The sequence below is a fragment of the Aythya fuligula genome, chromosome 23, assembly GCF_009819795.1.
Source record: "Aythya fuligula isolate bAytFul2 chromosome 23, bAytFul2.pri, whole genome shotgun sequence".
Classification (NCBI taxonomy): domain Eukaryota; kingdom Metazoa; phylum Chordata; class Aves; order Anseriformes; family Anatidae; genus Aythya; species Aythya fuligula.
In genome coordinates, this window is record NC_045581.1 from 3,317,077 (window position 1) to 3,381,425 (window position 64,349).

At 68.0% G+C, this 64,349-nt stretch overlaps 3 protein-coding genes across 3 annotated transcripts; 1 reads left to right on the forward strand and 2 right to left on the reverse strand.

The window, feature by feature from the left end:
* Positions 1-1,328: 1,328 nt before the first annotated feature.
* LOC116498202 (digestive cysteine proteinase 1-like) lies at positions 1,329-4,082 on the reverse strand. The gene is made up of 9 exons (XM_032202461.1): positions 3,962-4,082; positions 3,687-3,859; positions 3,173-3,413; positions 2,698-2,893; positions 2,418-2,611; positions 2,195-2,286; positions 1,957-2,118; positions 1,680-1,869; positions 1,329-1,516 (listed from the first exon to the last, which is right to left on the reverse strand). Exons 1-9 carry the CDS (start codon positions 4,080-4,082, stop codon positions 1,329-1,331), a joined length of 1,557 nt encoding a protein of 518 aa, XP_032058352.1.
* Positions 4,083-6,015: 1,933 nt separating this feature from the next.
* LOC116498203 (digestive cysteine proteinase 1-like) lies at positions 6,016-10,409 on the reverse strand. The gene is made up of 11 exons (XM_032202462.1): positions 10,358-10,409; positions 9,630-9,689; positions 9,276-9,368; positions 8,991-9,163; positions 8,311-8,554; positions 8,034-8,229; positions 7,745-7,938; positions 7,281-7,372; positions 7,043-7,204; positions 6,343-6,532; positions 6,016-6,206 (listed from the first exon to the last, which is right to left on the reverse strand). The coding sequence occupies exons 1-11, from the start codon at positions 10,407-10,409 to the stop codon at positions 6,019-6,021; spliced, it is 1,644 nt and encodes a 547-aa protein (XP_032058353.1). The 3' UTR covers positions 6,016-6,018.
* Positions 10,410-12,039: 1,630 nt separating this feature from the next.
* FGR (FGR proto-oncogene, Src family tyrosine kinase) lies at positions 12,040-21,392 on the forward strand. Its single transcript, XM_032202223.1, has 13 exons — positions 12,040-12,159; positions 15,764-15,825; positions 15,956-16,192; positions 16,297-16,399; positions 16,670-16,768; positions 16,968-17,071; positions 17,602-17,751; positions 18,143-18,307; positions 19,288-19,467; positions 19,698-19,774; positions 19,855-20,008; positions 20,748-20,879; positions 21,030-21,392. Exons 3-13 carry the CDS (start codon positions 15,967-15,969, stop codon positions 21,236-21,238), a joined length of 1,599 nt encoding a protein of 532 aa, XP_032058114.1. The 5' UTR covers positions 12,040-12,159; positions 15,764-15,825; positions 15,956-15,966; the 3' UTR covers positions 21,239-21,392.
* Positions 21,393-64,349: the final 42,957 nt, after the last annotated feature.

Genomic DNA, 64,349 nt, shown 5'->3' on the forward strand with positions numbered 1-64,349 from the left:
TGGGGACACTGCTGTCCCCGTGCTGTCCCCGCCACCCCCTCACACACCCCCCACTGGCAGAAGGTCCCCCTTTCCCAGGGGACACACAGGGCCCCCCCCCCATCACCAGCTGCTCCCCCAGGACCCCCAGGGTGCGCCCAGCATCCCCAGCTCCCCGCTGCTCACCTCTCCACCCTTAGGACCATTTCCAGCTGCCCCCCCAAATCGTGTGGGGTTTGGGGCCAGCCTCCCCACGCCACCTCTCCAAGGTCCCCAGAGCTGGAGCTGGAGCCCCCCAGGAGCTGCAGCTCCATTTCCTCGGTCTGCTTCTGGCGTCTGCTTCCCCTGAAATCCCCGAGGACGGCAGCTGCTGGCGGGGGGCACAGCCAGGGCAGGATGAAAGGGGCACCCTGGGGGCTCAGCCCCCTGCCTCCCTCCCCAAAACCACCAGGAGCTGCCTCTGCCCCTCCTGGGGGCTCCCCCCAGCTGCGAAATGGGCTCAGGTGGGGAGGGCAGAGCCTGGTGGTGCCAACAGCTCCCACCTGGGACACCAGCACCCCACCAGCACCCCACCAGCACCCTGAGCACTGCAGACCCCACACCACACTGGGGGACAGCCAGGACCCTTTCAGGGCCAGCCCCACAGCAGCAGCGGCCTCCCTAAACCCTTGGGGCTCTGGCTTGGGTTTTCCCCCAGCCATGAAGATTTGGGGTAAAGCACTGGAGAAGGGTGAAAAAAGGAACGTGGCAGAGCTGGGGCGGCAGCTCCACGCCTGGCTGCTCCCCGGGGGGGTTGCACAGAGCCTCCGTGCCCCAGGGATGTGCCCGGGAACCCGCCCTGTCCCCCTCCCCGTGGCTCTGTCACCGTCACCCACCTTCTTGCCCTGCACCCTGCGTCCTCCCAGCGCCCAGGAGCACCCACAGCACAGGGGATCCTTTGGGTTCCTTCCGTTCTTGGAACATGAAAACCCCCAGAAATCCTGTTTTCTCCCCAAGTATTTAAGGAAACTGAGGCACCAGGCACTGACACACGTGGGGGCCCAGAGAAGAGGACCCAGCATCCAGAGCTGCTGGGAAGGGGGGGCTGGCACTGAAATCCTTGGGGTTAGGGGACACAGAACCCAGACGGGGAGCAGGCTGGGTGGGGGGGAGACACCCCAGCACCGCGGACAGGATGGCTTCTCGCAGCATTTATTGCCAAAATGACAAAACACCTCCCCAAAACCCCTCTGCCCTCCTGGCTGCGCTGCCCCCCTCCGCCCCACGGTCACCTCGTGGTGCCCCACATCCAGCCAGAGCTGCACAGGGGGACGCGGTGGGGACAGGGCACGCGTCGGGGCCGCGTCCCATCAGGCCAGGACGGGGAAGGAGGCGGCGGTGGCCACCCCGCAGTTGTTGTCCTTCATGGCCATGAGGATGTAGCCGTCGTTGCCCCAGTAGGTGGACCAGGAGTTCTTGATGAGCCAGTAGCTCTTGCCGTGCAGCACCCCGTAGCCCACGGCCAGCACCGCGTGGTCCAGCTCCGATGTCTCGTTCCCTGGGAGAGGGAAAAGATTTCAAACATTGACGTCTCCGGCTCCATCCCTGCTCTGGGTGCAGCCCCTCAGCCAGCCTGGCACCGACGTTACGCCCCCGGGGTGCCAGCCCCAGACCCCGTGAGGGGGACAGGGACCCTGCTGGGTGCCCCCCACCCAGCTCACCGCAGCGGGGCTCCTCGTAGACGCCGTTGGCGTAGAAGGCGAAGGACTTGTGCGAGGCGTCGATGTTGACGGCCACGGGGCCGTGCTTGACCAGCGCGGCTTTCAGCGCCGTGGCACTGCCCGGCTCCACGTTGACGTAGCCGGCGAGCGGGGCCACCAGCTCCGACTGGTTGCAGTGGCAGTAGCCATTCTGGGGGGGACACGGAGGTGGCACTGGGGTCCTGGAGAGGTTTCCAGGGTGCAGGGTGGGAGCACACAGCCCCCCGGGCACCCTCACCTGCCCCAGGTACGGCCCGTAGGACTCGGTGCTGGCGATGCCGCCGTGCTTCTTGATCCACTCGTAGGCTCGCCACTCCTCGCCCCCATCACACGCCTGGTTCCCGAAGCCCCAGGAGCAGTCGATGAGGACTTGCTGGGACAGCGGGGTCAGCACGCCGGTCTGCGGGGAGGGGACACGCTGCAGGGACGGGGACCAGCACCCTGCGGCCACCCCGGCCGTCCCCGCTCGCTCTCACCTTGAGGAAGAGGGCACCCTCCATGGCACCCGTGGTGGCGAAGCTCCAGCAGGAGCCGCAGACAGCCTGGTCCTTCACGGGGGTCACCGCGCCTGGGGACAATTGGGGTGGGTGAAAGGGGAACTGGGGCAGGACTCGAGGACCTGCACAAAGCCTGGAGCGGAAAGCAGAGCCCAAACCTTGGGCACACTCCAGGCTCGCACCCCGCCGGGTCCCTGCTCACCGTACAGCCTCCAGTCGAGGCTCTCGGGGAGGTGGAGGTCGGCGTAGAGCTGGCTGGGGAAGGGCAGCCCGTGGTTGGGAGCCCCGCTCCGGCGACGGCCCCGCAGCGCCGCCAGCTCCTGGGGCGTGCGGTCGGCCAGGTGGTTCAGCGCCAGCGTGTAGGAGAGCGCGGCGCGGTTCTTGGAGTGCACGAACCTGGGGACGGGGACGGGATGAAGGTGCTGCGGGACGAGGGGAACATCCCCGAGCCCCCCCGGGTCTCCCCACCACCTCCCCGTTACCGCATGTTGTGGATGAAGGCGCGCTGGCGGTGCTCATGCTCCTCCTCGCTGCCGTAGCGCTTCCCAAACCTCTCCCGGTAGTGGTGGAAGAGGCGGTGGTGGACGTGCGCCGCGTCCGTCCCCACAAACTCCCGCATGGGGTTGGCCATGATGCGGTGGTCGGGGCCGGCCGCGGGCCACTGCTCACACTGCACGCCTGCAGGGAGCATGGGGAGGGATGGGGTCCAACGGGGTCCATCCCCGCAGCGGGGTGCAGCGCCCGCACCCCAAACCGCAGGGGCGCAGATTGGGGTTGGCACTGGGGGGACACCGCACCCAGCACGGGATCACCCAGCTCTCAGCATTTTTAGGTTTCTCCCCACCTCCTTTTTTCCCCCCCAGCCGATCGACCCGAATTACGGGGAGCTTGGCAATAAATTAAAACAAATCAGAGGACGCAGAGCCGCGGGGTGGCCCCGGCTGCGCAGCCGCTCACCGTCGGGGAGCTGGAAGACCTCGGGGGAGAAGCGGTGGCTGAAGGTGGCGTAGTCGATCTCGTACTTGTCGTAGTGGGAGCCCAGGAGGCTGTTGAAGCCGCGCACCTCGTAGTGCAGGGGCACGGGGCCGCGGGCCGAGCCGCCCACCCGCAGGGTGTAGACATTCTTCTTGTGGCCCCAGTAGGAGACGTTCTGCCAGACGGCGCAGCGCTGCCCGCGGAAGCGCTCCTCCCGCACCCACTGGGCACAGCGGGTGTCAGGGACACTGTGCCACCACCGTGTCCCCAACGAGCCAGAAGCACGCCCCAGCCACACCGTGCCACGGGGTGAGAGCCCTCCTCCTCCTCCTCCAGCACCCGGGGCTGGATCCGGCCTCGCGTTTACCCGTTCCCAACCACCTCTGCCCTCGCACGGAGGCATTTACCCATTCCCAACCACCCCATGCCCATCAGTGTCCCTTATCCCCTCCCCTGCCTCATTTCCAGCTCCTCGGGGACCATGCCCGGGGCTGACCTTGAAGTTTTCCAGGCTGGGGAAGACGCTCTGCGGGGTGACAAGGTCCCCGTCGGTGCCGTTGATGCGGAAGCACTTGCGGACGTTCACCTCCGTCTCCGTGGTCTCCGGCGTCACCTTGAAGCTGGCGCCGAAAGGCTCAACGGAGCCGAACTGGTAGGTGACCACTTGGCCTGGGGACGGGGACGGCACCGGGTTCCAGCCCAGCCCGGCTCCCAGGGGGCTCCCGGAGGGAGCAGAGGGATGGGGGCGGCCGCCAGCCCCCGCGCACCCACCGCCGTAGTACTGGATGCGGCTCTTGCCCCCGGTGAGGTTGTACCAGGCTTCGAAGGGCTCCCTGATCTCCGCGTAGGGCAGGCTGAGCACTCCTGCGGGCACCCCGGGACCCCACAGCATCACCACCCTGCTCCCACCCGCAGCACCCCACAGCAGGGACGTGCCCAGCCCTGGGTTTGGGGCACCCGGGGGTGCTGGGTCCCTTGGCTGGCACCGTCCCAGCAGGGTACCAGGTCCCCGAGCGGTACCTGTGACGTGGTAGATGTCCCCAAACGTGGGTGTCTCCAGCAGAGCTTTGCTCTCTGCTCCTGGAAAGGAAAAAAATAAAGAAAAGAAAAGCAAAAAAAAAGCCTTTTAAGCTGCTGGTGGCCCAGCTCTCCGTGCGCAGGGCTGCCTCAAAGCCTGCAAAAAAAACCTAGGAGAGGGGGGACAGCCTGGGGGAGCGCACCCTGCCCAGGCAGGGCAGAGAATGGGGGTCCCCAAGGCGGGGGTCCCCGCTCCCCCAGGCCTCCCCCTCTCGCCCAGGGGTGCAGCCAGGGCAGGGGGGCTCTCACCCAGCAGCAGGGCAGCCCCCAGCACCAGCAGCCACCCCAACCCCTCCATCCTGCACGCCCCAGCCCACGGTGCTGCCCTGCGCCCAGGGGTGCCTTAAATACCCCCGGTGGGTGGGCAGGGAGCTGCCGGCAGCCGTCGGGCACGGCCCCATCCCTCCCGTTGGCCAGGATCAGCCCGAGGGGGAGGTGGGGCTTTGTGCTGCCCTCCCCAGCCCCCCCACGAGCACCCAAGGGTGCCCTTCCCACCTGTGGCAGGGTGGGTGCTGATGCCGTGCACTCGCAGGGTTTGGGGTCAGGGGAAGCAGGGTGGGATCCAAATGCCTGTGGGCACTGTGGTGGGGGCACCCCTGGGCTCAGGGGGGGTGTCCCATGGATTGGGACCCCAGGGGTGGGTGCTGGGGGTGCCCCCAGCACTGCAGCTTGCAGCACCCAGGAGAGCACCCAGGAGAGCACCCACACCCTGCACCCACACCGCAGCCCCTCGGGGTGCTCCCTGCCCTCCTGGATGCCCCCCCTGTCCCCCCTGTCCCCACGGTGGGGTGCAGAAACCTCTACACCCCCACGTCCTAGCAGGGCGAGCCCAGGACTGCAATTAGAGGGGGGTTAATTGGAAAAAAGGAGAGAGCCCAGATGCCAGGAGCGCCGTGGGGAAGGAGGGCCCGGGCAGGAGCGCGGCGGTGGCCTTCACCCCCCCCTACTTGCAGCGGGGCCAGCTGGACCCCAGCCCAAGGTGACAGCGAGCGCCCATGGGGCCGCCGAGCCCCAAACAGTGCTGATAGGGCTGGGTGTGGGATGGCTGCACGCACCACAAGGCACACGGGGGCTGCTGCCCCCCCAAAATGCTTCTGCCCCAGAGAGGTGACAGCCAAGGGGGGAGGACAGCCAGAGCTCGCCCTCCCTGTGCTGGTTGAAGGATGTTCCCGTGCCAAACCTGCTCTCCTGGGGGGGGGTTGTAGGGTGTCCCCCCCCAAACAGGGAGCAGCCCCACAGGGTGCTGAGGAGCCCGGCTGGGGGCTGGGGACACCACAAGTGCCACCCAGTCCCGGAGCCACAACAGAGCCAGGGCAGTGGGGCAGAGGGTGGCTGCACCCCCCCCCTCTCCCCGTGCTCCAGGAATGTCTGGTCTCAGCAGAAAGCCCCGGGGGGGTTTGTGCTCCACTCCAGATAGGGCTGGGAGAGCCTCGTCCCTCGTCCCCGGGGGGCTGCTGAGGGCAGCTGGCTGTCCCCAGGGCCGGGACAGGGACCTGAGCCAGGCGGGCAGCACTCGAAACCCTCCCATAGAAGCCAAAATTATTTTTCTGGGGTCTTTATTGGCAAGCCCACGGCTGATTTCCCAGCAGCCCTGTCCCACCACGTTCCCATCTTGTTCCATGTCCGATTTTCCTCCTGCACCATGGGGGTCCCCCCAGGTCCCCACCTCCCTCCCGCACCCCGGGTCACAACGAAGGCTCTGCTCCGGGGCTGGGTGCCCTCAGGTTCCCCCCACAGAGCTGGCAAGTGCCTTAGGCCAGGATGGGGTAGGTGGCCTCGGTGGCCACCCCGCAGTTGTTGTCCTTCATGGCCATGAGGATGTAGCCGTCGTTGCCCCAGTAGGTGGACCAGGAGTTCTTGATGAGCCAGTAGGTCTCCCCCTGCAGCACCCCGTAGCCCACGGCCAGCACGGCGTGGTCCAGCTCCCCCGGCTTGTTCGCTGCGAGGGACGGCACAGGGGAGGGCACATTGGGACAGCAGCCCCCCAGGAGGGGAGCTGGAGGGCTTCTCACCCCCTCCAGCCCTGCCCGATATCACGGGGAGGGGTTCCCAGGGGTCCCAGGTGCCCGACTCACCGCACTTGGGCTCGTAGTAGACGCCGTTGGAGTAGAAGGAGAAGGTCCTGTGCGAGGCGTCGATGCTGACGGCCACGGGGCCGTGCTTGTAGATGGCAGCTTTCACCGCCGTGATGTTGCCCGAGGTGACGTTGACGTAGCCCGTGATCTTGGCCAGCATCTCAGACTGGTTGTAGTGGCACAGCCCGTTCTGCGGCACCCCGGGGGGGGCAGCGTCAGCGGGGGCGCCCAAGTCGCCTCCCCGCCATGCCCCCGGCTGCCCCCTGCTCCCGTGCAGGGACTGGTGTGGGATTTGGGATGTGCCAGGGTCCCTGCCCCAGCCCCTGCTGCCCACCACGAAGGGGACGTTTCCCTGGCATGCCGCATGGGCGCCTTGCTCTGTCCCCAAGCCCCTTGCTCTGCCCTGTCCTCGGGCAGCCCTGCACCACCCCTGCACCCCGGGGAGCCGTGGCTGTGTCACCACCCCACGGCAGAGGAGCCTCGTCCCTGTTATGCAAGAGGAGAAACTGAGGCAGCGGTGACGAAACCGCCTGGCTGAGCCCCAGGGCTTGGCTCCGCGCTGCAAGGAACCGCAGGGACTCTCGTGCCCTGGGGAAAGGGCGGCTGGCCCGTCCCCAGAGCCCGTTAGCATCCCTGCAGGGTGCTGAGGGACACATCCTGAGAGCTGGGGACCCCGGCAGGGGCACGGGGCCACCCTCACCTGCCCCTTGTAGCTGCCGTAGGACTCAGTGCTGGCGATGCCGCCGTGCTTCTTGATCCACTCGTAGGCTCGCCACTCCTCGCCCCCGTCGCACGCATAGTTCCCGAAGCCCCAGGAGCAGTCGATGAGGACTTGCTGGGACAGCGGGGTCAGCACGCCGGTCTGCGGGGAGGGGACACGCTGCAGGGACGGGGACCAGCACCCCGTGGCCACCCTGGCCGTCCCCGCTCGCTCTCACCTTGAGGAAGAGGGCACCCTCCATGGCACCCGTGGTGGCGAAGCTCCAGCAGGAGCCGCAGACAGCCTGGTCCTTCACAGGGGTCACCGCGCCTGGGGACAAATGGGGTGGGTGAAAGGGAAACTGGGGCAGGACTCGAGGTCTCACAGCACTCCCCAGGTGCTTTGCAGACAGGGCTTGGTGCCCTCTTGTAGCAGGGGATGCACCAAACCTCCGGCTGCACACCCTGAGGTTGGAGCATCCCCAGGGATCATCGCTCCCGGCACATGGGCGCATGGGGGAACCAGCACCAACGGAGCTGCCTCGGGCTGGATGAGCCCCTCTGGAGCTCCCTGGCATGGAAAAGGAGCACGAGGCAACTCGGCCGGACTCTGCACCCACCCCAATGGGCAGCACCCACCCCCTCTACCAGCACCCAACCCCGGGCAGAGCGGCACCGCGCACCGACCCCACCCGGCACGCACCGTACATGCGCCAGTCGAGGCTCTCGGGCAGGATGAGGCCGGCGTAGCGCTCGGCAGGGAAGGGCAGCCCGTGGTTGGGAGCCCCGCTCCGGCGACGGCCCCGCAGCGCCGCCAGCTCCTGGGGCGTGCGGTCGGCCAGGTGGTTCAGCGCCAGCGTGTAGGAGAGCGCGGCGCGGTTCTTGGAGTGCACGAACCTGGGGACGGGGACGGCACCGCTGAGGACACCGCAGCACCCGGCTCCCCAGCACACGGGGGGGGGTCAGTGCGTGCCCCCCAACCCGCCCCGCACCTCATGTTGTGCACAAAGACGTGCTGCCGGTGCTCCAGCTCCCGCGCCGAGCTGTAACGCCGCCCGAAGCGCCGCCGGTAGTGGTGGAAAACCTCGTGCGCCCGCGGCTGCTGCCGCCCCACCAGGTCCTCCATGGGGTTCGCCAGCACCCGGTGCTCCGCCGTGGTCCCCGGCAGGAGCCCGCATTTCTTCGTCTCTAGGGTGCAATTAGGGGACCCCGTCAGCTCGAGAGCCAGCCGAGGAGGAGGGGCAGGGTGGGGGCCCCGGCCCCGCTCACCGTTCACGGGGATGTCGAAGACGGAGGAGGGGAAGCTGTTGTCGAAGTCGGTGTAGGAGATCTCGTACTTGTCGTAGTGGGAGCCCAGCAGGCTGTTGTAGCCCCGCATCTCGTAGTGGACGGGGGCCACCCCGCAGCTGGAGTTGGTGACCCACAGGGTGTAGACGTTCTTCTTCTGCGCCCAGAGGGTGACGTTCTGCCACACGGCGCAGTACCGGCCCTGGTAGTACTCCTCCCGCAGGAACTGGGGGCACAGGGACAGGTTTTTGGGGTGTGACCCGTGTCCCTACCTCCCCTCCCGGCCCCTCCGTGGGCACCCATGGCCAGCAGGGATCCGGGTGCCGCAGCCAGCCCCGCCGGAGGCTGGGGACGGGGGGAGCCAGGCTGCCATGCAGCGACTTGCCCGAGCTGTCCCGAAACACCGGCGCTTGTGTGGGCTGCGACACGTCCCAACACGGCTCCTGGGGTTGGGAAAGGAGCCGGGCGTCTGGCCCCGAGCCGCGTGGGGAAGTGACCCTCCTCCCTGCACCCATGGGTGCGGGGACCTGCCGCAGCCTGCCCCGGCACCCTGCACCACACAGAGGCGAGCAGGAACGGGGGGGAGCACGGCCCAAAGCCCCCAGCCCCGGGGATGCTGCGGGCAGCGGGTGGGATCCGGGCTGTCCTTTGCCTCCCCTCACCTTGAAGCCCTCCAGGCTGGGGAAGACACTCTGGATCCTGACCACGTCCTCCTTGGAGCCGGGCAGCTGGAAGCATTTCCTGGCGTTCACCTCCTTCTCGGTGGTCTCGGGAGTGATCTTGTACTGCATCCCGTAGGGCTTCACCCCGGCCAGCTGGTACGTTATCACCTGCCCTGCGCCACCCAGGGGGGGAAACTGAGGCACGGGGGTCCCGCTCTCAGCCTCCCTTCCCACAGGGACGGGCGCAGACGGGTCCGGCTGTATGGGTTGTGCCCCCCTGCCTACCCCCATAGTACTGGATCCGGCTCTTGTTCCCCGTCAGGTTGTACCAGGCTTCGAAGGGCTCCTCGATCTCCGCGTAGGGCAGGTTGATGACCCCTGCGGAGCACCCAGCACCCAGCACAGCTCAGCCCCAGCACCCCACATCCCTCCCCGAGCCCCCAAACACACTATGTTCATCACAGACACCCCCAGCACCCATGGGGGATGCTGTCCCCAGGGGTCCCCCCCCCACCACCACCACGTGCACCAGTTGCCGTGCCAGCTGGGCACTGGGATGCCCCGGTGCTGCGCATCCTCCGCTCCCCCCATGGTGCTGAGGGGTCCTGGCCGCCCTCAGCCCCGACTCGGGGCCGTTACCTCTGACATGGTAGATGGATCCGAAGTGGGGCAGCGGCCGGGAGAGCCCCTGGTGCTGTCCTGCAAGGCACGAGCAGGGATGGGGCCGGGTTGCGGGGCCGCAGGGCAGCCCGCAGTGGGACACTCCCGTTCCCTGCAGCCCCTCCCGGGCTCGCAGCTTGTGCAACCCCACGCCAACACGCCCTGGGAGCCAGCCTTCCCCTCCGTCAGCACCTTTCTGATGGGTCCCAGCACCCCAAAATCAGGGGGTCCCCAAAAATCGGGGCACCCCCAGGTGGTGCCCAGCACGTGGGGAGCGGCGATGGAGCCAGTGCCCCCGGGACGTGCGCAGTGCCCCAGGCACCCGGGGAGGGGAACTGGGGGGCACGGCTCCCCCTGTCCCCCCCAACGCTTCCGGCAACAACCTGCCCGCCTCCCCCCGCTGCTCTCTGCAAAAACAGGGAAATGGTCGGGGTTGGTGCGTGCGTTCAAGCCGCCTGGCTCGGTGCAGCCCTATTTTCATCCTCCCCCCTCGCCAAGCCCTCAAGGCACTGCACCACCCCGCAGCCCTCCTCTCCCAGGGGCTCCGAGCACAGGGCCTGGCACACCCCACAAAAAACCCTTCTCCACCCTGCCCTGCGTTCCCATAAACCCAGCGATGGGGAGACAAGACCCATGGGAGTTCCCGCAGCTTTGGGGTGACCCCAAACCCCCCAGTGCCTCGGCACCGTCCCGGGGCACAGACTCACCCTGCACGGCGGCGCAGAGCGCGGAGGCCACGAGCCAGCCCAGCACGCCCATCCTCGCCCCCGTCGCCCCCGCTCGCCGGGACCTGCTCCCGGTTTTAAGGCCGAGCCTGGGCCCTCCCCGGGGGAGGGAAGGAGCCGGCATCATGTGGTGCCCGATGGGGCGCATGGGATCGGCTGGATCCATTCGGGGGAGCCCCACAGGCTCGGCTCCGGGGTGCTCGGGGAGAGCTGGGGGCTCCTCACCACGCAGGAAAGGGGGACGTGCGCCTCCTCCAGCAGCACGGGGGAGCCACCACCCACCCTATTCCCCCCAAGGGCTTTGGGGGCTCCCCAAATGCAGGGCTCCATCCTTCCCCGCATGTAGGGCTCCTGCAGGGGTTGTGCCCCACCAGCCCCATCTCCACCCCACAGAGAGCCCCCTTGGCAAGGCTGTTCCCATAAGGAACAGCCCTCCAGCCGGCTCCTGTCCCCATAGTTTAGCCAGGCTGACCCCATAACCTGCCTGGGGACGGGTGCTGAGCCTCCCCCAGCACCCTGGGAGCTGCCCTGGTCCCTCGGTGGTGGCAGCACCCATGGGACGGTGGCAGTGAGCGGCCGCCCCCCTGCTGTACCCTGTCCCCCCCCAGGGGCACCGGTGGCCTCGTGCCCGTCCCGATGGGGATCTGTGGCCTCGGCCAGCCCCGTCCCCATCCCCGCATGAGAACAGGAAGCCCCGGGGCTGGACTTGCTGTCACACAGGAAAGAAGAGGTCGGCGCCTGCGGGGAGCACCTCGCACCTCCCCAAAACTCTGCCTGGCGGACCCCCGCTGCGAGGGACCCCTCCCCGGGACCCCCTGGAGCCAGGATGCCAAAAGCTCGAGGGGCTCTCGGTGTCCCAGCACCCAAACTGGGAGCCCAGGGGGGGTGTAGGGGGGCTCAGTGCTTCTCCCGGGGCTGGCTGGGCTTTGGGGTTTGGTGCCAAATCTTGGGAGCCTCCCACCTGCAGCCTCACCTGGGCGAGGCGTAAATAAGGAGTCCGGTGGCTGGGGCGCTGCCGACGGCCGCAGTGAGCACATGAGCAGGCTGAGAGCTGCGGGCCCCTTTTGGGGACCCACGGAAGCCCCCAGGGGACACGGTCCCACCCCCCGGGGAGCTGGGACACTCGTCACCATCCCACAGCTTCGCCCTGTCCCAGCTCACCCCGTCCCGGCGCAGACCCCGCTCCTTGGGCTCGTTTTATCCCTGCCCCATATTTGCAGCGTGCCCGTCCCCGTGCCATCCCCTGCTCTACAGGGGGGGGGGGCTCAGGGATGCATTTGGGGTCAGGCAGCACCCCGACCCCACACACACAGCTTTGGGAACACGACAACCCCACGTATACCCCATAACCCACCAGCAGCCCCTGCGTGGGGCTGCGCCGCAGATGGGGGTCCCCAAAGCCCCCGTCCCGTGTGCGCCCCCGATGCCACCGTGTCCTGGGGGGGGGCACGGGAAGGTGCTGGGCCCCGCCGCGTGCATTGGGGCTGGCTGGTACAATGAAGCATCACCGGGAGAGCGGGGAGGAAGGGGGGGCGAGGGGAGGGGAAGCTCGGCTCGGCGGCGAGAGCTGCTCCGAGGCGGGGAGCCGCACGCACACGCGCTCCCGCTTCTCCCCTCGGCACCCACCCGGCTGTGCCCTGCTGAGCCCCCCCCCCCAAGAGCCATCCCCCGGTCCCCAGCGCCGGGAGGGTCTGGGTGCTGCCGTGGGACCCCGCTGGAGAGAGGAGTTGGGGGGGGGCTGGGGGTCGCCGGGCTCCATGCGAGCCAGAGCAGGAGGGCTGACGGTAGGAGGGATGCACGGGGGTGGTGGGAGGGCAGCTGGGGGGGGGTCGGGTTGGTTTGCGGGCAGGTGGGGGGGTCCCCTCTATCCCCTTGATAAGTGTTTTGTTGGTTTTTTTTTTTGGGGGGGGGGTCTCCGTGCACTGACACCCACCTCGAGCGTGGCATGGGTTTGGGACGGGGCGCTGAGCTGTGGGGTTGGGGGAACCCATGGGGGGGGGCCCTACCTCGCTGCCCCCCTCTCCAGGTTCTGCGGTGATGCTGGAGATGGGGAGGGGGGGGCAGAAGACCCCCGGCCTCTCTCATCCTGGGGGGGGAGGCAGCCTCCAGCTGCCCTCCCAGCACTAGGGCAGCCACGGGGAGGCTGCTGAGACAAAACAGAGCTGGGGAGGGGGCTGGGGGGGGGACCCATATGGGGTGGGGGGCACCTGTGACCCCCCAAACCCTACGGGTACCCTTAGCCTGCCAGCACCACCGTGCCGACCTCCACCACCCCCAGCCAGGGCTGGGTGCCGGGGGACACCTCCGGGCGCACGTAGGGCTGGGGTTGGGGGGGGGGGGACCCATTGCAACCGGGTGCCCCCCCCCTTGCAGCCGGCGGCTCGGCCTCGTCCCCGGCCCTTTGGTGTGTCCCAGGCAGGAGCAGGAACTCGGCGCTTCCTGCCCCGCACAATTCCCTCCCCGCCCTGCTCCTCCCGGGACATTGTATTCGGGGCCGCGCTGCGCTCTTGGCCGCCGTCCTCCTCCCCTGCAGCCCCTGGGATCCGGGAATTGCTGCTCCTTCCAGCGGAAATCCTGCCTTCCCCCCCCCGCCAGCCATGGGGCTGGGAGGCTGGGGGGCAGGCGGGGGGGGGAGAGCAGAGCGGGGGCCACGGCTCGGCCCGTGGCGGGGCTGGGGGGCGAGGGGCACCCCCATGCTGGGGGGCTTGGCGCAGGTGGGCTTCTTGGGGTGGACTGCTTGTAGGGCTGCCGTACCTCCTGGGGCAGCCACGGGTTGGTGGGGGGGGGCAAAAGCCACCGTGGAGCCCCCCCAGCCTGCCCCATACATGGCAAGGGAGGGGAAGGGGCTTCTGTGTGTCCCATGGGCAGCTGTGGGGTTCCCTGCCCTGCCACGTCCCCATTAGGGTGGGACACCCGCTGGGACCACCACGGGTGATGCTGTCATCTCTTGGGGGCGGTGGGGAGGCAGGAGGTGTCCCCTCATCCCCCCCCCCATGGAGGTGTCTGCGGGGCTCCTGGTGGGAAGGGAGGTGGCTGGAGGCCCCCACGTCCTAACGAGGACCCGAGAGGTGGCACTGTCCCCCGCCGGGCTGCAGCTGGGACCCCAGTGCCGCGGGGTGACCGAGGGGACCCCGCAGGCTGCGCCGTGCAGCGATCTCGGTTCCTCTTCCCCCAGGGAGGCTGCGGCAGGGCAGAGAGCTGCCAGGGGTGCGGGGCCACGTGGGAAGGACGGGAGTGCGCAGGGCAGGGGGTGGGATACGGCCCTGGGGGGCCACAAGGTGCCCGAGGGGCTGCAGCACGCGGTGTCGCTGCTCAGCCCCGCCAGCGTCCCATTTTTGACCCCGTTTTGCCGTCCCCAATGCCTGGGACCCCGCCAGCCACAAGGTTCCCCTCGGAGGCCACGGCACCGTCCTCTTCCTCCTCCTCCTCCTCCCCCACGCCGCTCTCCCTGGCCGCTTCCTCCTCCTGCTGTGAAGGTGACATCAGGGCCTGCGGGGTGCCCCCTGCTCCCCGTCCCTGTGGGGTCCCCCCCTTTGTCCAGGCGTTGGTCCCGATGCCACCTCGGTTTGTCCCCAGGGCACCGGGTCTGGGGTATTCGGAGAGCCTCCAGAGCTCTCCGTGCGTCTGCACCCCCCCGAACCCGACCCCTCCGTCCCCTTAGGAAGGGGCTGGGGTGATCCCATGGGGTGACAGCAGGGTGACATCTGGGGACACCAGACCCCGGCTCAGGGCTGGGGCAGCGCTCCGGGTCCCTCCCTTCCTGAGCTCATTCCTTGGCCACCACCCGCTTTGGAAACCTCCCCGTGCCACCAGCACCGGGAAACCAGGCTCTGGGGTTGGGGGGGGACAGGGGGAGCAGATGGCCAGGAGGACGGTGACAATTCCCAGACCCGTGGCAGCAGGGGGGGGACGAGTTGGCCGGGTGTCCGTGCGGCACGGAGGGGGCACGGCAGGGCGCGAGCTGGCACCGTGGTGGCACCGGCGCAGGTGGAGCCGGCCTGGGGGGGGGCTCGCTGCCCATCTGCTCCCGGGACCGGCCGCCAGCACGCGTCCCCTCCCCAAAAATGACCCCAGGGAGCCGTTTTTGGGGGCCAGCCTTCGAGGGCGGGTGGGATGCTGTGCGGTGGTTGGGGCTAAGCCCCAAGGTGTGGGGGTATTTGGGGTCTGTGCCTGTCTGGGAGCTGCCCCGTGCCCTCCCTGACCCCCGGCTGCTGAGTTCAGCGGAGAAATTCGGCAAAATGGGAAGTGTTGGAGCGCGGTGCCAGCGAAGGGTTTCTCATGAAGAGGGTTATGAAGAGGGTTTGCGAGAGCTGGAAACGGCTGTCAGCCGAAACACCAACTTCTTCTCAGAAAAGTAAAAAAAAAAAAAGCCCCAAAAAACCAGCCAGGCCCTCTCGGGTTTGGCAATTCTGTCCCGGCTGCAACAGCCCCGGCCTTGCCAAACGGCCGGTGTTGAAAGCCCAGGTGGCCACGGAGAGCCCGGGGCCGCTCGAGCTTGTTTGGTGCTTCGAAACCTGCTGCCGAGAGAAGGAAAGGAGAGCCAGGGACTGGGATGGGGGAAAGCTACGTGAAACGTTTCCTCGGCCCCAAAACCCCCACATTTGCCTCTCAGATCTCGGGGAGAGGACCTGAGCTGTGCCCAGGGGCCGGGACGTGGCTGCGGCACCGAGCACAGCCCCGGGCCGTCACCCCCGTGGGGGTGGGACCCCCGCAGGGCTGGGACCCCCAAATCTCCATCCCCTTTGGGGCAGCTCCCCCGGGGGGCCAGGGCTTAGGGCCCAGCTCCGTCCCTTTCCTCCTCGGTCCTATTTCCTCCTCCTCCTCCACACCTTCTCACAGAGCTGGCCGGAAAAGCGCGGCCGCAACCGCAGCGAGGCGAGCGGGGCCCTTCCTGCCCCGAGCCACCAGTTCCCCCAGCAGCTCAGGGTTACGGGGACGGGGACGTTTTTGGGGGGCTCCCTCCGGCCCCGGCGCGGCGGCTGGGGGGACGCTGCGCTGCCTGGAAGGAGGCGCTGGGCTGGCTGGGGGGGGGGACCTGGCGGGATGTGGTTTCAGCCCGTGCAGAAATATTGCAGCTCGTGCAGCCGGGCTGCAGCTCCTGCAGGGCTGTTTGAGCTCCTGCACAGCCCTTCGAGCCCGTGCAGCAAGGCTGAAGACCTCGCGGGGGGTATTATATCCTGTGCAGGGGCGTTTCGGCTCGGGGAGGGGTATTTCAGCCCGTGCAGGGGGTATTGCAAGCATGCAGGCTTCTCGCAGCCCATGCGGCGATGTTTGAAGCCTGGCGGGGGTCTGGCAGCCCGTGCGGGGTTTTTGGAAGCCTGGCGGGGATGTTTTAGCCCACGCAGGGGCTCTGCCCCCCCCTCCTGACGCCCTCCCCGCCGTCCCCAGGTGCCTCTCGTCCTCCCCGCGGTGCCATGGAGCAGCTGAAGTGACCCCGCGGAGCCGTCACCGTGAGTGGGGTCGCGGCGGAGGGGAGCACCCCTGGGTGCTGGGGAGGGGTGGGGGGGGGGGGTGCAGGGGAAGTCGGGCTGCCTGCAAGCATCCGTCAGTCCCACGTCCGTCCGTCCGTCCGCCCCGCAGGCCGTGCCAGGATGGGCTGCGTGCACTGCAAGGAGAAGGTGGCCGGCAAGGGGCAGGCGGGGAGCGGCGGGGGGCCCTCGTCAGTGCCCCCCCTGCAGTACGACCCCGACCCCGCGCAGCTCGGCGGCGCCTTCACCCACATCCCCGACTTCAACAACTTCCACGGCCCCGCCGTGCCCACCCCCGCGCCCTTTTACCCCTCCAACACGCTGCAGGTGCACGGCAGCAGCATCACAGGTCAGTGGCGAGCTGGGGAGGGGGGTGTGTGGGGGGGGTCCTGGCTGCACCCATGGGTGCTGGCCGGGACGGGGCTCGCCCACGGTGCCCTCCGTGTGCCGCAGGGGGGGGCGTGACGCTTTTCATCGCCCTGTACGACTACGAGGCCAGGACGGAGGATGACCTGAGCTTTCAGAAAGGGGAGAAGTTCCACATCATCAACAACACGTGAGCCCCCCCCCTGCACCCCTCCCGGCCCCCTATCCCACTTGGGAAGGTGCTCCCAGTACTCCCAGTATGAGCCAGGCTGGGGACCCTCCTCCTTACTGGGCACCAGTAAGGCAACCCACGTGTGTCACGAGTTGGGTGGCCCCAGCAGAGCCCTGGGGTGGGTGCCCTCGGGGGTGGGGGACAGCGGGGGCTGGGGGTGCTGTGCGCGGGGTGGGTCTGGGTGTCCGTCTGTCCGCCCCTCCTCACCGTCCGTCCGTCTCTCCCCAGCGAGGGTGACTGGTGGGAGGCCAGGTCGCTGAGCTCGGGCGACACGGGCTACATCCCCAGCAACTACGTGGCCCCCGTGGACTCCATCCAGGCAGAGGAGTGAGTATGGGGTGGGGGGGACACGGGGGGGGGACACCCAGGCGTGCTGGCACCCCGTAACCGTGCCATGATACTCACATGATGCTCACACCTTGCTTGGCCCCACTGCAAAGTGAAGTCCATGGTGCCAACAAGGGGACTCGGAGCACCCATGGGTGCCCCCCCCCGGTGCTGATGCCACCCCTGCCCCCCCCCACAGGTGGTACTTTGGGAAAATTGGGCGCAAGGATGCAGAGCGGCAGCTCCTGTGCCACGGGAACTGCAGGGGCACCTTCCTCATCCGGGAGAGCGAGACGACAAAAGGTGGGGGGCGTGGGGACGGTGGGGGGGGCTGTGGGGTCAGGGGGGACGTGGGGATGGTGTAGGGGGACATGGGGATGGTGTGGGGGGACATGGGGGTGGTGTAGGGGGCTGTGGGGTTAGGGGGGGCGTGGGGATGGTGTAGGGGTCCATGGGGACAGTGTAGGGGGCCATGGGGATGGTGTAGGCGGCTGTGGGGTCAGGTGGGACATGGGGATGGTGTAGGGGGACATGGGGATGATGTGGGGAGCTGTGGGGTCAGGGGGGACATGGGGATGGTGTAGGGGGACATGGGGATGATGTGGGGAGCTGTGGGGTCAGGAGGGACATGGGGATGGTGTAGGGGGACATGGGGATGATGTGGGGAGCTGTGGGGTCAGGAGGGACATGGGGATGGTGTAGGGGGCTGTGGCGATGGTGTGGGGAGCTGTGGGGTCAGGGGGGCCATGGGGATGGTGTAGGGGGCTGTGGGGTCAGGGGGGCCGTGCCCTGTGCCCCTCCCCATGCCACCCCTCACCCCCTCTCCCACCCAGGTGCCTACTCCCTCTCCATCCGGGACTGGGACGAGGCCAAGGGCGACCACGTGAAGCACTATAAGATCCGAAAGCTGGACAGCGGGGGGTACTACATCACCACGCGGGCACAGTTCGACACCGTGCAGCAGCTGGTCCAGCACTACATAGGTAGGGTGGGAGGGCTGTGGGGGGTGGTGGGGGGCGGTGGGGAAAGCCCAGGGGACCGGTTGGCAGCACCCAGCCTGCTGGGCCAACTGGGTTTAACTGGAGGAGGCGGGGGCTGTGCTGGTGGCAGCAGGAGGGGGACCCCCGGGGGTCCCCAATTTTCCGTGTCCTTGGTGCAGGGAGCACCCGGCCTCCGGAGAAGGTAAATAGCCCCCGGGTCTTGGGGGGGGGCATCACCCCGAAACGGGGCTGGGGGGCTGCAGGGCTGTCCCCGGTGGGAGGGAGCGCACCCCACGTGTGTGTTTTGGGGAGGGGGGCACTGCAGCGGGATCAGGGCGGGGGGCGAGGGTTGGGGGCACCCCAGGGTGACGCCTGCCTCTCCCCGGTGCCGCAGAGCGGGCGGCCGGGCTGTGCTGCCGCCTGGCCGTGCCGTGCCCCAAGGGGACCCCCAAGCTGGCCGACCTCTCGGTCAAAACCAAAGACGTGTGGGAGATCCCCCGCGAGTCCCTGCAGCTGCTCAAGAAGCTGGGCAACGGGCAGTTCGGGGAAGTGTGGATGGGTAGGGCCCGGCGGGCGAGCCGGGGCGAGCGGAGAAGGGAGGGGAAAGCGGCGGGGGCACCCCCAGGCCTGGCACCCCCCCCCCAGGAGATGGGCACAGGCTCCCGGTGCCCTGGGGCAATGTCCCACCCCCTGCTTTTTCAGGGCACCCCGAGTGCTCCCCGCAAATATAGATCCCATATAACCCCATATCCCAGATGGGGCCATGAGCAGGAGACAAAACCAGGCCTGGGGGGGGGGTCCCTCGTCGTCTTCCTCTTCCTCCCGCGCCCCGCGCTCCCCCCGCTCGGCGTGCATGCTGCCTTCATCCCATCGCTCCCCCTCCCTGCCTCCCCCCTTCCCTGCGCCCCTGCAGAGTACAACGACGGGTTGTGCCATCTGCTCACCCTCCCGTGCCCCGCTATGAAGCCCCAGACCTTGGGATTAGCTAAGGACGCCTGGGAGATAGCGCGGGAATCCATCAGCCTGGACGAGAAACTCGGCATGGGATGTTTCGGAGACGTGTGGATGGGTAAGGCTGGCCCAGCCGGCCGGGGCGGGGGGCTCGGGGGCACGAGCAGCCCCCCAGGCAGCATCGTGGGGACCGGGCGGTGCTCGGCACCGCTCCGCGTGGATGGATGGGGAACGGGGTTAGGCGAGCCCGCGGGTGCCTCGAACCCGTGCCACGAGGTGAGGTCTTTGAGTTGGGTTGGGCACGGTGGTAGCACGGCCCTTGATTGCCCTGGCCCGAATTCCTTGCTCCTCTGCTCGTCCCTCCACCCACGCAGCTCTCCAACCACGCATCCATGCAACCACCCACCCTTCACCTGCCCGAGCACCTCTCCATCCATGCATGGATCCACGCGCCCCCCATCCATGCGCCCCCCATCCATGCGCCCCCCATCCACGCACCCCTCCATCCACGCACCCCTCCATCCTGGCCCTGCGGGGGCCGGGTGTCCCCTTTGGGGTCCTCCTGGTGACGCGGTGTCCCCGGGCCAGGCACGTGGAACGGCACCACCAAGGTGGCGGTGAAGACGCTGAAGCCGGGCACCATGTCCCCCGAGGCCTTCCTGGAGGAGGCTCAGATCATGAAGCGGCTGCGGCACGACAAGCTGGTGCAGCTCTACGCCGTGGTGTCGGAGGAGCCCATCTACATCGTCACCGAGTTCATGAGCCAAGGTGAGCGGCTGGCAGCACCCATGGGTGCCCTGCCTGGTCCCCCGGAGCTGTCCCCACCCTGCCTGGGCACGGCCAGGGTGCGCAGGGACCTGGTCCGAGGCTTCCTAGGATGGGCACAGCTGGTTTCCTATGGGGAGGGCACCCCTGGGTGGGCACGGCAGGGTCCCTGAAGGGGAGAGCACCCTTGGGTGGGCACGGCTGGCTCTGTGACTGGCACCCTCTGCCCCCAGGCAGCCTGCTGGACTTCCTAAAGGATGGTGACGGCCGCTACCTGAAGCTGCCCCAGCTGGTGGACATGGCTGCACAGGTACCGGGGAGGCTGGCACAGGGTGGGCGCCCCCATGGGGGGACACCCAAGGGTGCCAACGCTTCTCCCCCCCGCCCCAGATCGCCGCGGGCATGGCCTACATCGAGCGGATGAACTACATCCACCGGGACCTGCGCGCTGCCAACATCCTGGTGGGCGACAACCTGGTGTGCAAGATCGCTGACTTCGGCCTCGCCCGCCTCATCGAGGACGATGAGTACACGGCGCGCCAGGGTGAGCCCCCCCCGGTCCCAAAGCTTTGGGGACCGCTGCCCTGTCCCTGCTGGGTCCCAGCACGGGCCTGGAGCTGTCACCCCTGGTGCTGGGTGTCCTGGGGAGTGGGTGCCCTGGGGGATGGGTGCCCCGAGTGATGGGTTCCCTAGGTGTGGGTACCCCAGGTGCTGAGTACCCCTATTAATAGGTACCCCAGGTGCTGGATACCCCAATTAATAGGTACCCCAGGTGCTGGGTACCCCAGATGATGGATTCCCTGGGTGCTGAGCACCCCAGGTGCAGGGTACCCCCATTAATAGGTACCCCAAGTGATGAGCACCCTGGATGATGGGAACCCCAAGTGGTGGGTTCCCTGGGTGCTGGGTACCCCAGGTGCTGAGTACCCCAAGTGATGGGTTCCTTTGGTGCTGGGTATCCCAGGAGCTGGGTACCCCCATTAATGGGTACCCCAAGTGATGGGTTCCTTTGGTGCTGGGTACCCCAAGTTCTGGGCACCCCCAATAATAAGCACCTGGGGTGCTAGATACCCCCATTAATAGGTACCCCAGGTGCTGGGTACCCCAGATGATGGGTTCCCTGGGTGCTGGGCACCCCAAGTACTGGGCACCCCCATCAATAGGTACCCCAAGCGATGGGTTCCCTGGGTGCTGGGCACCCCAGGTGTGGGTCACCCTGGGTGTGGGTGCCCTGGGGTGCCCCAGCCGTGGCTCACCCCTTTCCCCCTTGCCCCCCCCCCCAGGTGCCAAATTCCCCATCAAGTGGACGGCCCCGGAGGCGGCGCTTTTTGGCAAGTTCACCATCAAGTCGGACGTCTGGTCCTTCGGCATCCTCCTGACCGAGCTGGTGACCAAAGGCCGGGTGCCCTACCCAGGTACAACCCCCTCCTGGGCAGGGTGGGCACCTTTGGGTGGGCACCCTTGGGTGGGCACCCTCGGGTGGGCACCCTCGGGTGGGCGCAGGACCCTCGGTTTCCCCGGAGGGGGGTGCGGGATGCTGACGGGGCCGGATCCTTACCTCCTAGGGATGAACAACCGGGAGGTGCTGGAGCAGGTGGAGCGGGGGTACCGCATGCAGTGCCCCGGGAACTGCCCCCCCTCGCTGCACGAGGTGATGGTGCAGTGCTGGAAGCGGGAGCCCGAGGAGCGCCCCACCTTCGAGTACCTCCAGTCCTTCCTCGAGGACTACTTCACGGCCACCGAGCCCCAGTACCAGCCGGGGGACAACCAGTGACCCCCTGCTGGGGGGGGGGGGCATTAATCGCCCCCCTTTTTGCAGCGGGGTTTCTCGCTCCCGTTGCCTGCGCCCCCCCTGTAAATGGCCATGGGGTGGTGCGGGGGGTGCCCCCTTTTTTTTTGGGGGGGGGGCTTTGCACAAGGATTTTGGACTCAGGGGGGCAGCGCCTTGCCCAGATGTGCCCCCCCCCCCTCCCCGTGCCCACCCCCCCAGCCCCTCTCTTGTTGCCTTCACAGCCAGCTTTGAACCTGAGAAGTGCTTTGGTGGGGGGGAGGACAGTGGGTGCCCCCCCCGTGCCCCCCCCGTGCCCCCCATACCCCTACCCCACAGCAGCAGAGGCCTCGGGGGGGGGGGTTCCGGGGGTGCCCCCTCCCCACGCCAGCCCCATCCCCTCGCCCCCAGCTCTGCATAGCCCGGGGGGGGGGGGCAGAGGGGGGGCTCACCCCCCCAGATCCTAGCACTGAGCTTCAGCCCCCCCCTTATATCGCCTTTAATTTATACAGCCCCCTCCCCATGCCCCAGGAGACACACAGGGACCCCTATATGCGGGGGGGGGAAAGGACTCCTTGCTCCCCCCCCCCCTTTATCTCCTATCCTTAAATTAGAGCCAAATCCTCAAAGCCATAAACCCCTGCTTGCAGTGGGGGGGGGCACAGGGGGTCCTGGGTGCAGGGGGGGGTCTGTCCCAGGGGCTGTTCCCACGGCCCTGTTGCCTTATGGGGGGGGCACGGGGTGGATTCACCCCCTGCAGCAAGCATTAACTGGGGGGGGGGGCATCGTGGAGGCACGGGGCACAATGTGAATGTGATGGCACTGGGGGGGGGCACCCACCTGGGCACCCCCTACCCCATGTTCCAGGCTCGGTCCCAGTCCTCCCCCCCCATGGCCAGGACCCCCCCATGGCCAGGACCCCCCCCCCCAGCCATGCGGCAGGGCCGGGGGGGGGGCACCCAGCCGCGTGCCCCCCAGGCTGTGCCACCGGGGGGGGGGGGTGGGGGGGGAAGGGACGGGTTTGTTGTTAATTATTTTTTTTTTTTAATTCCAGTCTGTAAATAGAGAGAAATAAAAACCTTTCTAACAAGCCTGGGTCCTTCTGGCCCCACACTGGGGGGGCTGCATGCCTCCCCCCCCCCCCAGCCATTTGAGGCTCCCCTTGCAAATAAAACCCCCAAAACCAGCAGGGGAGGGGGCAGCATTGGGGTTTTAAAGCTTTTTTTGGGGGGGGGGACCGTCCCCTCCTGCTGCCCCCCCCCCCCCTCGGGGCTTTGTGCTAAGGAGGCAGGCGGCCCCGGCTTCATTTGGGGGGGGCTTGGGCAGTGTTTGGGGGGCAGAGAAAAGGAAAGGGAGGGGGGATCCCATGCATGAGGCTGGGGAGGAAGGGGTTAATGGCCCCTGCTGTGGCCCCTAATGAATTCCCCAGCACTGGGGGGGGGGGCAGCAGGTGGGGAAAGGGGGCAGGGGCTCGGGGACACCGCTGGGGACACCGCTGGGGACACCGCGCACCCCTCGCCTGGCTCCGTCCCCTCACCCTGGGGCCAGGGATTGCCCTGGGCAGGCAGCGGGGCAGGGCTGGGTGCGGCCACCCCGTGCCCCATCCCATCCCATAACCCATCCCATACCCCATCCCATGCCCCATCCCGTGCCATATCCCATGCCTTGCCTCATCCCATACCCCATCCCATCCCATACCCCATCCCTTGCCATGTCCCACCCTGTGCCCTGTGCCATGCCCCATCATCCCATGCCCCATCCCATGCCCCATCCCATCCCACCCCCTGCCCCATCCCCTGCCCCATCCCATGGGGTCCCTCTGCTGCCCAGCAGGGAGCAGAACGGTGCTGCCAGGCCCCATGTCACCAAACTGCAGCCGCTGCCACCCAGGGGCGCACGGGATCTCGGGGCCACCTGTGCCCCGTGGGCATCGCGGCGGCTCCGTCCCCCCCCCCAGCTGCTGCCCGCGTGTGGCACACACGTGTTCACACAAATCCCAAAAGCCACATGCAAGGAGCACCCTTACACAAAAGGGTGTCCCTTGTCCCCATGGGGACATCCGTGTTGTCCCCCTCTAACCCCCACAAAGCCCTCCAGCTGGGGGAGCACCCTGGCGCACCCCCTGCTCACCAAGCCCTGCACAGCCCCAAAACCTCAGGGAAATGTCCCCAACCCCGGCACATTTTGGGCACCCGGGGGGAAGAGAAAGGGGCTGGAAGTGGCGGTGCTGGGAGCAGAGGGGACGGCCACCGCGATGGGGACTGATGTCACCTTGGTGTCACCAAGGGCTGGAGGGGCACGGTGCTGACCCCCAGCCCCATGGCAGGGTGACCCCGGGGGCAGCAGCGGGCAGGATCAGCCCCCGCTCTGCAATTTCCTCCTCCAGCACGAAATTCACTTAAAAAGAAATAAAAATGCAAATCCGGGGCCTGGCACAGAGGGGCAGGCTGGCGGCGGGCGCGGGCATCCTGGCTGCTGCATGGGCCGGATCCTGACACCCCCCGGGGTGCGAGGTCACCCCCATGACCCTCGTGTCCCCAGCCCAGCGCCCCCCGTCCCCATTTGCGCCGGTGGCAGGATGGCTGCGGGTGCCCCAGGGCTGGCTGCGGGTGTTTGCTCCGTGCCGTGCCCCCGGGGGGGGGACCTGCAGGGACCTCTCCCCACGGTCCCGAATTGGCAGCGGGGTTTGGGCAGCAAAAAGCTCGGGGACGAGGCCAAGCTGGGGCTCTGCCACCTCCCTGCTGCAGCCTCCTGCGCGCCCCTGGGCCTGTCCCCTTCATCTGTCCCCTGCTGTCACGAGGCTGTAAGGGACAGGCAGTGGGGCTCGAGGCTGTGGGGGGGGCCCTGTTGTGTCCGTCTGTCCTTCCAACCCCCCCCCCGGGTGTCTCGAGGTGGGGGCGAAGGGGTTAAAGGGCGCCGCTTCGGGGGGCATTGATTTTATGTTAATGCCGGGCTCCATCGACCTGGGGAGCGGGGATGGAGGGACAGCCACCGCGGGGCACGGCCACCAGCCCCGGGGGGGCCGGGGAGGGCAGAGAGCAGCATCCAGACCTGGGGGGGGGGAGGCTCTGGGCTGGCCCCTTCCCCTCCCCGCTGCCCGGGTCCCTGCAGCACCCCAGGTAGCGCCGCAGAGCCGAGCCGTGGCTGCAGCAGCTTCTGGGGAGGAAAGAAAACCAGCTCAGCACCACCTCCCCTCCCCGCGCACGCACCCCGTGGCATCAGATCCCCCTCCCCACGCACCCCAGGACCTCCCCTACACCCCCAGGACCCCCCCTACACCTCCGGGACCCCCCCCTCTGCCTCCAGGCCCCCCCACCCCCACGGTGCCCAGGCCCATCTCTCTTGCTGCCGCAGTTCCTGGCCCCGTTTGGCCGCGCTCCCTGCTCGGGGGGTGCCGGAGCGCGGTGCCCGCGCGGTGCCAAGCGCGGTGGGCGCAGGTGTGAGACCGCTGCAGATGGCCGGCGCCGCAGACCCTGGCACGAGGGAGCTGCGGCGCTGCCACCACCACCACCACCACCCCCCGGGGGGGCCCACACTGCCACCAAACGCCGCGGCGAGGTCCCGTCCCCACCCGGCACAGCCCCGGGGACCCCGCGTCCGTCCCCGTCCCCTCCGACCCGAGCACCCCGGGGGCTGGCAGAGCCCGCCTCGCTCCCGGCCCTTGCATCGTCCCCGCGGTGGCGATGGCCAGACAACAGTGGAAGGTGGCCAAGAATGCAATTTTAGGCTTGGCCAGCCTCGTGACTGCTGGCCCAGGCCCGCGGGGACCGTGCCCAGAGGGGAAACTGAGGCACGGGGGGGGGATTGCTTCGCGGTCACGCAGCGGCTCGGCACCTCCAGCTGGGAGGGGGCACATTTTTCCATGGAAAAAAAGCAGCTGAGGGTCGGGAACGGCCACGCAGCGGCCACGGCAACATCTGTGACTGCAGCTGGGGAGCGAGGCAGGCTGTGCACGGCCGCTGCAGGCGCTACCCGATGGCACGGCCCCTCTGCCCCCAGCTCTCCCCATATTTTGGCCCCACAGAGCCAGGACCCGGTGCTGGCAGGGGTTTGGGGCCGTGGGGTTTGAGGAGCGAGGCGAAGCGCGGCAGGCACGGAGGTGTCGCAGCAGCAGCGCTGCTCTGCCGGGACATGGTGCTGCCGGGTGGCACGGGGATGTTTGCATTTTGGCAAAATCCTAAATGCAGGAGGGGTTGGCTGCCTGGGGAACGCCCTGCTCCAGGGCTTCCGAGGTGTGTGTGTGTGGGGGGGGGGGGGGCCGAAGTCTTCTCTGCTGCAGTTTTTGGGGTAAAATCAGGATGGCCCCGACATCGGCAGAGGGGCAGGAAGCCCCCAGCCCCAATTGGGGTTGGGCGATGCTGCTCTCCACCCCAAAGGGAGCTCCCACATCCAGCACCCCCCCCTTGCCATCCCTTCCTCTCTCCCCCCACCACGCACCCCGCTCCCCCCACTGCACCCCGCTGTCTCCAAAGTCCCACCAGCCCCCAGATCCCACCCGGGGGTGGCTTTGGGGGGGTTCCAGCTGCTGTCCCCAGTGAGCGAGGCCACCACAAGCCCTCGGGGGACAAATGCAGCGCGGGGACAAGGCGGTGGGGTCACCCGGTGACCCTATAACCTCAAGGAGGGTGGCGAGCAGAGCCTTCACCCCCCCCTCCCTGACTTTGGGCAGCGGTGGGTGGGCACGGGGGGGGCGGATCTCAATCCGGTGCGGCCACCCCCTTGGCACGGCGACACGGGGCTGGGACCCGGGGACAGCGGTGGCCCCGGCTCGGCAAAGCAGCCGCTAGATGGTAGCGGAGGTCCACGCCAACGCTGCTGACACAGCACTTGGCTGCGAGAGGGACCGGGGGGCCCGGGTGACCCGGGGGACCCTGGGGACCCGTTTTGGCCACCCCCCTTCCCCGCCCCGTGGCACCGAAGGGCTGGCCACGCGTGGAACCGGGACACGGGTGGCGTGGGCGCTGCGCCCCCGCCCCGACGCCCCCTGGCACCGCTGCCCACCCACAGCTTTGGGGGCTCGGGGTGAGGGGGACCCCTCCCCAAAAGCCGTCCCCACGAGCGTCCTGCCCCAAAGCAGCCCTGCGGCCAGCTGGGGACCTCCAGGGACCACCAGCGGGACTCAAGGGGGGGACAAACCCACGCCTGGGGACAAGCAGGGTCACCCAGCTCGATGGGGGCGTGCTGGGCACCCATGGGAGCCCAGCAGAGCCCCGGTGGGTGCCCCTCTGCAGGGACCCCGCTGCGAAGAGCCTCACTTTGCTCCTTCTCGCCCGCTCCCAGCCCTGGCGAGGGCTCGGTGCCAGACGGGTATATATATTTTATGATAACTATAGAGATGCACTTCAAACCTGACAAAGGACTTTGACAGTTTTAAGCATCTCTTTGATTAATACATGACCTTTTAATGCTTCGGATTAAATTAATAAATCTTTTACATTCCAACCCATTCTGCTTGCAGTGTAATGTTTTCTGCACGACCTCCTTCTCTCCCCGCGCACGCAAGGCATCCCCCCTGTCCTGCTGGCCCAGGGCACACGCGCACGCGGGGCAGGTAACATCAAGGCACAGCCCCTGCAATATTCATACGGTGCAGAGCCCCGCGAGGCGAGCGGGGAGGGATCCTCCTCGGGTTTGAACCGTCCCTAAAAATAGCAAGAAAATTCAAAGCTGACATTCAGGGCGAGGGGACGAGGAAGCCTGCAAAGTTGCTCACTCAGCCACCAGCAATTGCAGCGATCCTGTCTGCGTGTGCAGATTCCTCTGCTGACCGGGCTGGAGCGCTGGGCCTCCTCTCCGCAGGGTTTGCAGGAGCTGGGAGCGATGCAGAAGGGTCCCCGTCCTCACCCCAGTCCCAAATCCGAGCCTGCTGGGGTGAGCAGAGCCCAGGGACGGAGCCGCTGGCATTTCGGATACGAAGCGCGGCGATGAGTCCATGCCGGAAGGCAGCTCTCGATCCGACCCCAGTTCAACCAGTTTGTCCCAGTCTGGCGGCGGAGCTGGGGAGCCCGGCACGTCTCCTGAGCGCCGATTCCCTCCCTGCCGCCTGTTGATCCCCGACCACAGATGAAAACCCAAGGTGCAGCACGCCGGTGAGGCAGAGGGCTGCTGTAAAGCCAGGTGCTGCGTGTCTCCCTGCACCCATGTGTTATTTCATCGATGACTCACGTGTTATTAGCAGCCGAGCAATATTCCCAATTCCCTGGAGTTAACCCTTCACTCGTCACTCACAAAACCACGGTGTCACAACAAACATCAGCGGCATTATCTGCGTTAATTATATTGTATCTGGGAACATTAACATCGGCGCAGCCTTGGAGGGAAGGCGCTGAGGGTGCTCGAGGAGCCACGAGGAGGGAGGTCACGGGGCACGATGGCAGCTGGGGGACATCTCCCCGCCCTGCCACCACCGTCCTGGGTGGTTTTGGTCACCACCTGCCCCCCCGGGGTCCCCTCCGTGCCAAGGGGGACGTGGCCAAGAGGGGACCTCTGCACAGCACCGTGCCCTAGGGGTGGGGGAGCGGGGTGTTAGCAAACAGCGGGGAAGTTTCCAGTGCTGCCAGGCCCTAGCCACAGATAACTTAAAAAAAAATAATAATTAAGTGGGGAAAAAAGAAAAAAAAAAAAAAAGGCTAATTAGGTGGCTTCAAGGGGGTGTGCCACGGGGGAAATTCGGACCGAGGATTGGGGCGGGGAGGGGGGGGGGTCTGCGGGCTGCCTGCGTGCCCCCCAAACCCCGCATCCTAAAGGGGAGCGCAGTGCGGGTGCAACCCGGGAGAGGGCAGCAATGCCCCGTGCATCCCACTTGTGTGGGGGGGGTGGGCATCCCGGGGGGCGGGGGGGGTGGGCAAAACACCCTCCGGGTGGATGCCCCCCCCACCCCCAAAAAAAAAAAAAAAAAAAAAAAACAAATTGAATCCCCCCTCCCCAAGCAGAGCGCGGAGATGCGCGCCCCTGCGCGCCCCTCCCCGCTTCGCGGCGACGGGGAGGAGAAAAGCGGGGAGAGGAGAAGGGGCGGGGGGGGGGGGAAAAAAGGAAGGAGGGAAGAGAAACGAGAAGGGCGGGGGGGGGAGAGAAGGAAGGACTACAAGGCCCGGCATGCCCCGGCGGTGCTGCACGGCTCCCCGGGGTGCCGGATGCTGGCCGTGCCGCTGACAGCGGAGCGAAGCGGAGCCGCGGTCCCCGCCGCGCACGGAGAGGGCAGGGCGCGCCGCGCCGCCGGCTCCGCTCCCCCCTTTCCCAGCCCCCACAAAGCCGGGAGCGGCAGAAGGCAAGAGCGAGGGAGGAGGAGGAGGAGGAGGAGGAGGTGGAGGAGGAGGAGGAGGAGGAGGAGGAAGGGGGGAGGCAGCAGCAAGCCAGGGCTCTGCTGCGCTGTGTCTTTCTTTGCTTTCCGCAGGCGGCTGAGCGGCGGAGGCGCAGAGGGGAGGTCGGTTCCCCTCCGCCTCCCGCTCCGCTGCCTTTTGTGTGTGTGCGAGGCGAAGGGGGGGGGGGGGGAGAGAGAGAAAAATTTGAAAAAAAAAAAGAGAGAGAGAGAGAGAGGAGGGGAAAAAAAAAAGCGGAGGAAAAAAAAAAAAAAGAGGAGGAAAAAAAATAAGAGGAGGATAAAAAAAAAAACAAGCCGAGCGGCAGAGGGGGAGAGAGGAAAAAAACAGGGCAAAAAAAAAAATCAAATAGGGGTGGGGGGGCTGGGGGGGAAGAGGGGAAAGGAGGAAAGGCGAGAGGAAAAGAGCAGGCAGGGGACGGAGGAGGGGGCGGGCTGGCAGGAGCGGAGTTGCCTGGGGAGAATGTGAGCAGGAGGCGCTGGAAATGCTCTCGTTGAAGGTGGCGAGCGGTGCCGAGGGCTCCGGGACTCCCGCGGGCGGCCAGGACGCAGCCCCGGCGGACGGCAGGAGCCTCCCCAAGCGGGCGGGCTCCGGGGGGCTCGGAGCGCAGCAGCCGGCGGGTGAGTAGCGGGGCGTCCCCGTCCCCCTTCCTCTTCCCCCCCACCCCCCCGTTGCCTTTGTGTGGGGCTGGGACCCGGGGGGGGGTCGTGGCTGGAGGTGGGGGGGTCGTGGGTGGGGAGGCGGAGGGGTAAAGGGGGGAGAAGGGGAGGGAGAAAGGGATCGGGGGTGTTGTTGGGGGGCACCCAGCTTGTTGGTAGAGAGAGGGTGGAGGGGGAGGGAGGCGCGCCCCCCCCCCCCGCCGTGTGTGTGTGTGTGTGTGTGTGCGCCCCCCCCCCCCCGCTGTCCCCTCCGCCGAAGTTGCGCGCGGCGAGTTGGTGCCAAATTGCAGGAGTTTAATGGCACTTGGGGAGGGGAGAGGGGGGGCGAGGGGAGCAGGGAGGGGGAGGGGGGGGGGAGACGGGGCTGGGGGGGGCGTCCTGGCGATCGCCCCCTCCTCCCCTCCTTCCCCCCCCCCCCCCCAAGAAAAAAAATCCCCCGCCGTGCCCCATTTGCACGAGTTCAGCCGCCTCCCCCGGCCGGCCCCCCCCCCGGCTCCCCCCGGGCTGCGAGCGCTGAGTGACAGCTGTCAGAGCCGGCTCCGTCCGCTAGAAGGCGGAACGGAACATGTCAACAAAATTTGGGGTTATCCTCGCAGCCCTGGGGGGCGTCAGGAGCTTCCCCCCCCCTTTACCAACCCCCTGACCCCCGGGGCAGAGCCTGCCCCCCCCCGCAGCCCGGTTGGGCGCGCGGGGAGCCGGCGGCGGGGGGCACCGGGGAGGGGGTGCTGGCCCCAACTCGTGCTCTCCGCGGCGCCTTCCCCTTGCGCAGGGCTCGGCGGGTGCCTGTGGCTTCTGTCCCCCCCCCAGTACCCTAAAACGTGGTTGCCTGTCGGATCCTTCCACCCACCCCCCCTGGCACCCCGTTTCCGAGCCCCCCTTGCGCTTCTTTGGCACGCGCGCGGGGCACCGGGGACCGTGGGGACCGCGGGGACCCCAAAAGGGGGGCGGCTGCGGCCACCCCGCGGGGGTCTCGCCGCCGGCGGCCTCGAAAAGCCCCGGGGAGGGAGGCCCAGGGGCAGGTGGAGGCAGCCGGGTCCCCGCTTGTTTACTTGCCGTGGGAGGAACTGGCCCCGGCCGCGACCAGGTGGCCTTGTGCACGAAGCCACTTGGCCGGCTGCTGCGAGAGCAGCGACCAAAAAGCCGCGGTCTGAGCTCATTGTGTGCTTGCTGCGAGCCCCGGCGCGCCGGGGAGTCACTCCAGATTTATCCTGGCGTGACAGAGAGCAGAAGCGAGCCCCGAGGGCGCGGGCACGCATCCTGCCCCGACGCTTTGCAGCCGGGAAGCCGAGCGGGGGGCTTTTCGGGGGGCCAGGCGGACGAAGCTGGGGGCCCCCGCGGCCCCCCAGGCTTTCCAAACCAACCCCCCCCCCCTCCTCACCACCACCACCACCACCACCCCCAGGTGTCCCCTTACACTGGCTCTCCTGCCGGTCTGAGGAATTTGCAGAGGAGGGTGGTGGTGGTGGTGGTGGCGGTGGTGGTGGTGGGGAGGGGAGGAAGGAGGGAGGCAGGGAGGGAAAGAGGGGGGGGGGTTGGGGGGGGGGGCTGGAGAAGGGATGGCGCGGCGCCAAATTCCGCTCTGCCATGTCTCTGTAACCTGAATAGGCCAACTCCATCCCTGGTGCGAGTCCCCCGTGGCTCCGCCGCGCTCCAATGCAGTTCGGCGCGAGGAGGTGGCGTTCGCCCGGCCGCTCTCGCTTCCCTGTCCCCCCCCCCCAGCCCCACAATTTGCCCCCCAGCGCCGCCACCAGCAGCTCCCCGGACCGAACTGGAGCCCGGCTCCTTCCCTCCGCCACCGAAACCGCCGGCACCGGGCCGGGAGGAGCCGGAGGTGGCCGGGGAGGGGAGGCGAGGGGCTGGCACCGCGGCGGGGCCGGGGGAGCCAAGGACGCGCGGGGAGCGGGCGGCCGGCGGGGGAGAAGCGATGGAAACCCGTGGAAGGTTATAGGGAGCCTGGGGGGGGGCCGGCGCTGCCCTGGCCTCCTTAGAGGAGGCAGCAGAGACCCGGGGCAGGCTATTTCTGCTGAGATCCCGAGGAAAGCTCTGGGAGAATTGTGGGCTTCTATAAATAGTGTGTGTCAGCCGAGTGGAAACAGGGCCTTGAAATGCTCCTGCTATTCTCCCGAGTGCTTGGAACCAGCTCTTGGTAAACAGGGCAGCGCTGGGGAGGGCTGCTTCCTACTTCCGGGCTCGCCACGGGAGCGTTTTGGGGGGAGCAGGAGGGCCGGGGCCGGGGGGGGTCACTTGGCGACAGAGCGGGGCCCCCCCCGCGGGGCCGGCTGCCCGATGCTGGGCTGTGGCGGGGCCGCCCGGATGCGGGGTGACCCCTGGTTTGCGTTGAGACCCCCCCGTCCCCTCCCCAGCGTGGCGAATTTCGGGGTTGGGATGCGCCGGGCGGTCCGCTCGTGGTCCTCGGGGGCTGCCGGTGCCGGGGTGGGCGCGGGTCTCCGGGGGATGCTCTGCAAAGCCCCCCCAAATGGCCGGGGTGGTTCTGCGGGGTCTGTCTCAGGAGGGGCGAGGTGCAGCCCCGGTGTACATTGCGGGGTCATGGCGTGCTCTGTGTCCCTCTGCTCCCCTCTGCTCGTCCGTCGAGGCTGGCGTTGGTGCTGCTGCTCCGGGGTTGTTGGGGCGATGCGCCGAGCGGTGTCCTGGTCCCGTGCGGGGGTCTGGGGGGGCGAGCATTCGGTGGCTGTTGCACCCCTCTGCTGGGGAACCCCTCCTTTGGTGGCCTTTGCGTGCAGAAGGGACCTGGGGACATTTCCCCAGGGCGTTTGGCTGCTTCTGGGAGCCCCCCAGAGGTCCCAGCACGTTGTGGGGCGCCGCGGTGCGTGCGGGGCTCCCCCACGGGCAGGGCTTTGCTCCCAGCGCGCTCATCCCGGGGCACTGCACCAGGATCCGGCCGTGTGGTGCGTGGCACCGGCTGCACGCTGCCCGGCCGTGCGTGCCGGCGTTCCCTCGTGCTGCAAAAGGTAGCCCGAAAACCGTGCTTTGATTATTTCCCTTCCAAAACACCGCAGCAGGGACACAACCGGGGCGCCTCTCGGGTGCCCGCCGCCAGTTCGCACCTTGGTGCACGGCGAGCTCCGCGCTGCAAGGCGCCCTGCGCGCTCCGGGGGTGGCGGGGCGCCACGCAGCCCAGTTTCACCCAGTTTAACCCAGTTCCACCGCCCGGTTTCGGGGTCCGTCCCCACGGGCTGGGTGACCCGGGCGAGGGCTGGCGCGCGCCCGCGCGGTGCCGGCACAGCGAAGCACGCAGAGCGCCGCGTGGGTGGGAAGGGGCGAGCGCGAGTCCGTTTTGCTCTCTGCCGGTTTTTTTTTTTTTTTTTTTTTTTTCCTCTCGTCTTCTTCTTTTTTTTTTTTTTTTTTATTTCCCTCTCTGTGGGTTGAGCGTTGGGGCGACAGACAGGGAAAGTCTGAGCAATGGTCTCCGCGCTGGTGCTGTCTTCAATCAGCGCGTCCCAGAATCCCTCGCTCTGGGCCTTCTAGGCACAAGGGCTTACAGCGAAAATCGGCAGCTGCAGCTGCGAGTGAAAGCACAAGAGCCCGGCTGGGTCTTTGGCATCGGCAGGAGAGCAAAAAAAAGCTGGGGGAGGCGGGGAAGAGAGGAGGAGGGGGGGGGGAAGAGCGATGTGCCCTGTGGTTTTTTTTTTTTTGTTGTTTTTTTTTTTTTCCAGCCCTGCCACCGAGGGTTGTGTTTCAGAGCCACGCTCGCCGGGCGCGGGAGGGGGGCGCGCGGCGATGCCTCCGGGGAGCTCATTAAATCCGCCGGCCCCCCCCTTTTCCCCGTGCGCCTCGCCGGCCGGGATGCGGCAGGGGAAGGAGGGAGGGAGACGTGCCGGGTGGAACCGGCTGCCCGGTGGGGACAGTTACTGGCCCAGGCAGGAACGCTGCCCCGGGGGCTCACCTGTCGGAGCACGTAGGACGGGTGCGTGCCAGCGGGGCCGTGACAAAGGCAGGCGCAGAGCCGGGGACTCCCTCCGTGCCGGGGCGAAGCCCCCAGGGGAACGCCGAGGTGGTGGGGTTCGGGGGGCTTGGATGATGCAGGGAAATGGGGGGCAGCAGGCGTGAGCGGGAGGGGTCGGCACGGGCACGGGTAGCGTGCGGCGATGGGGCTGGAGCGCGGCAAAGGTGGGCCCCAGATGGGTGCTGGTGGGGGTTGTGGCACCGTGGGGGCACCCGGGCGTGGGGAGCCCCCTTCCCCAGCCGAAAACCGGCCCGGTGCAGGCGCGAGGGCCGGCACGGCCTCGCCTGGCACGACGCGGGGGGAGATGAGGGAGAGGCGAAACGTGGTGTCGGTCCTGGCGGAGGGAGAGCAGAGCGGATCTGGCAGCCGCCAGCCCCAACCTCTGCCCTTCCCGCGGCGAAACGAGCTCCAGGCGGCGGGAGCAGCATCCCTTCCCCGCGCCGCCGCCCCCGGGGCCCCGAGCCCTGCGCACGCTCCTCGCCTCCTGCTGACTTCAGCGCATCGGCTTGGGCTCGGCGCCTGTAAATTCCTCGCAAAACCTGGGCCTAAAATATCTGGAGGAGGACGGAGGAGCGCCTTGGGCGAGGGAGATGAGATCTTCAGCTGCGGGAGAGAGGGAGGCTGCTCCGCTGCAGGCGGTGGGGCCGTGCCGGGCTCCTCCAGCTGCCGGCCCCCGGGGAATTCGCCAGGAATAAATCTCGCCCCGGCAAACTTGGTGGCTGGGCTCGGGACAGAAGCGCCCGAAGGAGCGAGGGGCACCCGGGGCGGTGGCATGGGAGCGGGGCTGGGGCTGGGTGGCTGAGGAGGGACAATAAATGCTGAGAGGGAGGCGCTAGGCGGGAGCTGTGTGAGAACCAGTTTGCGAGGTCCAGATTGGCAGCAGATCCTGAACCAGGAGGAGCTGAGCATCCATACGGCCCCTGCCGAGATCAGACGAGACGACAGCGACTCGGTTTGGGGGAAGAAATTGGAGGCGGGGGAAGCTTTTTTGCTGAAATGAAATTTGAACCCCAAAGTGGGAGGGAAGTGGAGGTGGGGGGCACGGCTCTCTCCACATGGTTATTACTGCTGTTTTCCACCCAGCTGAAAGGAGAATGTAGCTTAATATGGACCCGCGGGGAGGAGAAGCGCTCGGGAACGGGGATTTGTCAGGAGGGAGCTGGGAAACAGCGAGCGAGACGTAGAGGTGAGCGCGGCCAGCGGCGTGCCCAGGGAGGTGCTGGCAGCCCGGCGGCCAGGAGAGGCCGGAGCCGGGCTGCAACAAGGCGCTATTGTTCTTGGCGAGCGGGGGGCCACCCGCGGCCCCCCCCAGACCCGCCGCCTTCGCCACGCAGCTGGAGGAGCCGGCGCGGATGCGGGGAGGCTGGAAGGTCGCAGGGAGAGGTTTTTCGGGTGGCTTCGTGGCCTGGCCGGGACCGGTGGGTGCCGGCGGGACGCGCGGTGCCAAGGGGTGCCGGTGGGGAAAGCAGGAGGGGGAGGACTGCAGGTGAGCGGGGAAAGGGCTGAGCCACGGGGGTGGGAGCGGGGCGAAATGGGGCGCTTCAGCCCTGCGGGGAGCCCCCAGCCCTGGTGCTGTGGCTCTCCCCGGTGCGGTGCCTCGCTGCGTGCCCCCCTGGCCCTCGCCGTGCGCCGGGGCTGCCGTCGGCGCCTCGCTGCTCGCACGGAGCTGTGGGGTGCCGGCATCGGTTGCCGCAGCCACGGGCTGTGCCCCGGGCCGTGCTGGTGCTCGGGGACTCCCCAGGGTGCTGCGAGAAGCGCGGGGGATTGGCAAGAGGAGGAGGAGGAAGAGCAGGAGGAGGCGTGTGGCTGGGGCGCCGTGGCCAGGCTGGGGGAGGAGAGGGCTGGGCAGCTCTGCACAGCTGGGTTCAGCTTATCCTAGCTCTCCCTGGGATCCCTGGGGCCGGGGGCAGCCCAGGGCCTGCTGTGCCCACCCCCAGCCCAGCTGGGAAGGAGAGACCCCCCCCCCCCCTTTATCCCCCGGGGCTGGCCTTTGCTCCCCATCCCCCCCCCGTTCCCAGGTCGGCTCCCCTCTGCTGCTTCAAACGCGGAGATGCCCCGAAGGCAGCAGAGGCACCTCAGCAAGTGCACACGAAATATTTGAGCACGCATGGGTGGCTTTGGGCTCGCTGCGGCTCTCGCCCTTCCCCGGCCCTGCTGCTGCTGCTGCTGCTGGTGTTGTGCGCTTCTACCCAGATTCGGGGCACCCATGGGTGCTTCTCCTCTCGTCCGAGGCAGGGGGTGAGCTTTGCTCGGCGGCTCTTGCTCGGAATTCTTCGGGCTGCCCCAACGGGACCAGCGTGGCACCGCCGTGCCGCCACGGGCACCCGGCGCGGATGCCGCCGCATCCACCGCGAGCCTCGCTGATGCCGCCCACCTCCCCGAAATAGCAGCAGGACCTCTGTCCTTCATCCCCACGCCCTCCTCTTCCTCCCCGCAGCGGCAAAGCACCCTGCAGCCGGGCCCGGAGCCCGTGTCGGGGAGGGGGGAGCCGCGCTCCCCTCCCCTCCCCGGCATTCCTCGGGAGTGAAACACAAGAGCTGGCAGGGCACTCGCGCTTTCTCTGGCCTCCGCTCCTCCGATTCCTGAACAAAGCCTCCTGCCTCTCCCGGGAGCCTGAAACAGGAGAGGCGGCTGCTGGTGGATGGGAAAGGCGAGCTGTTCCCTTCTGCCCCGTGCCAGCAGCCAGGCGCTGGGGGACGGGGGTGGGTGGTGGTGGGCACGGTCCCCAAGGTCCCCGCGCGCCGACGCGCACGGCCGGAGCTGCCCCGTGCAGGGACCGTGGGGACTGTGCCCACCCTCAGCCTCACCCCGGTGCCCCACCAAGCAGCGAAACCCCCCCCCCAGTTCTGGGGAAGCTCCTCCAAAAGCCGCCACCGTGGGTGATGCTTGGAGGGCCGGCCCGAAGGGCTGGCCAAAGGACTTCCCATCCCCGCCATCTCGCTGCGAGATGCCCATGGTATTGCTATGGAAACTGAGCCCCGGAGAGAACCAGGTTCGCCCTGGAAAGGACCCAGTGAGCCTGGGAGAGGACCAGGTTGGCCCTGGGAAGGACCGGGTTACCCCCGGAGAGGACCAACTGAGCTCCAGTTTGGCCCCAGTTTGGGCCAAGCTCCCAGTCTCGTGCACGGATCATGGGACGGCGCACCCGGACCCGTTTCTCCCCCGTAAGCGGGGCGATGCGTCCCGCAGCCCCCTCCCCAAAGTCCGACCCCTTCCCGCAGAACAAAGCCCCCCCCCCCTTCCCCGCCGCCCCCGGTGAAGCAGGCCCCTGTCGGAGCGCAGTCCCCGACAGCGAAGGTTATTTTAATGGATGCATTACTTTAAACGAACCCTCCGCCATCTGTTCCACCCCCTAATTACGCATGCAAAAAAAGCCCATCTCACAGCCAGCGCAGGAGAAAGTAAAGATATAAGTGATTTAAATGCGCCGAGCCCCAGCTCCGCCAGCAGCTGGGGTGGGCTGCGCTCCCCTCCTGCCTCCTGCCTGCCAGGAGAGCGGGGCAAGGTGCGGGGAAGGAGGCAGAGGGACGGGGGGGCTCCCGGCTCTGCTGGCGGCTGCTGGCGAGGAGGAGGAAGAGGAGGAGGAGGATGGTGGCCAGCCCCGGTGCTGGCAGCAGCAGGGGGTTGGTAGCGGCCCCCCGCAGCCCCCCTGGAGGTTGTGCTGGAGGCTTGGGGGGGTCCCCAGCCTGGCTGGGGTCGGTGGGGTCTTGGTGAGGTCCTGGTGACGGTGGGGTCCTCGTCCTGCAGGAGCCTTAGCTGGGGACGTGGGGGTGACAGTGGGATAGCAGCGTGGTGACAGTGGGGCTGGGACCCCGCTCTGTGCCCCACAGCTGTCGGGTTGGTGCTGGGGGCTCATCCTCGCAGCCCCCCGGGATCTGGGGGGCATTTGGGGAGCTCCAGGGGTGCAGCAGGGGCAGCTGGGGAGGGCTCAGCACCCGCAGGCCGTGCTGGGGGGAGCCTTTCCCCAGCCACAGCTGCATTTCCAGGAGCTGTCCCCAAATCCCAGGCCCCGCAGTGCCTGGGGGCGATGCTCGGCCCTGGTGTTTTGTCCCCGGGGGTTGCAGGGAAGCAGAGGAGGAGCGCGGGGGGGGGGGCAGGGAAGAAGCCCTCCAACGAGGCAGAGCCCGCGGGTAGAGGAACAAAATGACATTTCCAAGTCAGCCTCCTGCTTCGGGGGGCTGGCAGCGTGCTGGGGGTGACAGCACACCAGGACCAGGGGCTGGGGGCTGAATCCCTTCAAAAACCCCGTCCCCGGGGCTGTCCCCGGCGTGACTCAGTTTCCCCCACCCCCTCCCCACCCCTCTCCCCGTGCCGCCGCGTCCCGGGTGCCGTCTCCCCTCTCCCTCCGTCTCCCTCTCTCCGTGCCTGACTGCAGCAGATGCGCCAGCTCTGCAGGAAGAGGGAATTAAGTTGGGCTGGAGGAATTTTAAAGATTGCTGCAGGCCTGAGGGTCTTAGATACCCCTGTGGAGATGGGCAGTCATGCAGAATTAATCCTATCGGCAGCCTGGCTCGCCTTCAGCCGGTGCAGATCTCCAGGAGAGCGCGAGGGAGCGCGGGGGGCGATGCTGGGGGCAGCTGGGCGAGCACCGGCGCCTCTCGGCGTTGATGGGAAATTAATAATGAAAAATTAAAGCCCCAACTCAGCCTTCCTGCGGCCCGGAGGTGGGACTGGCAGGGGGAGGAGGCGAGCGAATTGTGCAAGGCTTAAGGAAAACCTGTTTGCCGTAGCGAGCGGAGCCCGGTGGCGCGGGCAAGCAGCAGGGGAGCGCGCCGGGGCCGCATCCTGCTCAGCCTGGAGGCTGCTGGGGTGCAGCCGGGGCTGGAGCTCGGCGTCCCCCAAAACCGAGCTGTTTGCAACGGGTTCCTGCAGCCGCCGGGCTCAGCGTGGGGCTCGGCACCAGCGTGGGGGACACGGGGACGCGCTGGACGTCCCCACGTGCTGCGACAGCCACGTGCCGCGGAGCCCAGGGTGGCATCTGCTCGCCCCGTGGCTCTGCCAGCCCTGCAGGCACCGGCGTCCCCATTGTCCCTCCCGGTCAGCAGGGCTGCAGTGCCACCAGGCCACCACGCTCGGTGGCCCCGTGACGCTGGGCAGGGTGGCAGCTGCCTCCCAGCCCCCTGCGCCTGTTTTATAAATAATGCAGCGCCCAGGGGCGAGCGCAGGGTGCTGTCACCCCAGCCAGGTGACACCAGGCCACCACCCCACCCCGGCAAGCAGGAGGCGAACCCCGCTGTCCCTGCACCCCCCTTCTTTGTTCCCCCCAGCCCCAAATACCGGGGCCGGGCGGTGGCTGCGGCGGGGGGCCCGCGGCGACCCCACGTGCCGTCCCCGCGCCTCGTGGCAGCGGCGGCGCCGATGGCGGCGCGCAGCTTGCAGGGTTGCCATGGCAATGTGCTGGCGCTAACGAAGCCGAGTAAACATTAACTAACGAGGGAGAGCCCCGCGCGGGTCAGGGCTGGGGGCTGCAGGAGCCTGGGGGGGGACTCGGAGCTGCGGGTGGGGGCCGGGTGCAGCGGGAGCATCCCTGGACCCCTCGCCGGGCTGCGCCCCTCGGTGCACCGAGCCCTGCTGGGGGCTGGCGGGGGAAATGTCCCCAGGGCTGGGACACCGGGGGCCCTGTCCCCTTCTGGGGCCACCCTCCGTGGGAAAGGGACAGCCCTGAGGACGCCGGTGTGATGTGCAGGGGCTGAGCATCGCCGTGGGTGCCAACCAGCCATCGGCACCCTCGTTGTGCTCGCAGCCCTCCTGCAGCACCCATGGGTGCAGGGCAGGGAGCTCGGGGCGTCCCTCGGCAGCTGCCACCGCCTGCAGTTGTCACCGTGACTCGAGTCCCCGTGTCCCTCCCTGCTTGTCCTGGCCTGGGGACCCTACGCTGGGGGTCAGGGAGGGGGTCAGCCCCCACGGCAGGGCCCCGCGGTGCCGAAGGTCCCCTCTGCAGCTGGGGGCGCGGTGCTGGCGCTGCAGCTCATTAGAGGGAGGTGCAGGTGCCCCGGGTACCTTCCTCCTCCCAGAGGGCTCCTAATGAACGGCTGCTAACGAGCGCCTGCTCGGGAAGAGGCTGATTGGCGAGCAGGCACCGGGGAGCCGTGCACAGGGAGCTTTTTTTGGGGGGCTGCAAGGGGCTGAACAGCCCAACCTGGGGAGCCTTCCCTCTGCACCGCGCCGTGGCACCGTGCACGAGGGCCCCGTGTCCCTGTCCTTGTGCCAAATCTGGCCCCTCCACCAGCTCTGAGCACAGCCCTGCAGGGTTTTTACCCCTGGGGGGGTGTCGTGTCCCTGCCCTGTGCCACCCACCCGCCCAGGATGGGGCTGTCACCGTCCCCCCAGGTGTGGCAGCGCTGCTCTGTGCCCGCTGGGCGGGTGGGTGCATGGGGACGTGGCTTGGGGAGGGGGCTCGTGTCAGCCCCCCCAGCCCTGTTTTTAGTCCCTTCATATGAAACCGCCCACCCCCTCCACGGGCCTGTCTGCCTGGGGGGGGGGGGCGAAAATCTGCGACTCCCATTCGAACGCCCCCTCCCCAAAACCACCCCGGGGGCGCTGGCGTTGGAGCAGCGATGGGGGCAGGTCTGTGGGTGCCTCAGAAGGGGTGGGCAGGGGGGGGCTGCGTGCCTGGGGGGGGTGGCCCTTAGGCTGTAAACGAGCATCTCATCCCCCTCCTTCCCCCCCCACCGGACTAATCTCCTGCCAAACCTGCTCTTCCTGCAGCGCCCTTATCGGGGGCCGCAGGTCGCCCACCCCCTGCCCCAGCTGCTATTTTGGGGGCGCCGAGGGGGGGCTCAGCCCATCCCTGGTGGGGCCATCGACCCGGAGGGGCCAGGCCTGGCCCTGTCCCCCCCCGAAAGGAGCCCTAATCCTGCGTGACACGGTGCCCGGCTCCGCGGTGGCTAATTGCAGCGTCCCCAGCTGAGGATTAGGGTTTAAAGCGGGGAAGGAGCAGCGGGAGCAGATGAGCTCCCGAGCAACAAAGCTCCCGTTTTCCTGCAAGCCACTTTTATTAGGGGTGTAATTAAAAGCTGAACGGGAGGCGAAAATTACAGGGAGGGTCGAGCCGAGGGATGGGGCCACCCAAATCCCCCAGCCTGAGCCCTGGGGGGCTGCCTCCTTGCGGGGTGTGCGGGATCCCGAGGTGCTCCCGTGGCTACCAGCAGGGACAGTCCCGGTGCCCGGCGTTGCCCCGAGGGCCAGGAAGGGTCCTGGGCTCCCGGCCCCGCTCCCCCCGCTGCGTTCCTCCCCGCCTCACCGCGCTGGCAGGGCAGGAGGCAGCGAGGTGCTGGGCTGGTGGAGGAAACCCAAAGGCGGCCCCTATGAAAGGGGCTTTGTGTGCCCGGGAAGGAGCAGCCCTCCTCCTCCTCCTCCTCCTCCTCCTCCTCCTCCTCCTCCTCCTCCTCTTCCTCCTCCTCCTCCTCCTCCTCCCCACGTTGCAGGAGCGCGGGCGAACCTTTGGCACTGCGTAATTGGGGCTGGGGGCTGCTGGTTGGGGTCCTGGGCTGGGCACCCGCCGTGTCCCGCTGGTCCGAGGGGACTTTGGAGGTGGTGCAGGCACCAGTGTGACCGGGGTGAGAGCCACCCCTGTACCCCTGGTGCTGCCGTGGTGTGTGGGGGGACACCCCCAGGGACAGGGGACACCCTGAGTGCTGGGGGAAACTGAGGCACGGGGCAGGGTGGCAGCCGGGCTGTCCCAGCTCGGTGTCCCCAAAGGGTTTTTTTTTCAGTGCTTAGGACCGTGGTGTCAGCAGGGGAGGTGTGCTGGGTGACCCAGTCCCTGGGGTCATGCTGGTCCCCGTGGGACCGTGCTGGGCCATCGTGGCCCAGGTGGCACGGGGCAGCACGTCCCTGCAGCCCCCCAGGGCCAACTGTGCCTCCGATACCGCAGGTGAGCAGAGGCAAAGGGACCTTGGCTTCTGGAGTGCCCTCACCCCGGCCCCGCCGCCTGCCTCAGTTTCCCTTCCCACTCACACACACACCGGCTCCAGTCTGGAGGGACCCCGAATCACCCGGGGGGGGTTGACCCACATTGGCCACCCCGGCTGCCCCCGTGGAGGTGGCCGAGGTTCCCAGGGACATGGGCACGGCACAGCAGCGGGTGTTTCACGGTGCCCCGTGCACGTCCCCAGGCAGAAGCTCTCAGCACCGGGGTCCCAGCGGGGCAGGTGGGGTCCCCCCGGTGGGTTCCTGGTCCTGGCTCCCGCGCCCCGGCTCCGTCGGGTGGCGGGGGGCTCGCTCTCCGCCTGGACAGGAAGACGAATGAATTCCATTACGGGATCGCGATTTTATTCCACGTGTCAGGGAGCCTGAGATTAACTTGCTCACCAGGCTGTGACAAACCCAGACACCCGCGTGCACGCGCTCGGGCGCTGGGGCTTCGCACGCTCGCCGGGCACGGAGCCGCCTGAGACCCCGCCGTGCCCCCCGCCGGCCCCCCAAGGGCGAGCAGGGCCGTCCTCATCCTCCCTCCTGGCACCTGGGGGGGCTCCTGGCGCTGCCACCGTGCTGTCCCCTGTCCTAGAGGTCCTTCAGGCCCCCGAGGACGCAGGTGGGTGGGGAGCCCCGCAGCCTCCCCGCATAGCTCCCCATAGCACGTCACCCTGCCAGGCCGCCCGCATGCCTCCAAAAACCAGGCTGGGAGCGAGGCAGGAGGGGGGAGACGGGGGCTTGGGCGCTTCGTGGGGTGGAGCGAGGCCTCTCGCAAGAGCTGGTGGAGCTGGGGACGTGCCAGCCCCGTTTCACTCCCGTCGAGCAGCTGCCCACCCTGGGAGAGTGGGCTGGGGCCGTGTGTCCATGTGCATAGGGCCGTGCCGTGCCACGTTGTGCTGTGCTGAGCCGTGCCATGCTGTGCCACGTCGTGCCGTGCCGTGCTGTGCCATGCCACGCTTGCTGTGCCATACTGCACCGTGCTGTGCCAAACTGCACCGTGCTGTGCCGTGCCGTGCTGTGCCATGCCGTGCCGTGCTGCACTGTGCTGTGCCACACCGTGCTGTGCCGCGCCGTGCTTTACTACACCGTGCCGTGCCGTGCTGTGCCATGCAGCGCCGTGCCGTGCCGTGCCGTGCCGCGGGGCTGGCTGCTCTCCCCTTGCCGCCCCCCCCTGCGCGGGCGCAGGCAGCTGGCTCTGTTTGCTGGAGGCTTTGCGCATTCCAGTTCTTGGGTCACTCGCCTTCAAAACCTCTCCGGGGACGGAGGCAGTTGGGAGCTGTAACAAACAACCGAAGGGCTCCGATGACGCCCGCGCCTGGCGCTGAGTGCCAGCACCGGGGGGGGTCCGGGGAGGGGAGGGGGGACGCAGCCCCCCTGCTCCCCTCGCACAGCACCAGGCGGGAGGGCGGCCGGGGGGGTCCTGCTGCAAACACACACGGGACTGGGGAAGTGGTTGGGAAGGGGGAGGCACCTCCGAGCCGTCTCCTTGCGGGATGTGGCCACGTCCCGGGGAGCAGCTGGGTGTGCGGGGGGGATGCCCCCGTCCCCAACACCCGGGGCACCAGCACCTGGCCAGGATTTGTGCGTGGAAGGGTGATGGAGCCCAGCGGGCGGCCACCTCGCTGCAGCAGCAGCGTGCTTGGGGCCAGTGGGGCTCGAGGCTGGTTAATGTGTCCTGGAATGTGTGCCGGAGCCGTCCCGGGGAGATCAAGGGTCCGCGCGGAGCTGCGGGAGCGCGGTGGCACTCGGGGGCTGCCGGGGCCGCGCGTCGGGGAGGCTGGGCGGCGCGGGAAGGTCAGGCTTGGCCAGATGCAGCCACTCCACCCTCCTCCAGTGCTTTGCACATTAATGCAAATGCACTGGCCTGAGTGGTTCATTAGCAGCATGTGGAATGGAATAATGCATCCGCATCCCATTAGCCTAATGAAAAAAAGGGAGCCGGCACCTGGAACAAAGCTGCCGACTCTTGGCGAGTGCTCTGGCTCGGCCATGCTGGGCCGTGGGGCCCCCCCTTTCCTTCCCCTCCCTTCCCTTCCTCTCCCTTCCCTTCCTTTCCCTTCCCTCCGCCGCCCCGCTCGCCCCGGCCACCTCCTGCACCCGCCTCCGAGCATCCTCGCACCCACCACGGCCGAAGGGGGCCGCGGGTGCCCCCACCTTGGGGTGCTCCCCGCTCGCCAGCCGGCACGGGGGCACCGGGGGGACCCCAGGCCGGGCGGTGCCGGTCCCGGGGGGGGTGGCAGCGTTGGGCCCGAGTGGCGCAGAGGCGCTGGCCGGGTGTCGGTGCCGGGCGGAGAGATGTCCCCGAGTGTCTCTGGGGCTGGGAGCGCAGAGCCTGAAGGATTAGAGGAAACATTGCCAAACAAACCAGGCTGTGCCGGAACCAATTAGCCTCCAGCAGGCAGAGTTTCAGATGCTGTTATTTCTGCCTCTTCTCTTTCTCTGCCTCCTTCTGTCTCCCTCTCTCTTCCCCCTTTCCCCCCTCCCCGGCCCTCCCCAGCCCCTCCTGCCCGCCCCCAGCATCTCTGCCGTCTCCATTCCTCTCCGTGTCGGAGCTTGTTTTGGGCACTGGCTTTGGAGTGAGTCATGCCGCGCGTAGGGGATTTTAAAAGCTTTCTGCTGTCGCTGGGAGCCGGTTTGGGCTGCTCTGACACTGGGGGTGGAGCGCGGCGCGCTGCAGACAGCCCTCGTCTGGGGAGCCCAAAAATCCCCCGCCCACCCCCTCCAAACCCCCTCGGTCCCCCCAAAAACCGCTGGGGTCCCGTGGCCCCATGAGTCTGGGGCCGGGCCCCGGCCACCCCAGCCAGCCGCTGAGTCACAGCCGAAACTTTTGAGCCGTTGGAGCTTCCTCCGCGAGGCCCCTCGCCGAGGAAGTGGGCTGCCGGGGCGTCGAGGCTGCCGGGGCGGTTACCCCGGCCCCGGCCTGTGCCGGGCGCGCAGGCGCACGGGGAGCGGGCGCTGGGGCTCAAAGCGTGGGAGATTTCCACCCCCCCTGGCCACCTCCGCCAAGCCCCGGGGTGGGGGCCCCCGCGGCGTGACCCTGCCGCCGGTCCGCAGCTGGCCCCGGCTTCCCTTCCTCCTCCTCCTTCTCCTCCTCTTCTTTCTCCTCCTCCTCCTCTTCCTCGCCTTGAGCTGTGCTGCCGAGGGACTGCAGCTCCCGTGGATCAGGAGGAGATTTAGGTCAAGCGCTCGACTGAGTCGAAACAGCCATCTGTGTGCGGAGGAAAGCGGCCACCCAGCGCCCCCGGAGCGCCCGGCACCACCGCCCTGCCCGCGGCCCGGCACCGTGGCAAAAAAACCAATTGGGGAATCAAAAAAAAACAGAAAACGACCCCCTCCAAAAAAAAATCCATCGCCCTCCACCTCTGCCCACTGGCATCGCCAGCAAATGAAGGGGAAAGCGGCCAGGGCGCCGGGCCAAGGTCGCCCTGACACGCCGCGGGCGCTGCACGGGCTGGGTGCGGGCGCGAGGCTGGGGCCGGCCCCGGGCGCCCGGGTGCAGGCGGGGAGGGAGGCGCGGGCGGGAGCAGCGGCGCTGGCCACGGGCCCGGCACCGGGGCTCCTGGGTTCCTGCAGGAACAGGGTGGAGCGGGAGGAGGCCGGGGAGCTGGTGTCATCCCGGCCGCGGCGGGGGGTGCGCTTCCCTCGCGGGGTGGCGGAGAGGGAGGGGGGCTCAGCGCCGGCTGCGGGGCGCGAGGGGTGCGCCCGCCCCGTGCCTCGGTTTCCCCGAGTGGGTCTCTCGGGGTGCAGGGGGCACGGCGGGGTTCGGAGGCGGGTGTGGAGGCGGCCCCGGCCCCTCCTGCTCCCCACCTGCCGGCTTCTTCTCGCTTTCTCCGTTTCCTTCCGGAGCTTTTTCGCTCGCCGGCGTTTCCCTGCCGCTGCTCCTCTGCACACGCCCGGCTGCGGGGAGAGGAAACGGGGCCGGGGAGGCCGAGGGGGCTTCCAGCCCCATGCACCCTGCCGGCACCGCAGCCGGCAGGGCTGGGGGTGCTCCCCGGCACCTCGCCCCCTGCACCCTCCACCCGCACCCCGCCGAGCCCCTCGGGAGCCCCCCGGCCTCTGGGTGCCGCCTGGTAAGGAGCTTTGCCCAGCCCCGCCGCCTGTTTGCTATTAATCCTGCCTCAGTTATGGGATTAAGCGTGGGGAGAGCTTTGGGGAGCCCGGTTTTTGGAGGTTTTGGCCGGGAGGGGATGTCCCCATGTGGGTGCCGTGCCGTGCCAGAGCGGGTCCTCCCACCCAGCGCCGCTCGCTCCCTGCTCACGTGTCCAGGGAGCAGAGCAGGCAGGAGCATCCATGTGCTGCGCCGTGCCAGGAGCAGGGCCGGCACGTCCCTAGCCTTCATCCGCATCCCTCCTCTCCCTCCCTGCCTCGCACTTGCACAGCAGCACACAGGCACGTGCAGCCACGTGGCGAGGCGGCTCCAAGCGGAGCCACGCAGACAGCGCCCAGAGGAGGTGTCCAGCGTGGGGATGAGGGATGTGGGCTCAGGGTGGGCTCCGATCCGGGGTGCCGTCCCAATTTCCCCCCGGCCCGGGGTCCCCGGGGAGGCCGGGGTTGTTCGGAGGGGGCTGGTGGATGCCGGGAGCTCAGCGGTTCTTTATGGTCTCAGAGGGCTCCATTAATTCTTTAAATATCCAGCCTTTCCAGGTGGGTTTTGTTGAAAATTAATTTCCGGAGCTATTTTAATTTTGCTGTATTTAATTTGCTGTTTATTTTAATTAATTAACGTCGGGAAAATCTCTTCTCCCTAGCATCCTGCAGCCGTCTGGGGTGGCTGCACCCGGGAGGTGAGAGCAGGGGGTGTTGGGGGTGTGAGGGCGAGGGGCTCCGGGAGGGGGGGAGCACCCATCTCCTCCGTGCCCACCCATCCCCGCAGCACCCTGCCTGGGGAAAAGGGCTTCTGGCACCCACCTGCCCACCGGGACGGGCAGCGTGGCCGAGTGCATCAGGTACGGGCGCAGGGAGGCGGCGAGCTGGGTCCCTGCCCAGCTCCATCCTCGGCTCCGCGGCTCTCCTGGCACCAGGGGGGGGTTGCTGCCGGCTCCCCCGGGATGGTTGGGATGGTTGGGATGGTTTTTGCGTCTCCCGGCGGGGAGATGGGCTGGGTGCAGCTTGCAGCCACCTTCCTCCTCCTCCTCCTCCTCCTCCTGACAGCTCTGGGGACCCGCAGGCTGGGCAGGGGGTCCGGCACCACGGGGCCCCAGTGCGGTGCCGTGCCAAGGGGCAGGGGGATGCTCTCAAAGCCAGCACGGGGCTCTCTGCTGCGTCCCCGTGCCCGTGCTGAGGGATGCGGGGCTGGGCTCAGCCTCACCCCACACCTCCCAGTGCCCGGCACTCGGTGGTCCCAGCTGGGAAAAGCAGCCCCGGGGCTGGCCGGGGTTGGCTCAACCCCGTGCCAAGGCCGGGAGGGGGGCCAGGGGGGGCCTGGCTGGGGGTTGGGGGGGAAGGGACTGAGCCGCCTTCCTACAGATCAAGGCCTCTGGTCTCTTGCATGTCTAGACACTGCCACACACACCTAATGTGGTTCTTGGCAGGAGCCGCGGCTGCTCTCCCGAGGTTAATTGCTGCGCGCGGAGCTCTGCAGACAGATAGCCGGGCTCCGCTCTGCCCCCGAGGACGCCCAAAGGGCTGCGGGGCGAGGGGCCCCGTGCCCACCCCGAGCCCCACACCAGCTCCCGGGGATGCTCGGTGTCCCCGGGGACCAGGAGGGGTGTGCAGGGCCAGGTGGCTCGGCGTGGAGCCGGGGGGATGCGCTGCGTTTGGGGAGCACGCAGGGGTGGAGAGGGGCAGGATGCGCTCGGCATGGGGCTGGTGGTCCCCGGGGGGCTTCGTGCACGGGGCCGGGTGAGCGTGCACGGGGCAGGAGAAGAGTTAACGGCCCCGGGAGGCGCCGGCACGGCCTCTCCCTGCTCGCCGCGTCCTCCCCGCTGCCTCGTGGTCTTGGCAAGGCGGCTGGGCTAGATAAGGGGAAGCGCGGCGGGGGGAGCCGGACAAAGGCAGAGCCTTATTCAGCCTGCGTGGCCGGATCCAGCCTCCGGAACGGGAGCCGGAGAGAGCCACGGCAGGGGCTGGGGCGGGAAGAGCTGTTTCATCCTGCGGCCGAACATCTGGCTGAAAGCAGAGCTGGGCGCGGGCAGGGAAAGGGACGGCGCCGGGGTGCGGTGCTGGGGCGCAGCTGCAGGGGCGATGCCTGGGGCTCTGCCGGCCCCAAGCACCCTGGGACGTGATGGATGGGCCCGTTCCCAGCAGCTGCTTTTGCAGAGGAGCCGAGCACAGCCAGAAACCGGCACCCCCTGAGCTTGGGCACCCAGGGGGGGCTGCGCTGCAGCAGGGCCGGGCAGGACCCACCTCCCCTCTGGCTTCCCCATGTGCAGAGCAGCCCTCCTGCGGGCCCGGCCCCAGCTCCCTCGTGCAGTTTCCGAGGTGCAGCAGCGCAGAGCAGGGATGGGAAGTGGTGGCCTCACCCCAAAGGCGCACGGAGGGGGAAGCACATCGGCCGCTGGAGAGATTCCCCCAGCACGACTTCCCCTGCCGCGCGTGGGGCCGGCGCTGGTGCCGACATCCGGACTCGGTCCCCCCGCGCACCGAGCCCTCAGCCCCGGGGACCTGCCCCGCACGGCATCCCCAGGGACCCGGGCGAAGGTTTCATTCCAAGCTGTGTTTTGGTTTGGGGTTTCGTCATGTTTTCATGGCAGGGAATTTCCGTTCCTAACCAAAGACGAGGGAAATAAAAAAAAAAAAAAAACACAAAAACACAACACCAAAAAAAAAAAAAAACCTGCGTTGAATTTTGGCCAGTGAAATGGGATGTTTCCATTCTTGTTTTGGCTTCTGGCAGCCCCAAACTGCAGCCAGTGGAAGAAACTGTCTTTGTGGAAACGCTGCTGGCCTGCTTCGTGCCGCGCTATGGCTGCGGCGCGGCCCCTTCCCGTCGGGCTCGCCGAGCTCCTGCCCTCGTGGCCGAGCGGCTCGGGGGCGTCTCGGGGGGTTTCGGGGGGGTTGCACGGGGAGAAACTTGCAGGGAGCGTGAGAAGGAGCGCGAACCCTCCCGAGCGGCGCAGGCAACCGTTCCCCCGGCCCCTTTTGAACTCGGCTCTCTCCTCCCCGCGGCTCCGCTGGCTGCGCCGCGCGCTGCTCTTTGCCTGTTCCGCAGAGGACATTGCCATGAGAACGGGATCTTTGTTTTGCGGGGAGCGTCGACACGAAGCAGGCGAGCAGGCTGCAAGGACACCGGTGGCACGGAGCTGGCGGCTCCCACTTGTCCTTGCAGCGGGTCGCTCTCTCCTCCCCAGCTGGCGGCAGAGCCGCGTTTTGCTCCAGCGCGCGCCGCGCGTCGCCGTCCTCCCGCCGTGCGCCGCCTCCCCTCCCTCCCCGCCCGGCCCTTCCAGCGTCCCCGAGGAGCCCCTCGGGCCACCCTGCCCTGTTCCCGAGCCTTTGGGGTCCCCCCCCTTTGGGGAAGCGGCGCTGCAGCGGGTGGGTTTTGGAGGAGCAGCCTCTGCAGTGCTCAAATGAGGTTGCTCCCCCCCTCCCCGGCCACGCTAGGAAGAATTACAGTAGGCCAGGCATCTGTTCTGGCAGAGCCGAGCTAAAGAGCTTGTCCTGGGCTTGGCAGCCCAGCCAGCGCAGCCGACAGCTTTTCCAAGGGCAGCCTTGGCGGGTGCAGAGCAGCAGGTTGACATTGCAGGAGGAAGAGGAGCCCTGCAGTGCCGGCACCGGCCCCGCGCCCCTCTCCTCGTGCCGGGCGGTGGGGTGCTGGGGGCATGGGGGGGACACCGCTGGGTCTGCGGGGCTGGGGGATGCAGCCACCCAACACCTCACCCTGTTAGGTCTTTGTTAGGGCTGTCTGTGCGGCGCTGGGTGCGAGCAGGATGTGGCCACCCGCACCCCTGGGCTGATAATGAGGGGCGCAGCGGGGCTGTGAGCTGACCCCGTGTGGGATCGGGGTGGGCATGGGTGGTGGGGAGGCTCGGGTTTGGAGCAGCCCCCCTGGCTGGAGATCTCCTTGGCAGTGCCCCCCCCAGCTCAAAGGGTCAGGCTCAGCCTGATTTGTGCCTGCTGCTGGCAGGAGGACAGCTGGTGCCATGCTCAGTGTGTGCCTGCAGGCAGGGGGAGAGCCAGAAGCCACAGGGCTGGCAAGAAGGGGGGGCAGGATCAGTCCCCACAAGGTGCTGGGCAGCCCCTTGCTTCCCGTGGGACGCAGTTAGCAGGGGAGCAGTCCCCAAAACCCCATCAGCTGTATGATTTGGGGTCCCTCCACATCCCCACCTGGCTGATGGGTGATGGATGCTGCCGTCCCCAGCAGCGCCGTGGGACCCACGGGGCTCCCCGGCCACGGGGGCAGGTGCGTGGTGCTATCCGAAATGGCACCCCCTCCACCTTCTGGTGCTTTCCTCCAACCCACCACAAAATTATCTCAAGCCACGGCCACCCTGGTGGCACAACACAGCATGGGGCTGAGCCCCCGGCACCGTGGCACTCCTGGCTGGGGGCTCAGCCGCCCCTTACACCCCCCGAGCCCCTCCGTGTCCCTAATCATGCCCAGGCCTGCGAGCACAACTGCGGCGCGGGTAATTAGCAGTAAATCTCCGCGTGCAGCTCTGCTAATCAGCCGGCAGGAGCTGGGCTCGGTGGCGGCGGTCCTGCAGCACGGCCGCCTGCCACGAGGCCGCCGGGGCGGCTCGGGCTTGAGGGCACCTTTGCAAAACCCCAGTGCAGCTCCCGCAAACGCCGAGCCCGGGGGTTTGTAGCCGCCACGCTCCTCCTGCCTGGTGCCCAGCACGGCGCCGTGTTGACCATTGGTGCTGCAGCAGCCGTGCCTTGAAGCAGCAGAGCTCAGGCCAAGCCCTGCGCAGAGCTCGGGACGCCGGGCACGGAGCTGGAGCGTGGCGGTGAGGGACGGGATCGTTGGCGGTGGTAGAAATGCCCCAGCCCCTCTTAAAAACCCCGGCGCAGCAACCCGAGCTCACATCTCCCGTGGCAGCAATTCCCAGCGGGGTGGCGGTGGCGGCGATCGCTTTCCTGGCCGTTAACCCCCAGCCAGGCCCTGCCCGGATGGCGAAACAGCGCCTGGGTGCCCGGCACGGCCCCGCCACCTTTCCCAGCCCCATAGGATCCAAACCCTCTTCATCCTCCCCATGCCGTGTGCTCACCCCGTGCCCCGTCCCCCAGCCCCGTCCCCAGCTCCCGGCCGCGGCGCAGCCGGCACAGGGTGCACCCCAGCCCCGGCCCCCGCGCTCCAATCCGCGCGATTTCCTATTTCTTTCTTAATGCGCCCGAGCCTCCTGTTTGCTTTTTTAACTGCAGTAACCACAAGAGGGAAGTTTCAGAGCGGCGCGAGCCCGGCTCCGCCGGGAAGGGAGAGCGGCGGAGGAGCAGCCGCATGCCACCGCCACCGCCACACCGCAACCCGGGGGCTTCGGCGGCACGGCCCGGCCCCGAGCCCCCATCCCCACACCCAGCCTTGCCTTCCTCCGGCCCCTTCCCCACGCCCCTCACCCTCATCCCCTCTTCTCTTCGGGGAGATGAGTTTGGGGCATGCAGCACTGCAGGTTGAGAGCCGCCGAAGGGGCTTGGGCCCCCCAGCGCCGATCGATCGCTTTTCTCGCTCCCTCTTCTTTTTTTTTTTTTTTTTTCCCTTTTTTTTTTTTTTTTTTCTGTTTGTTTGCAGCCGCTTGAGGGCTCTTGTGATGAATCCAGCCTGGACAGATTTCAAGAGCAGCTGAAACACAGCCCGTTGTGGGGGTGGGAGTGGGAGGTTAGCAGGGCCCGGTCAGCACCAGAATGCAAAATGGTGCAGCGCTCAGCGCCGCGCCGGCCTCGGGGACCGCAGGGGGACGGCACCCGTGGCCCCGGTGCCCCAAAGCTGGCGGCAGCGCCGGGCACGTCCGGATGCAGCGGGGCTGGGGAGGCAGCGGGGGCGCGCGGGGGCACCGGCAGCTGCGTGCTCCGGCGGGGCTGGGCTCTGCTCCAAACCAGCCCAAAATTGCGCCCGCGGAGGGACCCGGTGCCGCCGGCCTCGCGCGGGGTCGCACCTGCACGGGGCGGCGAGGAGCCGGGCGCCAGGTGCCGTCCATCCCCGGGGAGCAGCCGGCCTTCGAGCGCCGTAAAATGGCGGCTTTTTAATAAAACGGGGAAGGGGGGCGGAGGAAACCCTTCCAAAAACCAGCAGGCGCTGCGAAAAGAAGGAGGAGAGGAGGGCGAGCGGCGCCCCGCGCCACCAGCTCGCAGCCGAGCGCTGCGCCAAGGCTGGGCAGGCGACGGCAGCAAAATTTGGGGGGGGGGTGGGGACACACGTGGCTGCGCCGGGGGGCACGGGAGAGCAGGGGCAGGAGGCAAAGCAGCGCCTCGGAGGGGATGTGCTGGCTGAGGCGGCGCTGATTGGCGAGGATGCTGCTGCCATGGTGCTGGGTGCTGGGGTTTGCTGCGATTTTGCAGCTGCGACTCCGGGAGCCAGCAGGACGCCTGCGCGCGCGTGCACGCGCCCGCGTGTGCGTACAAGTGTGTGCGCACGCAGGAGGAATAATTAGTTCCTACTCCAGCACTTCTCACTCAAAGTGCTTTTTAAAAGCCTCCATTCATTAGTCTTCACGGCTCCCCCGAGGTGCCGTGTCCTCATTCTCTCCCCGCGCCGACTCCCCACCTTCCCCAGAGCCAAAATGGGGATCCTGAACCGGGGAAGGGAAGGGCCTGGCTCCCGGAGGGTGCCGGGTGCTTGGAAAACCCATGGTGCTGCCCTGGTGGTGTGACAACGGGGCCAGCAGCAGTGTGCCAGGGACAGCGGGTGCTTTTGGGGACCGTCCTGGTGGTACCTGTCCTTTTGGGGCTGGCTGGGGCATCACAAGCACCTGGGCATCGCTGCGAAGTTCTCGTTAGGGCTGAGCCGAGATGGGTTTGGAGCAATGGGATGGCAGCGGGGTCCCGCAGGGATGGCAGGGACACGGGTTGGCTGCGTCCCTCCCGAGCAGCCTTGGTCAGTGCCACCTCCCTGTGCCACCGGCTGCGCTGGGACAAACCGAGGCCACCAGGGGTGGCACTGCGGGTCCCCAGATTACCCAGTTTAATCGTGGCACCCCAGGAGGAAGGCGGCTGGAGCGCACCGGTGCTGCTCAGCCCCCGGACCCGAGCACCGTGGCTCGGTGCAGGAGCAGGCGGGCGCCTGGGCGCGTGCCCCTCCGGCGGGCGGGCGCTGGCAGAGGGCCTCCTCTGCAAACCCTAACCTTATTTTCCCAGGTCCGACGCCAGTTTCCATGGAAACAGCCGGGAGCAGAAACGGGAACCAGAATCCAGAAACGCGAAGCCTCGAGCTCCCCGTTCGCTTTGCTGGATTCCTGCTCCCGTCGGCCCCGGGACACCCTCGGGGTTGGGGTGGTGCTGCGCTGTGGGGAGCGAGGGGCACCCCAAGCCTGCTGCAGCACCCGTGGGTGGTGCAGGGCGCCTGGGGATGTGCCCGGTGCCCAGACAGTGATGTAGAGGCTTGGATGAGGTCTGTGTGTCGAGGTGGTGCCGCCAGCGTGCGTGCAATGCGCGTGTGGGCACGCTCGTGCACCCACCTGCGCACTGTACGGGTACAGGGGGGGTGTGGGGGCTCGGGATTTATCGATAATACGTGTGGGTGTCGGTGTTACTGGTGCGTGGGGAGGCGCCCAGCCCTGTCCCTGCCCTAATGTCCCCAGGACGTGATGGGAACAGGGCACCAGAGCCACCTGGGGAAGGGCAGCACGAGCCAGCCGGCGCGCGGGGACTTGGCTGCTGGGTGCTGCAAGCGTCTGCTCGTGGGGGGAGGCTCTGCTCAGCCCCCCCGGGGCTCTGAGCCCCCAAAATGCCCCCAGGCCTTTCTGAGAGACCACACCTGCCTGCTCCCCGCTCCAGCCTTGTCTTTGCCCTCTGTGAGGTGTTGTCAGGGCGCCTCGAATCCCCCAGCACCCGGGGTAGGTGGCACCGCGAGCGGCTCGCTGCGTCCCCGCAACGTCCCCAGCCTGGCCAAACGGTGACCGCCGGTCCCCTGGGGCGGGTTTGTGTCCCCGCGTGGGCTCCCAGCACCCGGCGTCGGTGTCGGTGGGGCAGGATGGCAGCCGTGCCTCACCCCGGGGCGCTGCCGGCACCGGCACGGCGCCTTCCCCCCGAGTGGCACCGCCGCCATCGCGCGTGCACACCGTAATACATCATTTAGAGACGGACAGGTATTAAGATACATTATGGATAACTCACGGAGAGAGACGCTATTAATAATACAGACACATACAGAGGGAAGAAAGTGCACACTTGATTTCCATGTTGCTACCAGGAGTTGTGAGGCTGGCTCTGGCTGCCTCTTCCCACACGTGACTGCAACACAGTGGGTAGCTGACAGCCCAGAGAGCCTGGCTTGGGGCCAGGAAAAAGCAGAAAACACAATGTCTGTGCATATCCTCTCTCTTAAAATAACACTCCAACACCGTCTGAGACGAATTAAAATAAGATCAGGAGCGGTCTCGCAGAGAGAGAGAGAGAGACGGAGGGAAAAAGGCAGGCAGGGGAACGGCCAGGGCTGGGTTGCTTCAGACACTGCCACCCGCCCGCAGCCTCCCGCCAGCTCTCGCGGGGAAGGAGGGGGCTCGTTTGCAGGGCTGGAGTTTAAAATAAAAAGGCGAGAGAGAGAAAGAGAGAGCAAGAGAGAGAGAGAGAGAGAGAGAGGGGAGAAAAGGCGCAGGCGAGCAGGAGAGCAAATCCCCGGCCGCGGCGGGGAGGGGAGAGATTCCTGCCGTCGTGTGCGCTGGATGTCCAGCACATGTCTGTCCTTTGGAGGGGAGCCTTGGCAGGGCGGGGGATGCGAGCGCAGCCTGCATGATGGAGAGCATCAGGAATTTCCTGCAGCTGAGGAACACACCAAATACCAGAGTGCAAGGGAGAGCGGAGGGGAGCAGGGTGCCGGGGGGAGCGGAGGGCTTGGAACAACCCGCGGGCAGGGGGCAGAGGGGTTGGGGGCTTGGTGGGGAGGCGGGGATGGAGGGGGGGGGACCTGGCGCTTCGGTGCTTTTTCCATCTGTGTGCCTGTCGGGGGGTTTTTTCCGCTGGCTTTTTGAAGGCAGGGCTCGGCCGGAGGCTGGCGGTGCCCTGCGGTGCTGCCTCGCCGCCGCGGGCCCCTCGCCGCCCTGCCCTCCTCCCCCTCCCCAGCACGGCTTTGGGATATTTTGGGGCTTTTACGTCTTTTCCTGACCTTCTCTCTCCCCCCTCCTCCCCAGCCTTCCCCCGGTTATCTGGCGCGGCGCCGGGGGACGTGGGGTTGGTGACGCTGGGGGACATGGGGTTGGTGACACCGGGGGACGTGGGGTCGGTGACACTGGGGGACGTGGGGAGCCAGGGCCACATCCTGCACCCCACACCTCTCTCCCGGGGCCAAATCCCACTCGGGAATCAGCCTGGAAGGACGGGCGCATCCCCACGGGCACCACCTTGGGGGTGCCCAAGCAGCGCCTGGCACACGTGCGAGCGCTTCGCGAGGCGCCCTTCGTCGCGCTCCCTCCTCTTCCTCACCCGCCTGGGCCCGGTTGGGTTAAACAACCCCAAAAGCACCGGGGGGGGCGGGCGGCAGAGCCCCCACGGCTCGGCGAGGCTGCGTCCAGGTGCAGGCTGACCTCTCCTCTCGCAGCTCCCCCTGCATCCCGCTCCGCGCCGGCGGCTCCCTCGGGGCTGCTGGGGGGCCAGAGGGGAGGAGAGATCAGAGGGGGCATCGAGCAGCCAGCGCCGGCTCCAGGTAGCCAGGAGGTCGCTCTGAAAATCTGGAAGTGGAGTGCGCTGGTGCTCAGCAGAGCGGCGAGAGCTGGCTGCTGCTTCAGGGCGGAGAGGAGGAGGAGGAGGAGGAAGGAGGAGGATGCAGAGGATGGAGCCGGGGCGCAGCGAGGCCGTGTGTGTGTGTCCCCCGTTGTGACCGCCGGGTGTCCCCACGGGTGTCCCCGTGCCCCAGGGGGACGCGGTGCCCACGCAGAGCATCCCGTGCAAAGCGGGTGGGGGGCTCCTGGGGGGGCCGAGGGGGTGCAGAGGAGGTTCAGTGGTGGCCAAAACCCAACCACGTGGCCCCGTCGCCGCCTGCCTCCCGTTCCCATCCACTCCAGGCCCCCCCCCCTCATTCTGGGGCGAGCGGTGCCCCACACCTGCCGGGGGCTGCGGGGGCCCGGGGATGCTGAGCAGGCGCTGAGCTCATTACCAGGCTCCAGCCTCCCCTGCACGGGGGTCAGAGAGCAGCAGCCGGGGGCAGGGGGCGTGGGGAGCGCGGCCGGAGGCGCTTTGTGTGGGCTGGCAGCGGGGCCCCCCCCCCCTGGCCCCCAGCCTCCCTGCCCGGCACGGATGAGGTCCCCCCGGCCCCTTGCGTGACGGGAATCTGTCCTGGCCCCGCTCGCCGCGCCGGCTGACGGCCCTTTGATCTCCAGCAGGGCTTTGGCTGCACTGACCGAGGGGGGGGGGGCACACCCTGGATCCCCCCCCATACCCCGGTGACAAGGGACAGCCTTGCACGGTGTCCCCCTGCCCGGGCAGGAGGCGCAAAACCTGCTCAGCCCGAGGATGGCTTCTCCCTCGTTAGCCACCAGCCGCTAATTGTCCCCTCTGCGATGCCGTGCCATGGTTTGGGGGTGGGGGGGCCCCTTTCTCCGCCGTCCCCTGCTGTCCCCACGGCCCTGCTGTCCCCTCGGGGACACGTGGCATGCCGGGGGCACCGCCAGCCCGGCGTCTGCTGGGGGTGGCCGTGGTGGAGGGGGGGGGCAGTGGCTGGAGCGAGTGTGAACCTGGCATCTGGCGAATGTCACCTTACCCAGCCCGCGCTTCCCTGTCTCCATACCAACCGTTCTGCTCCAGCCACCTGCGGGGGGGTGGCAGCCAGCGCCTTCGGGGAGGAGGCGAGCTGGCCGCGGGCTCACCGCAACCTTTCTGCACCTCTCCCCTCCCCTGCTCGACCCCCCCGGGGTGCCGAGTGCCGTGCCATAGAAATCCGCCCCGCGCTCCTCGAGCCATCGCCAGGCACGGGGGATGCGCCCAGGAGACGTGGCGGTGCTGACCCTGCTCGTGCAGCCCCCAAATCCCCTTACTGCTCACTCTGGGGCTCGGTTTCCCCTCGGGGGATGGAGAGGTGGGGGCGCAGCGAGCCCCTGCCCCTGCCCGTGCCGGTGCCCCCGCTCCCCGCCGAGCCCCGGCGCAGCTGCGGCGCAGGAGGGAGGCCTCGCTCCACCCCAGCCTCCACGGCGAGGGCCTCTTCCAACAGCTCTGCACATTTTCCTGGACTGTCCCTCTTCCCTGCGACCAGATGTTCTCACCCTCCTCCTCCTCCTCCTCCTCCTCCTCCTCCTTCCCCCCTCGGCAGGGTCCGGGCGGGAGCCAGCCCGACGTGGCCGCCTGGGGACACCGCTGGCCGGGTCCCCCCCATCCTGCCCCACACCTGGCTGGGGGCCAGGGCTGAGCGCTTTGCAGCACCAGGGCCTCGTGCCTGGGGGGGGGATGCTGGAAGATTTGGGACTCTGGAGTATTTAGGATGCTGGAGTGTTCGGGATGCTGGAGTGTTTTGGGGGTGCTGGAGCATTTTGGGGGGGTGTTAAAGCATTTGGGGGATGCTGGAGGATTTGGAGGGTGCTGGAGCATTTGGGGGGTGCTGGAATATCTGGGCTGCTGGAGCATTTGGGGGTAGGCTGGAGTGTTTGGAGGATGCTGGAGCATTTCAGGGGCTGCTTGAGTATTTAGGGGATACTGGACTATTTGGGATGCTGAAGCATTTTGGGGCTGCTGAATTATTTGGGGTAGGCTGGACTATTTGGGATGCTGGAGCATTTTGGGGGCTGCTGGCGTATTTAGGGGCTGCTGGAGGACTTTGGGGACGCTGGGACATTGAGGGGAGTGCTGGAGCATCGGGATGCTGCAACATTTGGGGGCACGCCGTGCTGCTGGGGAGGACGCTGGGACTGCTGGGGAGCATTGGGGCGATGCTGCCGCGCCTGGGGGTCGTGCCGTGCTCCTCGCCCCTCCATGGCCGGCACGAAAGGGGCCGGGAAGGGCTGCACACACACGTGCAAGCCCCTCAGGGGTGCACACGCGTGTGCAAGGCCCATCCCGAGCCGGATTCAGCCACGTGGCCGCCGCTCGAGGCCGCAGCAGGAGCAGGGGCCGGAGGGGCCGGAGGGGCCGAGCGCGAGCACCGCTCCCCCCGCCGCGCGCGGCCGGGTGTAATTTCAGCAGAGCCTCAGCGAGGGGCAGGAGCAAATCGACCTTTTCACCCGTTTTCCTACCGGGGGGATTGCAGCCTGTTTCCTGTTAAACCTCGCCGAGAACCGGCTCCATCCTGCTGGCGAAAGGGGGGGGGATCTGGGGGAGCCCCGGCCGAGGTGTGGGGGGGGTTTTGGGTTTCCCTCCCCGGACCCGTGGCGGCTCCTTCGTCCCGCTTCGTCCTCCTCTTCCTCCTCCTTCCCCTGCCGCTGTCCCCGTGCGAGGCTTCGGGCGCCTTGGGCAGCCCGGGGAGCGGGGAGGCAACGTGGAAAATTGCTGCGAGGAAGGAGCCGAAGGCGGGAGTGATAAATATTGAAAGGGTGGGATTTCGATGTAGGCTGCAACAGCTGTGCTGGTTACAGTGTCACACTATCTCTCCACAGGTTTACTGACCCATTTCCATTCACACGGCTGCCAGTATCTTAGCAACTGCAACAGTCCCCCAAGAACAGGCATATTGCCTGCTATTAGTGACTGCTGCAACTGTGTCAAGGTTAGCTCTCTCCCTCCAAGCCCTGCAGGGTTTGTTTTCCGCCCAAAGCCAGCGCAGGCTGTTTGGTGGCACAGCCCCGGGGCGCCCGCCGAGGGTACCCGGTGTCCCCCCGGCCCCAAAAGCATCCCAAGGTGGTCCCCTTCTTGGGGCTGGCGGCCCCGTGGTGTGCTGGAGGGGTGCAGGATGGGTGCTGGGTGCTGGGATGGGGTGGGGAGGGTGGGCGAGGGGCTGGGTGGGTCGGGGGGTGCTGCGGGATGGGGTGCGTGGTGCAGCCCGCGCGGCCCCCGCTCGTCCCCGGTCCCCGTGGCGCTGGGGTGGTTTTTGGGGAGGGGGAAACTGAGGCACGGGGGCTGCAGGGGATGGGGCAGGGGGTGAGGGTGCTGTGCCCAGCCCTGGGTGTCCCCAGGGTGGGTGGGCGCGGAGCCAGCCCACAGCAAGGCGAGGGGCTTGCACCCCCTCTGCGCCCCCCCAAAACGCATCGGGGCCACCGAAGGCGCAGAGCACGGAGAGAGCAAGCGGCCAGCCTGCCCCAACGGGGAGGGAAACTGAGGCACGGGCACCCCGCACAGCACCCCAGCGGGGGGCTGAGCACCCAGAAAAGGGGTCCTGGGATGGGGCAGGGCGGGTGCACCCAGCTCCCCCCCCCACCCCGTTGCCGGCAGCGCTGCAGACAGCAGGCTCCACACGAGCGCAGCCGCGGGGACGGCTGAGAGGGAAGCCACAAAAATGATTTAAGGGGCTGGCGGGATTGATTTATTAAGAACAATTAAAAGCGCTAAATACGCTTAGCTCAGCCAGACGCCGAGCAGGGAGCCGGGGGGGCGGGGGGAGACCTGTCTGCTGGATCCAGAGGGCGAGGCTGGCAGCAAGGGGACCGGCAGCGCCGCGCGGGGGGACCGGGTGGCACCGGGCTGCGGTGGCGCAGACGGGAGGGGAAGGAGGAGGGTGCTGGGAGCAGGGGTGAGGGGTGAGGGCGATGCCGTGGGGTGCAGCACCCATGGGTCTGATGCGCAGCCGGGGCTGGGTGCAGCACCCAGGGGTGGGTTTGCACCCAGGAGTAGGTTTGCACCCGGGGCTGGGTTTGCACCCAGGGGTGGGTTTGCATCGAGGGATTTTGCACCCAGGGATTTTTGCACCCAGGGATGAGTTTGCATCCAGGGCCGGGCTTGCATCCAAGGAGCGGTTTGCACCCGGGGCTGGATTTGCACCCCACCATGGGTTTGCACCCGGGGCTGGGTTTGCAACTGGGGCTGGGTTTGCACCCGGCGATGGATTCGCTCCCGGGGCTGGGTTTGCGCCCGGGGCTGGGTTTGCACCTGGGGCTGGGTTTGCATCCAAGGCTGGGTTTGCACCTGGGGCTGGATTTGTACCCGGCCCGGCAACGGATTCGCCCCCAGCTCTGCTTTTGCACCCAGGGGTGCGTTTGCACCCCGGCTGGAGGGCTCCTGGTGGGATGCAGGGGGACGGGAGAGCCCCAGGCAGCGCTGGAACCAGGCGAGCTGCATCGAGCCGGTGCCAGCTGCCAGCTGCAGGATGCCCAGTATGCCCAGTAAGCCGTACTGGGCAGGCGCTGCGGTCACGGCCCCATCTGGCAGCGCTGCCCTGGGAGCTCAGCAAAGCCCCGTGCAGCTGGCGGCGTGCAGGGATGGAGCAGGGCTCGGGGAGCGTTGCGACACCACCAAACCCATGGCCCCGCAGGAAATCCCGGCCGAAAGCACCGGGAGAGTCCCCAGTGCTGCAGGGACCTGCCCAGTGCCTGCCTGGGGGCTGGAGTTTGTCCCCGTGGGGGGGTGCCCGGGGGTCACAGCGTGGTGTCCCCACCCGCTGACACACTGGCGGGCTGCGCTCTGCGTCCTCCCAGTCCCTGTTGGCTGCGTGTACTGGGAACACTGGTTTTGTCCCCATTTCTGCTGCTGGCTGTCCCCAGGAGGGTGCCCATCCCCATGCTCAGAGGGTCCTGGGCAGCATCCCATCGCCTTCATCCCTCCCTTCCCTCCTCTTCCTCCCTCTCCAGCCCCGTGAAGGCGTTGTGCTCATGGGGGCCGGGGTCTGTCCCACCACCACTACCCGTGGGGCCGGGGCTGGTGGCCTCAGGAGCTGCCCCCAGTGCCCCCAACCCCTGGCTGAGCAAGGAGGGTGCTGAGAGAGCAGGGAGCAGGATCCGGCCCCTCCCCTGGGCACTGGGGATGGGGATGCCCAGGGACCACCAGGGGACACGGCGGAGGGGGTCTGAGCTGCCTCCACCCCCCTGCACCATGTCCCCATCCTATCGCAGGGGCTTGAGTTGGGTTTGGACCCCCGCAGGCATCACCTCCCCCTGCTCACCCCACCCTGGGGGCACGACAAACCCCCGTGTCCCCCCCCCTTTACGCATCCCCGGCGATGTGCAAGCCTCCTCCTGCTCCCCAAAACCCAGAGAGGGCCCCCCCCTCGGTGCCGGGGGCGGTGGGAGAGGTGCAGGAGGGGAACAAAGCCCCACTCGGCGGCTGGCAGGAGCCCGAGGCTTTCTGCTGACCCTGCTGCTGCTCGCCCCGACCCCCCCCCCGCTGCCCCCACCTGCTCCTGCCGGCGTCAGCGCTTCCCAGCAGCTCCCAGGTACCGGAGCCAGCCGAGCGCTGGAGGAGCCGCCCCTGCCTCTGTGCCCCCCGTGCCACCAAAGGAAAAACCTCCCTGGGCACTGGGGGGGCTGTCCCGTGTCCCCCCGGTGGCACCGCGGTGGGGTGCAAGGGCTGCGGGTGCTGCGTCCCCGAGGGGCGCACGGCCCTGTGCCGTGCCCCTGCCTCATGGGGTCTGGGGACAACGAGAGGTGGTGGCACTTTTGGGGGGTGGCCGCAGTGTTCCCAGCTCGCCAGCGGGGCTGGGGGCTCTCCATGGGTTGGTTTCTCCCCACGGGGGCCTCGTGCCCTGGGCTGGAGGACAGGACCCCAGCCCTGTCCCCAGCCTGGTGGCCGCGGTGTCCCCGGCGCTCTCCTCGGCCCCGTGCTGCTGTCACTGTGGGGGCAAAGCCAGAGCCCGTGGGGCAGGGAGCGAGGGGGGGGCTGCCCCCCGGTGCCGTGGGCACCCACTGGGGGTCCCAGCACCCTCCCTGCAGGCCCGTGCCCGCGGGCACACCAAGCCAACCCACTTAGGGTCGTGCCACCGAACCCCGCAGCACCCGCTGGAGGTCCCCTCGTGTCCCCAACCCCACCCAGGTGACATCTCCCCCCGGTTCCCCCCCCCCACCCTCCCCAGCAGCGCGCGCGCCCGCCGCCGGCTGCCCAAGGGTTAAGGAGAGTTTGCTGCTCCTGCAGACAATTAGTGACATCTTTGCTGACAGCGGCACACACCGAGCTGCTCGCCCTCGCCGCCTCCCCCCCCGGCAGCACCCACCTGGCCGCCCCCGTGCCCCCCACGGCCCCCGGCTCCCGGCCGCCCCTCGCCCCTCGCCCCGGCGGCTTTTTCGGCTGCGGCACAATCGCAGCCGGGCGCGGAGCAGCCAGCTCCCCTCGCTGCCCTCTGACCCGCTGTTGCTGTGGAAACTGCATCCGACGTCGGATTACGGAGCCTGAATTTGCAGGCTCCAAACTCTTCCCCCCCACACACCACCACCACCACCACCCTCCCCCGTGCGCACACGTGCACAAACCCCACCCCAAAAAATCCTCCTCGGGGTGCCCGCGCTGGGGATGGGCGCCAGCCTTGGCACCCGGGGTGCTCCCCTGCCTCGCACCCGGTGATGCCGAAGGTGCCGCCGTGAAGTCAACGAGGCCGTCGGTGCCCCCCCTTGCTCCCCCCCCACCCAGCACCTCCGCACCCCTGAGCATCACCCCCCTGGGTGCCCCCATCCCCGCATCCCGTGGCTGTGGGGTGCCAGGGGGACGAGCCGCAGAGCCCCCCCTGTTACCCAGCAGCTTTTCCAAAAGGACCCCAAGCAGGGAGGGGGGGGTTCACCCCCAAAGCCCCAACCCCAAACCGTGTCCTCGTGGGCCCCCGACACCTCTGGGTGGCAGCAGGAGCCGGGCACCCATGGGATCCAGGGTCCCAGCGCCCTCACCCCGTGGGCACCGCATGCGTCCCCTGGGTGCGGGTGCCCCCGCCGGGGGAAGGGGTGCACGGGGGAGAGCGGAGCCCGTTTTGGGAGAGCTCTGTGGGCTGGGTTTGTGTCTCAGCATCTCTCCCTGCCACCCGGGGAGGTAGGAGCTGAATTAATCGCGATCAATTAGTGCTGCTTGCAGCCACCGGCTCCCGCCCTGCACCAGCTTTGTGCCGTCGCGCCCAGCATGGGGGGGCCCGGCGTCCCCAGCAGCACATGGGGGGGACCTGGGGGACCGCAGCCCCTCCGGACCCATGCACACACCCCCTCTCTGGGGACAGGGGACGGGCAGGGACAGCGTGGGCACCCCGTGGGGATGCGTCGGGGATGCATCGGATTCGGAGGGGGCGGCGATGCGGGGGGCGCAGGGGGGGGACGCGTGGGCCCCCGGCGGCCCCGCTCTTGGCAGAGCTCGGAGCGGGGTGGCGGGGGTCCGTGCGGCCGGATCCTGCAGTATACTGCAGCAAATGCCCTGCAATCTGCATCCGAATGAGTCCCACCTTCCTTCCCCCGCAACGTGCTGCCCTGGGCTACAGCTAATCTATTGTGCGCTGGGCTGCAGCCAGCGCGAGCTGCAATACAGTAAATCCTTCTGCAGTATCCTGCAAGGGGACCGAGCCCAGCCGCAGCCGCTGCCTCCTCCCAGACAAAGCCTGGGGCCCGCGGGGGGCCGGGGCGCAGCGCTGCTGCCCCGGATGGGGACGGGGACGGGGACACGCGAGGGCCGTGGGCGCCCGCGGCGGCTTCGTGCTGGCCGAGGTGGGAGGACGCGGCCCCGAGCGGGCTGCGAAGTTCCCCAGGGACTTTTCAAGGGACTTTTGGCGCTGCCGAGCCCCCAGTTCCACCCTCCCCAAATCCCTGCAGCTGGGGTTCACACCACGAGCCGTCCTCCATCCCTGCCACCGCCGTGGTGCGCCCCGGTGCCGTGCAGGGGGCCGCGTTCCCACCCCGTGCGTGGCGCAGCCCCCTCGTGCCTCAGTTTCCCCCTGCGTGTCCCCATCCTGCCCGTGGGCTCCAGCACACGTGAGCACCGCTGCCCTGTGCCGGGGGGTTCCCTCGGATCCCGTTCTTATCGCCGTTCTCTCTGTTATTATTGTTATTATTGGGATGCTGGGGGGGCTCTGCGGCTCCGCCGGACCCGTCTTTGGAGAGCGAGGCATCCTTCAAAGGGAAGGAGCTCTGTCACCGCCCCACAGCAGCTGCGTTCTCCTCAATTAGAAGAGGTAATGAAGCAATTTATGGGCATCTACAAAGTGATGTGTGAGTGACAGGCTGTGTACGATGCGCGCCGGGGCTCTGCCGGCAAGTTGTGTTCTTCCAATTTTAATGGCAAGCTCCCCGGCGAGGGTGGGGGAAGCGCACGGCGCCGTGGAGGTGGGTGCAGGATGAGGCACCCAGCGGGGTACCAGGGGGGTACGGGGCAAGCTGGGTGCCCCCATCGCCATCCCGGGGGACCTCGGCCCCATGGGATGTGCGGGGTCCCTGTCACTATAACGGGGTGGGGTGGGAGCAGGGTTTGGGGCCAGCACAGGGCACCCGGCTCCCCGGGGAGCACCCGCTGCACCTTGCAGTTTCCACCCGTGCCTGGGAGGGGCATCACCCTGCTGCCTGCCTCAGTTTCCCCGTGCACACACGTGCCCCCTGCTCTGCTCGCACCGCCCCGCCTTGCTGGCACTCTTGATTTTTTGGGGACAAACCATGGGAATTAGGGGGCCTCGCGAACAGCAGCACGAAAGCGTTGGTTGCATTTCAGGGCCACCTGCCGTGCCCAGGACCAGCACAATGCGCCCCCCACGCACAGGGATTTAGTAGGGGTGAGCCTGGGGAGCCACTGACAGCCTCCAGGATGGGGGGGGCACACTTCTGACCCGGCTGTATTGAGGGGCTGGGGGTCCCCGTGCGCTGAGCACCCGTGGGTGCCACCTGGGTGCTTGCAGCACGTGGCTGGGAGGGCGCAGGAGGTGCTGGGTGCTGCGCCCCCGGCTGGGGGTGGGCGTGCGGGTGGGCACGGGGAGGGGTGTGGGGGCACAGCTGAGTGTGTGTGCACCTGGGTGTCCGTATACCTGCATATCCGTGTACCTGCGTGTCCGTGTACCTGTGTTCCCGTGTACCTACGTGTCCGTGTACCTCCGTCTGTGTGTACCTCCGTGTCCGTGTCCCTGCACGTCCCAGTAGCTCCGCGTCCGTGCACCTCCGTGCACCCAGCTCCGTGCACGTGCACCCTCGCAGACCAACGCGTGCACCTGTGCCCACACACACTTGTGCACCTGCCCCCGTGCCCGTCCCGCGTGTGCACCTGCGTGTGCACACCCCTGTGCCTGCACCCCCCTGCCGGTGCCCGTCCCCGTGCCCAAGGGCAGCAGCTCCGCGCGCGCCCGTGCCCGGTGCTCCCCGCGCCACGCTGGCAGCGGCCCCGGCGGCTCCCACCCCAGCTCGGCCCCCGCCGGCCCCGCACCGCGCCGCATCTCCCAG

What these genes read in the sequence shown, in the direction of transcription:
- LOC116498202 (XM_032202461.1), bottom strand. Translation starts at nt 4,082, where the DNA reads ATGCTGTGGGGTCCCGGGGTGCCCGCAGGAGTGCTCAGCCTGCCCTAC. An exon ending in CCGCATCCAGTACTACGGCG is followed by an intron (nt 3,860 to 3,961) that starts GTGGGTGCGCGG and finishes CCCCGTCCCCAG; the next exon opens with GCCAAGTGGTCACCTACCAG. An exon ending in ACGGGCCGTACCTGGGGCAG is followed by an intron (nt 1,870 to 1,956) that starts GTGAGGGTGCCC and finishes TGTCCCCCCCAG; the next exon opens with AATGGCTACTGCCACTGCAA.
- LOC116498203 (XM_032202462.1), bottom strand. Translation starts at nt 10,409, where the DNA reads ATGGGCGTGCTGGGCTGGCTCGTGGCCTCCGCGCTCTGCGCCGCCGTG. An exon ending in CCAGCCTGGAGGGCTTCAAG is followed by an intron (nt 8,555 to 8,990) that starts GTGAGGGGAGGC and finishes CTGTGCCCCCAG; the next exon opens with TTCCTGCGGGAGGAGTACTA. An exon ending in AGGGTGCCCTCTTCCTCAAG is followed by an intron (nt 7,205 to 7,280) that starts GTGAGAGCGAGC and finishes CCCTCCCCGCAG; the next exon opens with ACCGGCGTGCTGACCCCGCT.
- FGR (XM_032202223.1), top strand. Translation starts at nt 15,967, where the DNA reads ATGGGCTGCGTGCACTGCAAGGAGAAGGTGGCCGGCAAGGGGCAGGCG. An exon ending in GACTCCATCCAGGCAGAGGA is followed by an intron (nt 16,769 to 16,967) that starts GTGAGTATGGGG and finishes CCCCCCCCACAG; the next exon opens with GTGGTACTTTGGGAAAATTG. An exon ending in AGGCCGGGTGCCCTACCCAG is followed by an intron (nt 20,880 to 21,029) that starts GTACAACCCCCT and finishes CTTACCTCCTAG; the next exon opens with GGATGAACAACCGGGAGGTG.